The sequence below is a fragment of the Watersipora subatra genome, chromosome 8, assembly GCF_963576615.1.
Source record: "Watersipora subatra chromosome 8, tzWatSuba1.1, whole genome shotgun sequence".
Lineage (NCBI taxonomy): Eukaryota > Metazoa > Bryozoa > Gymnolaemata > Cheilostomatida > Watersiporidae > Watersipora > Watersipora subatra.
In genome coordinates this window covers 27,536,259-27,608,347 of record NC_088715.1, presented here as the reverse complement: position 1 = coordinate 27,608,347, position 72,089 = coordinate 27,536,259, and the positions used below count along the sequence as shown (strand labels likewise).

Here is a 72,089-nt window from a genome sequence, read left to right as displayed (position 1 = left end):
GCGCGATAGATCGCTGTACCCCCATATATGGTCTGAACCTTCAAGAAGCTGCATTTTTGTTCAGGACTGAGGCAGCCAAGGACATGCTTAACAACTTCTGTATTGCCTTGCATAGCTGCCTGGTGAAGAACTGTACCTCTTTCTGTGTCTTGTATGTTCAATAGCTTGTATCTCTGTTCTGCTGTGATAGATTCCAGAATGCACTTGACTACTTCGGTGGACCCTTTGTAGGCAGCACAGTGCAGAGCTGTGCTGCCTGATATATTCTGAATTTTTAACAATGCAACCCTCTCATCATCTGTTACATAGCCTAAGATAAGTTTCACTGAATCCAGTAGTCCTTTGATAGCGGGGAAGTGAACAGCCGCATTTCCCTCAATATTACGCAGGCGTAACAGCCCCACCCTTTGCTGAGCAGTGAGTGAATCAAGCATACATTTCATAGTGTCCATATGGCCTCTGGCAGCTGCATGATGAATGCCAATGGTTCTTGCTCCCTCGCTGTCTTCCACTCCTGCCAGCAATGTAAAAACTGTGTCTGGCATTACTGATTCTACGCAGTGCTTCAGTCGTTCTTGGTTAATTAGACTATTAGGTGTTTTGATGTACTCGCGAAGGAGCACCTTCAATTCCTCATCGGGAGCTGCTGGCCTGGGCATTGTCGACTGCAAGAAAAAAGACATCGGCAATCATTAAGCATCTTTTAAGATTCAGCTAGTAAAGGTTTATTCCTAAGCATCTGACCAGACTAAAGTCATGCAAAAAATGTTTGACAGCGATTTTGCGAATCAGTATAGCATTGCAAGAAAAAATCATTTCGAGCGTACTAATTTTTATTAGGAGCCTTTTAAGCAGGTTGCTGCATGCAAAAAAGCCAAATGTAAATAAGACAAAGGAGACAAAGGACGCTACGGGTGCGACAAAGGGGGTAAAGATAAAATATATGGAACCAGCCTAATTTATGCTGAGAAAACTTTAGATTATCACAATTCTTTTTATACATTTTTATACATAAAATGTAACAGAAGGTTGTGGTAGAATGTCAATCTATTCCAGTAAATTATTTTAAAAATGTGTTTGTGCACTTAGTTATTACACCTGATAATCTCTGACAATGAACCGGACTACCAGGGTACTACTTATAAGAATAGTTAATAACAAAGAGCTCTTTAAGTAAAATCAGGAAATTTGAGGTATAGCCTTGGAAATAAAGGACGCTAAGGGTGCATCAGAGAAGAGAGGGGTAAAAAGTACGGAACTAGTCTAACTTTTTGTAATGTAAATAAACATAAGTTTATAAAAACTAGCAATAAACTGTAATAAGTGTCTTGGTACTAAAAAAAACCTTGTTTCTTTAAAATGGTAAAATCGAAAAAAGGTCACAAACTTTTTATATGCTGAAGAGATTCCCTCATTGAAGTTGTTAGGTTTAATAGGCACAGATGGTGAGATGTTTCTGCATTATAAATGTGAATGAGTCTTTATGTCAAGGTTGAGCAACAATAACTATTTGATTATAGTCAACCTTCTTAGTAAAAGCTTGAAAATTTTTACACCAGTGAAGGTCGATAAATTCGTGGTTTTGAATAAAGTTAAATTTAAACACAGTTTATTTGTTAGCAAGTAAATGATCTGACATATTTAAATAGTGTAATAATTGATAGACAAAAAAATATTGATTAAATTATATTACTTCTATATTGAGCTTCGGTCTAGACTCTCCTTCCAAGAAATTAGCAACTGCATCTACCTCATATTACCTAGTAGTTGTCTTCCCACTAGAGCACTTAATGTGGAAGTGGTGTGCCTCATATGATTTAATTTTTTTTGTCAGTGGTTTTCAATTTTCGAGTAATTGATTTTAATGTTAGTCAGTAGGGCAAGCTTAACTTGCTATATAAGTTTATAGTGCTTTAGCTGAGCAGTTATTTGTAGGATTTTTAATGTCTCTTATGGTTCCAGGTAAAAAGCTGTTGAGGTATTCACTTTTAGTGGCATGTACGGATAATGGTAGTCTTTTACTGTTTGCTCAAGTTTGAATGTGAGACTCGGATTAGTTAATAAGTTGGTCGTATAAACTGTTCAGTGCTGAATGCTTATCCTCTTCACTAAGTATCCTCATTAAAAGTCGTAGTCTGATGTCACGACGTCTCTTTTGTAGTAGCTCAAGACCAAGCTTTTCTTTCACTTCACTAACACTTTCTCGTTCTTTAAGGTGACTTATAAAACGTACAGCTTGATTTTGAACAGCTTCTATATCTGCTATGTGTTTTTTAGAAACGGATCTCATATTGCTGCAGCATATTCACGATGTGGACGACAAAGTGACTTGTATGCCAGCAATCAAGCAGATTTTGGAGCCCAGTATTAGGCTCTTTTTATCATGCCTAGTTGTCGCTTTGCAGCTATTGTTTTTCAAAAATATGCTTGTCAAATCTTAGGTTAGATTGTAACTGGACACCAAGATAACATGTGTCTTCCACACGGTCTAGAACTTGATCACCAAGAGTGTATTTTGGTATTACTCTACTGTTGTTTAAATCGGTAACATGACACTTAGTTGCATTGAAGTTCCATTTATCTGCCCATTGTTTGTTGCAATGAATCAATGTTTTTTGAAAACGAATTCCATCAGCTGTGTTGTTGACCACTCGGTAAATCAGTGTCATCTGCAAAGATACTTACTGAGAAGGCTATGCAATCTGGGAGGTCATTGCTGTACACTAAGAAAGGAGTAGGCCCTAATACAAATCCTTGTGGTACTCCTGAGGTCACAGGCAGAACAGTAGATTTTACTCCATTGAGCACCACACATTGATTTTGCTCAGACAAGAAGTCATGTATCCATGTTAACAAATAACTGTTAATACCTTGTATACCATCGAACAGTCTTTTTACATAAAAGAAAATTGCACACATAATGACAGAAACAAAACCATGTTCCTCTTCGAAAAGAAAATTGTCATATCATTAGGCAAGAGCGAAACCACAAAATCGTCCAAGCTAGTAAGAATCCATGAGTAAAAGAACAACTGTCTATAACGGACGATCAACTTTGCCGGACACGAATGTTAGAAAGCAAAAATATTTCTTGAAGTACACGTCTAAATAAACAATGAGATTACCTACGTCTGTTCTATAGTCACGATTAATTCTGTTGAATATAGATATACTAGTTTATTTTGCCTTGCGAAAATAATAACCTGAAACGTGACGAAACGGCCTCGCTCGATCTTAGTTTATAATTTTGATGACGCGAAAGACTTGGTAACTAGCGTTTTAGGTCGTAGGCCGAGGCAGTTTATTTTGCATATCCGTTGGTACCTCTTTTCAGTGGCAATTTCTGCAGAGATTTAGACTAATTCTGGTATGGAGACTTCAAAACTGAAAAGTTGCCGCAGCTGCCATTCCCACTTCTATAAGAAATTTGATAAAAAGGATATTTTAGGACTTATCTCCCCTGTAACTAAAATTCCTTCTATAGAAGCATCAGATTTGCAACTTTTACTAGAATTATTTTGCAGTGATTTAGAACATTAGTGGTGAAGTTTAAATTCATTTTGTATCTATTTTCGAACATTCCATATCCTACGATTGTTACACGCACATGTAAACTATAGACATGTATATACTGCCATAAGCAAGCAAAACGTCTTATCTGGCAAATTTTTTCAAAATTCACTTTTTTGTGCTTAATGTAAGTTAGGTTGAGGTCTAACTTGTTCCAAAATTTCATCCTTTCTGAGACCACCAGAAATAACACTTTTCACTATGTGCAAACGCCCTATCCACATTTACCACACATAAAGTGGCAATCAAAATGTCCTATCTGCAGATAGGGCACTTTGATAGGCCTGAACATACACAAAGTTGGGCATGATGAGCAGCATTGTGTAATCACATAGTATATAAACAATGGAAAGCAAAACTGAAGCGGATATATTTGATTGTTTCTAAGGCAGCTTTTACAAACTTGTGCACTTCTAAGTGCACAATCATGTTGCTATATTTTTTATCATAATATATTTATTCTGACCTGACGACCTCTAAGTGACATAACTCTAGATCCTAAATTCTGACTCTGAGATTTGATGGGAAGTTTGTTTTAACTAAATGTCTATGGAAAGGTTTTGCTTTCTTAAAATACTGACATTATTGCACTCAATCGTTTGTTTTAAATTATTTTCAATAAAAACGTTTGATCATATAAAAACCACTATTTTACGTACTCCTTTCATTTCATAACATCAGGTTTGAATGAGACTTAGATCTTTGATGATCTCTTAAATTTTGAGTTGAAGGATGGTTATTACAGGGCTTTAATCCTTGTGTTGACTGGATTAGTAATAAGAATAGCAATATTTGTCATTTTGCTGACTGGATTAATAATCAGGATTGAAACTTGTAATCACTTGGTAATCCAGTCATAGAAAATTGCCTTGTGGCAAACTAACAATGAGAAACCAGTCAAATTAGGCAATCAAAACGCCTTATCTGCCGTGATAAGGCGTTTTGATTGCCTGGTGCCAGCATGGTAAAGCCAGGTTCCCATATACGTTGCAAAGCACCGGTGACAGCACCGCAGGCTATTAGCGATGAAATGGGAACCTACACGCCGGGTACCGCCAGTAGTTGACGGCGGCAACGCAACAGTTTAGCTCTGTTCAAATTTCGCAAAAGACCGCAGCCAAAACCTTTTCGAAATGTACTGTACGAGTGAAGGTCACCATTATAGAAACGGCATGGCAAGTGAACTTTTTATTTGATTACGCGATTATGTATAGCGATGAAGCTTTTATGTTAATATATGCCGCTGAGCCTAGTGTCACAAGCATTTTGCTGCGCAAGTTACCGCCGGAGTCTTGCAATCGATATGGGAACCAGGCTTAAAGCTTCAATTTAGGCAATCAAAACGCCCTAAGTGGAGTAACTCCTTTGATTTTGAATTTTCACAAAATAAATTTCTGGTAAATATTGTTGGATATCTCACCAGAATAAATCAGAAAGAATAATTGAAATACTGCTAATACTGATGCCAGGCTCAACTAAAATGCATTTGGGCTTGTACTGAACAATTTACAAAGATCAAGAGAGGGTGTTTTGCTTGCTCAGGGCAGTATACGTATATATACATGTGTATATAATTGTATGGTTTAATAGCTTTATTTTACAAAAGTATTTCAAAACACTATAATTATGTTTTATAACCTGAATCTGATGATTCATCGAAAATAATAAGAATGCTGCAAGCAGTGTGAACATGGTGATTATTATTAGCATTATTATTAGCAGTAGGTAATAATATTAGTAGCTAATATTAGTAGCTAATATTAGTAGCTAATGTTAGTAGCTAATATCAACAGTCTTACAAAATCAGCTGGGATGTTTCAAATATCGTATATCCTAACTATTTGTTCAATATGTTGAGTTCTTAGTAATTTTCCTCACCATCGGCATCCTTTGCTACTCTCGCTCCAGTTTTGTTTTAATGCAGACATGTGCAAAGCTCTGTGTAAGGCAGCTTTGCCATGATGCTGTGACTTCAGTTCCCTGAGCATCTAAATTTTTGACACTCCCATAGAACTGCTTGTCAAATATCAGGTAGGGCCATGATTCTGGTATGACACTTTACTGCATACTCATCGTTTTTCTTACCCAGTGTCCACCGATGTAAAGAAGGAAATGGTGCATTGGCAAGTTGTGTTGTCGCCTCTTTCCATATACATGTAGGTAGCTGCTACATAATTGACACAATGCACATGTTTTTTCAGTGATTGAAGGGAGGCAGGGACTAACTGGCCTAGACCTAGACAAAAAAAGCTTGTCCCTTAGTCAGTTGAAGTCTGTGCCATTTTCCTGGGTGCTATCTTTTTGGCCGTGGAGTCTGCATGTGTAAGTCTCACAGAGAGAATAAAGTTGCTTGGAAACTTAAATGATTCTCAGAGTCTTTTCATTGTCTGCTGAAATTCAACTTCTGTTTTGATGAGTTTCCTATGCCTTTTTCCCCCTTGCCTGCAAAGAATGAAACTGCATCACAGCTAGAAAAACATGCAAACCTACGAGATTTTCACATTGGAAGTTTATCCTCGAGCTTAATAGCCTTAGCTCTATTCATGCAATAGTTTTCGATCACAAAATCCACACAAGCAGCCTTGTACTTCTTAGTATGAGCAATAAGCACATCAAGAATGGTATCAGCAAGTTGACGAAATGTTGAAGGAATAGCACTGGCAGGCAGGAGTTGGATAAGCCCCATGGCATTCACAAGGATGGCCCCACATTCTCAATAGCTTGGAGTCACTGCATTTATGATAGTCTGATCATTCCTGCTATAGATACGAACTAGTCTTCTGAGAAGGTTTCTAACTCAGTTGCCCTTCGAGAAAGTGAGCTGTAATATCCACAAACTGCAGTTAGAGGTACATCGCTCTGTTTGTGTTCTTACATAAGAAGTTCCAAGACACCATAGGTAAGTAGCGAACAATCTTAAGTGATTCTGATGAGTCAAGATGAATCAAAATTTTCACCACTTACGCTGTTGTGTGTCGAGCATTACGCAGATATACTCGTCATAACACTTGTTATGAGAGGCCATCTCTAAAGCAACCACATCTTGATCAAAGTTCTACAGAGTACATGTTTTTCCTGTTTGATGGTAGCAGCATTTTTCAATCCATCTGCATATGTAGACAAGTGCGCCACTCGCAAATTTTGCAAGTTGTTTACGCGAAACCATGCTTGAAGATGTCAATAGGAGTTGAAATCCGCTGTGAGGGCCATAGTTGCTTGTAGGGCGATATGATGCCAATCATTGGTGCCATACCAGTACAAGTTGGTCTACAAAACAATACAGGATACTGCTATGCAGGATACAAAACAATACTGCTTATCAATATTACTTATCAATTATTCTTCTTATTACTATTACTTATTACTTATCAATTATAATATATCTGGACAGGGTTAGTCTACAAAGACAAAAATGACATCAAAGTGTAGCTGATGTTTTAGCCTTTTATTGATTTTAATTTCATTAAATTGACTTTTTTGACGCAATTACATCTTTAATCCTAGTCAAAGCAGCTGAAGAAATCATATCTTAGGTTAATTTACAGGGTATATGGACATACCAGCAGACACAGTTTTGGCCACATGAAGGACAGCTTTGTGAGTAGTTGATTTGGGTGAGCAATTCCGCACCTTGTTTTCACAAATCATGCATATATGTTCAAATGCAGGTCTCGAAGCATTGTTTTTTAATTTGTTTAACCTGCACAAAACATTTTTCTCATGGTATCATTTGGAAGTTACAGTTGTTTGAAAAAGTTTGAAAACCTTTACAGTTGTTTTATTTTTTCTCTTAATTTATTTAAAATGCACAAAACATTTATTTTGTGATATGAAGTTTGAACAGTAGAATGGTAATTGTTGTTATTTGTTGAATAAAAGTTAATTTTTTGTGCAAAGACTTTTATTACCTGGCACCGCTGGGCATTCACCTAATATACATATATACACAGTGCAAGTTGCTAGAGCGAGTGCAAGAGCTTGCTAGTGCAAGAGCTATATATATATTATTTTTATTCTGAATTATAATTAATTTTTGCTCCGAACCTCAAGTTCCGCATGCAGGTATGCTATCCATTACACTAAACATCCAACAGGCATGGAATAATTGTGAATATACTTATGCACCTGCCAATCTTAAATGCTGATTGGTTAAAATAGCACTTTTCATCTTTTACCGAGCACTTTTGAAGGTCATGATTATAGTGTATCAGGGTCATAAGTATGCGACCTGATTCATACTGTCAACAATTGCAATAATGTGGCAATATGTTTGTTTCTTTGTGCTGTTGTCTTTGCACCTGAAATCGTCCCTATGGTGAATCATTGATGACTTGTATACACATATATATTGCTAGCAATGTAAAAATAAAACAGTCTTGAATTAGCCAGCCACCAGAAGTCTTGATACACCAAAATGATTGCATGAGAGAATGGTGACTCAATTTATTTTTCCTAATGCTGATTTCAGAGGAATGGAGGCAGCTTTTTTTTATAGTAAGGACTATATTAGAACTAGACTAGCTTCCAGCTTAATTTAAACCCTTATCATAATAAGAGCTTGAATTACTCCTATTCATTGGGTGAAGAAACTTGGGCTATTGAAAATATAGTTTCGATGCAAAACCTTTTTATTACTTGTGCAATGTTAGGCATTCAACTAGTTTACTGTAAAATGAAGCAGTTCAGGGTTATTGATTATTGGGCTATTGATTATTGGGTTATTGATTATTTGGTTATTGATTATTGGGTTATTGATTATTGGGTTATTGATTATTGGGTTATTGATTATTGGGTTATTGATTATTGGGTTATTGATTATTGGGTTATTGATTATTGGGTTATTGATTATTGGGTTATTGATTATTGGGTTATTGATTATTGGGTTATTGATTAGCTTTCTCACAGCTGTCTACATATACATGGTAGCCTGAGGAACAATAAGCCATCAAATAACTAATTTAGTTACAATTTAGTTTACAATTACAACTGGGCACGAGAGTTAGTACTCATTTAGTATGAGACAACTTGTATTCAGAAACAATTTGCAAGATGCTAGTCAAAGCTGCCTTTCCATACAATAACATAATTGTCCAATCTAAACACATACATCTTAAAATTTTTTTGTTGCCATTCGTTTATTCAGCTATTATTAGCGATTAAAGTCTAGAAATGAACAACGCGCTTTGTACTGGATTGCAACCATAAGTTTGTAAACACACGCACACACACACACACACATAAACACACACACGCTCACGCACATGCACACGCATACACACACACACATAGACACACGCGCACACACGCATGCACGCGCACGCACGGGTGCGTGTGTGTATGCTTGTGCGTGTGCCTGTGCGTGTGTGTGTCTATGTGTGTGCGTGAGTGTGCGCGCGTCTGTGCGCGTCTGTGCGCGTGCATACGTATGTGTGTGTGCGTGTTAAAAGATTTAGTAAAGATAGATGTAAATAAAAAACATTGCATTGGTACTTCCATTTAAAAGAACACAAATTAAAAAATGGAGCCGAAAGCTTTTCCCTCTCATAGCCTAAAATAATTTCAAAAATACAAATATGAGCAGCTATAGCTTGCATGTGCTGAAGTGTAATACAACTTATATATAGTTGATTGCCTTTTTGTTATACTTTTTTGTTTGACGAGTTTTTCATTAGTTTTCTCGTTTTCACTCAAAACACTGCTTTACAAGGTTTTTAACATTGCTGGCTAACAATTAAATTGATGGCAAAGTTAACTATTCCTTGTAAGTCTCTGCTGTGTGTTAGAATGACTTTTTGCTGGTTTGCAAGCAGATTTTTAGATGTTTTCAGATATTGCAAAGCAATAATATTCTTTGTGGTTTTAGATTTTTGAAAGAAATGATAAGCTGTATGTGAAAAGATTCTGTCTACTAAGCTCTGATGCAGTTATTAAGCATGAGGTGAACTCTCTTATGAAGTACTCTGCCCTGTGTCTCCTTTCAAAGCATATCGATTGCCACGCCTTTGACTTTGATAATGATGAGAACATCTGTCGGTTGTATGACTCACCATTGTTGGCTGCTCAGGATGACTCTCTTTATGCTAAATTTCTATATGAAGGTTGGTGAATTCTTTTGGCTAAAGAGTAGTTGTAAATATCTACAAAATATAGCTTCATTCTTCAGTAAACGCAAGGTCCACGTTACACAAAAGTCTGAGAGAGCACAGATTACCTTCAATTTTTGCAGTTTTCATAAAATCTTTTCAACATTTAGGGCAGTTTTTTGTGTGTGCTGAGGTGAGATTCTTTATTGTTTTGTCTTCAAATTTGTCTACCAAACATGTTTAAGACAAGACTTTCATACAAAAAACAAGCCTGATTTGAACTTGCTAAATGTGCATGCATACATGCACGTTTACGAATAATTGATAAAAAAATTTGATGTAACTTGTCACTTATTGCATATCAGCCATGGCCAAACGGCAAAGCTTTTGTGAGATAAGTATATCTCAACGACAATCATGGCTCTAACCTTCTCTACCTAACTATTGCCTCAGCATACCCGCATCCTTCTGTTCCCACGTCAAAGCTAAATGACAATCGCTCCAACATGCATTAATTCTAACAAACTTTATTTTATCTATATATACAAATAACATTAGATGGTGAAACAATATCATCTTAGAATTCAAAGCTGGACATTGACGTACACTAAATATACATTGGATGCCAATGTGAGATTTGACATTATAACATTTCAGCTCTAATAGCTAAACCTGTTTATACAAAGTACATTTGTCTTTGCTTGCTTGTTGCCTCTGTCTCTGTGTATCTGAAACAAAATCAGTGTTGTAATATTATTCTGTTTCTTCTCCTTATCTTGTGTTTGGCTCATGTCAAAATAGTTTAGCTTTGCACTATTATATAAAAGCAAATGCCATCCTTTGTTGATGAGTCAGTTTTTCTACTTGCTTCGCCTGTATGTGACTTTATACCAAATAAAATCTGTGAATTTTAGCCTCGTCTCGTATTATTAAAGCAGCAAATCAATACAATATTGGACTATTAAGAAAAGCCCCCCTTAGGATAGCACCATTAGAATAACACTCTATCACACTTTTACATTTTGATTTGATTTTCTTGCTTTGTATGAGATCCTGCAAGCTTTCAGAAGTCTATGCAGCAGGATATAAATATGATCAGAAACATTCACAGGCCAATGAGTGACTGTATTGTTTCACAGTAAACCACCTAGTAGCCTACAGTATGTAGGCGTAAAATATAAATTGCATCAACTACAAGTTGTCAAATATGGCTGCTATAAATGTTTAGGTTTAGACAACTCTATGGAGCAGATGGCTGATCATAAATGTTTGTCTATAGAAAACTATGGAGAAGTTGGCTGGTTATAAATGTTTGTGTTTAGACCACTCTATGGAGCAGATGACTGGTTATAAATGTTTGTGTTTGGACCACTCTATGAAGCAGTTGGCTGGTTATAAATGTTTGTGTTTAGACAACTCTATGAAGCGATTGGCTGGTTATAAATGTTTGTGCTTAGACAATACTATGGAACAGATGGCTGATTATAAATGTTTGTGTCTAGACAACTCTATGGAACTGATAGTACTACTGATAAAATAACTTGTATGTATGTATATGTGTTAATATTCAGGTTCAACTACTTGTGAGCTGCAATTTTTTGGTGCTTCGCTTCATAATCCTCAATTATTGTTCAAAACTTGTTTCACACATATTTCTTTTAATTATATTTAAAAATAAAACATTTTAAAACAGGTTTCAAATCTAATACACTTTTTATTTAGATTTAAACACAACTAGTCATTATTTTTATGAGTTTTGAATGAGACATAAAGATGTAAAAACAACAGTTACAAATTTATTTATACAATTTTCACTGACGATAAAAAGCATAATAAAGAAGGATAATAAAGAAATATGTTGTCAGCTTTGTCAACCAATCAAAAACCTTTTCTGATTGGTTATCAGTATTGTCAACCAATCAGAAACATTTCTACTTAAACAGACTTCAAACAACTGCGCAGTGCCTTCTGCTGAGTTTGCCCATCTGGTAATGAACATCCTTTTGGAAAATGTTTGAAATGGTTGGCGAGTAACCTAAAAACTAGTACTATAAGACAACAATGTACTTACACTGTTAAACACTTTTAGAACATCAAAATTACCAAAAAGCATGATCACAAACACTTTTGCAGAATCATTGTGGTCATTAAGCTTGTGTTAAATATAATACCAGCTAAATTTTTCACAAACGAATGGGCTAGTACGCATGCAAGATGCGTCGTTCATTTTAAAACCGCGTAGGTGCAACAAGTTTAGGCAGTCACCGTCTCCGCTAGGTTCATGATCGCCCCAGTAGTCTAAATCAACACGGCCTACTCGCTTTCCGTTCCAAATCCATGTGCTGACTTCTTTTCTTCCTCCTATCCAAACTTTCCCTTGAGGTATACCTAAAAGTTTGCATGAAAAAATTAAAAAAAGATGAGGTTTTTGTTGTATAGTACACGTGCTAGTGTTATGTTTGTGTTAGTGTTATGTCACGTGTTTATATTATATCACGCGGAAAAGCACTTCACTGCGAGAAATACACTATGAATGTCCGTTAACAATCTGTTTATTTATTCTAAGTATAAATCTCATACATCTTACTTGTCTATGCAGTATATAACAACGAACACAACAGTTTTATTTTGATAAGCTTTAGTATGATTAAAGTTTAGCAACAACTAGCTGAGAAATTGTTGAAAAACATTTATGACAAATTCGGCTACACTCATTTGCTCAAAAAACTTGTTCAAGTGTTCTCTTTTAGCCAGAATTCCGAAAACATCTAGAAAACATCCTAAAATTATGACAATTTTATTCCACCATGGTAAAATTTTACCATGATAAAATAATCATATCTTTTCAGCCAACATATTTCAAAAGTTTGAATGAATGTGGAGAATAAAAACGAGAACTGCAAATATTGAAGATTATATTTTATTATTTATTATTATTATTTTTATTTATTATATTTTATCTGTATCACTAAAGATTACTCAGTGAAGACGTTTTCCAACCTAAAAGAACGTTGACCAATATTCTACTAATGAATATTTACACCCTGGTGGCGAACAGATAGATTATGAGTAGATAACCTGCATTTTAACATATATACTAAATGAAATGAAAGTCAAAATGGTAACTGACGAAGATTAACACATGTAGGCTGTACAGGAAACTAACTAAGAACTAGATGTTAAACTTGACTGTCAGAAATTAAAAGGTTGAGCTAGTAACTAACAGAGGGAAAAAGGGTAAACTAGCGGTTAAATAAAGGTACAGATTGTTACTATAACTGACAAGATGTGGCAGATTGAACTGGGACATTACTGAAAGTAGAAGGTTCTGATTGAGATTATCAGATACAGACCTGAGCCACAACATGAAGATATAATGTATCTCTAAGGACAAAGAAAAGGTTAAACCTAGAACGAAAGAAAGCGATTGGATAGCCAAGTTGCAGAGCTCAGGTTATTCAGTGTCACCAAATCTTCGCCATTTGTCAAACAGAAATTCCTAGCAGCCTCCCAGGTTTTCAACTGGGTAATATATCTAAGGCAAGTCTGAGAGGGAGGGTTGTAAAAATAGTCTAAAGGGCAATCATCAGCTAAAACAGAGAGAAAAATAAAAGTATGATAACTTCTGAAAGTTGAAAAGCAACAAAAGTGAAATTGTCTTTATACATGGGTTAAGCACATAGAGAACATAAAAAGTTAGATGACAAAAAATTGCTGTTTCAAAAAAACATCTTTCTTTGTCAAACAAGTAATGCAAACGTTTTCTGTATTGAACTTGAACTTTTAAGTCTGCTACAGATTTATGAAGTGACTCAAGTACAGATGACTCATTCTCAAATAATTACCATTTACATTAATCACATCTTCTCAGCCGATATCCATCAAACCTTTGAACACAGATTATGAAAATGAGAACTGTTAAAATTGAAGCTAATCTTTGCTCTCTCCGACTTTTGTATAATGTGGACCCTGCGTTTACTGAAAAATGAAGCTATTGTATGTAGCTATTTACAGCTACTCTAAAGTTAAAACAAATTCACCAACCTTCATAGAGAAATTTGGCAGAAAGAGAGCCATCCTGAGCAGCCAACAATGGTGAGTCATACAGCCAACAATGGTGAGTCACACATGTAAATTAATACTCATTAATTTATTTTATTCAATGAGTAGCACATTTGTATAGCTGTATAGGCACCTTTGTATAGGCCGCAGAACTCAGAACGATGCTTTTTAACACGGCAGCAACAATGCTGTTTAAAGTGGAGCAGTGCCATTGGGCACTGTAAAGAGGCGCGCTATCCAGAGATCACGTGATTTTTGTATAAAAACGATTAATAAGTTACGTGTAGAGGCGCAATAAACCGGAGATTCCTGTTAATGCGCCCTAAATACTTAATAGCGGCTAATAGTCCGAAAAGTACGGTACTATATAAGGCGGACTTAAAGCTTTACACACACACATGCACGCACGCACGCACACACACATAAACACACACACGCTCACGCACATGCACACGCATACACACACACACACACATAGACACGCGCACACACACGCACACACGCATGCACGCGCACGCACGGGTGCGTGTGTATGCTTGTGCGTGTGCCTGTGCGCGTGTGTGTGTCTATGTGTGTGTGTGTGTGCGTGTGTGCGTCTGTGCGCGTGCATACGTATGTGTGTGTGCGTGTTAAAAGATTTAGTAAAGATAGATGTAAATAAAAAACATTGCATTGGTACTTCCATTTAAAAGAACACAAATTAAAAAGTGGAGCCGAAAACTTTTCCCTCTCATAGCCTAAAATAATTTCAAAAATACAAATATGAGCAGCTATAGCTTGCATGTGCTGAAGTGTAATACAACTTATATATAGTGGATTGCCTTTTTGTTATACTTTTTTGTTTGACGAGTTTTTCATTAGTTTTCTCGTTTTCACTCAAAACACTGCTTTACAAGGTTTTTAACATTGCTGGCTAACAATTAAATTGATGGCAAAGTTAACTATTCCTTGTAAGTCTATGTTGCGTGTTAGAATGACTTTTTGCTGGTTTGCAAGCAGATTTTTAGATGTTTTCAGATATTGCAAAGCAATAATATTCTTTGTGGTTTTAGATTTTTGAAAGAAGTGATAAGCTGTATGTGAAAAGATTCTGTCTACTAAGCTCTGATGCAGTTATTAAGCACCAGGAGAAATCTCTTATGAAGTGCTCTGCCCTGTGTCTCCTTTCAAAGCATATCGATTGCCACGCCTTTGACTTTGATAATGATGAGAACATCTGTCGGTTGTATGACTCACCATTGTTGGCTGCTCAGGATGACTCTCTTTATGCTAAATTTCTATATGAAGGTTGGTGAATTCTTTTGGCTAAAGAGTAGTTGTAAATATCTACAAAAAATAGCTTCATTCTTCAGTAAATGCAAGGTCCACGTTACACAAAAGTCTGAGAGAGCACAGATTACCTTCAATTTTTGCAGTTTTCATAAAATCTTTTCAACATTTAGGGCAGTTTTTTGTGTGTGCTGAGGTGAGATTATTTATTGTTTTGTCTTCAAATTTGTCTACCAAACATGTTTAAGACAAGACTTTCATACAAAAAACAAGCCTGATTTGAACTTGCTAAATGTGCATGCATACATGCACATTTACGAATAATTGATAAAAAAATTTGATGTAACTTGTCACTTATTGCATATCAGCCATGGCCAAACGGCAAAGCTTTTGTGAGATAAGTATATCTCAACGACAATCATGGCTCTAACCTTCTCTACCTAACTATTGCCTCAGCGTACCCGCATCCTTCTGTTCCCACGTCAAAGCTAAATGACAGTCGCTCCAACATGCATTAATTCTAACAAACTTTGTTTTATCTATGTATACAAATAACATTAGATAGTGAAACAATATCATCTTAGAATTCAAAGCTGGACATTAACGTACACTAAATATACATTTGATGCCAATGTGAGATTTGACATCATAACATGTCAGCTCTAATAGCTAAACCTGTATATACAAAGAACATTTGTTTTTGCTTGCTTGTTGCCTCTGTCTCTGTGTATCTGAAACAAAATCAGTGTTGTAATATTATTCTGTTTCTGCTCCTTATCTTGTGTTTGGCTCATGTCAAAATAGTTTAGCTTTGCACTATTATATAAAAGCAAATGCCATCCTTTGTTGATGAGTCAGTTTTTCTACTTGCTTCGCCTGTATGTGACTTTATACCAAATAAAATCTGTGAATTTCAGCCTCGTCTCGTATTATTAAAGCAGCAAATCAATACAATATTGGACTATTAAGAAAAGCCCCCCTTAGGATAGCACCATTGGAATAACACTCTATCACACTTTTACATTTTGATTTGATTTTCTTGCTTTGTATGAGATCCTGCAAGCTTTCAGAAGTCTATGCAGCAGGATATAAATATGATCAGAAACATTCACAGGCCAATGAGTGACTGTATTGTTTCACAGTAAACCACCTAATAGCCTACAGTATGTAGGCGTAAAATATAAATTGCATCAACTACAAGTTGTCAAATATGGCTGCTATAAATGTTTATGTTTAGACAACTCTATGGAGCAGATGGCTGATCATAAATGTTTGTCTATAGAAAACTATGGAGAAGTTGGCTGGTTATAAATGTTTGTGTTTAGACCACTCTATGGAGCAGATGACTGGTTATAAATGTTTGTTTGGACCACTCTATGAAGCAGTTGGCTGGTTATAAATGTTTGTGTTTAGACAACTCTATGAAGCGGTTGGCTGGTTATAAATGTTTGTGTTTAGACAATACTATGGAACAGATGGCTGATTATAAATGTTTGTGTCTAGACAACTCTATGGAACTGATAGTACTACTGATAAAATAACTTGTATGTATGTATATGTGTTAATATTCAGGTTCAACTACTTGTGAGCTGCAATTTTTTGGTGCTTCGCTTCATAATCCTCAATTATTGTTCAAAACTTGTTTCACACATATTTCTTTTAATTATATTTAGAAATAAAACATTTTAAAACAGGTTTCAAATCTAATACACTTTTTATTTAGATTTAAACACAACTAGTCATTATTTTTATAAGTGTCAAATGAAACATAAAGATGTAAAAACAACAGTTACAAATTTATTTATACAATTTTCACTGACGATAAAAAGCATAATAAAGAAGGATAATAAAGAAATATGTTGTCAGCTTCGTCGACCAATCAAAAACCTTTTCTGATTGGTTATCAGTATTGTCAACCAATCAGAAACATTTCTACTTAAACAGACTTCAAACAACTGCGCAGTGCCTTCAGCTGAGTTTGCCCATCTGGTAATGAACATCCTTTTGGAAAATGTGTGAAATGGTTAGCGAGTAACCTAAAAACTAGTACCATAAGACAACAATGTACTCACACTGTTACACACTTTTAGAACATCAAAATTACCAAAAAGCATGATCACAAACACTTTTGCAGAATCATTGTGGTCATTAAGCTTGTGTTAAATATAATACCAGCTAAATTTTTCACAAACGAATGGGCTAGTACGCATGCAAGAATCGTCGTTCATTTTAAAATCGCGTAGGTACAACAAGTTTAGGCAGTCACCGTCTCCGCTAGGTTCAAGATCGCCCCAGTAGTCTAAATCAACAGAACCTACTCGCTTTCCATTCCAAAACCATGTGCTGCCTTCTTTTCTTCCTCCTATCCAAGTTCTTCCTCGATGTACACCTAAAAGTTTGCATGAAGAAATTAAAAAAGGATGAGGTTTTATTCTGATAAGCTTTAGTATGATTAAAGTTTAGCAAAAACTAGCTGAGAAATTGTTGATGAAGATTTATGGCGAATTCAGCTACACTCATTTGCTCAAAAAAATTGTTCAAATGTTCCCTTCTAGCCAGAATTCCGAAAACATCTAGAAAACATCCTAAAAGTATGACAATTTTATTCCAGCATGCTAAAATTCTACCATAATATAATAATCATATCTTTTCAGCCAACATCTTTTAAAGGTTTGAATGAATGTTGAGAATAAAACCGAGAACTGCAAATATTGAAGATTATATATTATTATTTATTAGTATTATTTTTATTTATTATATTTTAGCTGTATCACTAAAGATTACTCAGTGAAGACGTTTTCCAACCTAAAAGAACGTTGACCAATATTCTACTAATGAATATTTACGCCCTGGTGGCAAACAGATAGATTCTGAGTAGATCTAATATATAGATATGTAGATCTAAGATATAATGTATCTCTAAGGACAAAGAAAAGGTTAGACCTAGAACGGAAGAAAGCAGATTGGATAGCCAAGCTGCAGAGCTCAGGTTATCCAGTGTCACCAAGTCTTCCTTGTTTGCCAAACAGAAATTCCTAGCAGCCTCCCAGGTTACCCGCTGATTAATATATCTAAGGCAGGTCTGAGAGTGAGGATTGAAAAAATAGTCTAAAGGGCAATCATCAGCTAAAACAGAAAAAAATAAAAGTATAATAACTTCTGAAAGTTGAAAAGCAACAAAAGTGAAGTTGCCTTTATATATTGGTTAAGCACATAGAGAAAATAAAAAATTACATGACAAAAAATTGCTGTTTAAAAAAAACATCTTTCTTTGTCAAACAAGTAATGCAAATGTTGCCTGTATTGAACTTTTAAGTCTGCTACATATTTATGAAGTGCCTCAAGTACAGTTGACTCATTCTCAAGTAACTACCATTTACATTAATCACATCTTCTCAGCAGATATCCATCAAACATTTGAACATCAATTATGAAAATGAGAACTGTAAAAGTTGAAGCTAGTATTCGCCCTCTCAGACTTTTGTATAACGTGGACCCTACGTTTACTGAAAAATGAAGCTATTTTGGGTAGATATTTACAACTACTTTTTAGCTAAAAGTAATTGGCCAACCTTCATAGAGAAACTTAGCAGAAAGAGAGCCATCTTGAGCAGCCAACAAAGGTGAGTCATACAACCGACAGATGTTCTCCTCGATATCAAACTCAAAGGCGTAGCAATAGATGTGCTTTGATAGGAGACACAGAGCAGAGCACTTCATAAGAGAGTTCACCTCATGCTTAATGATTGCATCAGAGCTTGGTTGGCGGAATCTTTTCACATACAGCTTATCACTTCCAAAAATCTAAAACCACAACGAATATTGTCTTAAAAATCTTCTTGCAAACCCGCAGAAAAGTTTTCCAACACACAGCAAAAAAGTTATAATAAATAGTCAACTTTGCCGTCAATTTAATCGTTAGCCAGCAAGGTTAAAAATCTCTTAAAGCACAGCAGTTTTTTGAGTGAAAACGAGAAAGCTAATGAAAAGATTATCAAACAAGAAATTATAACAAAAAATCAATCAACATTACATAATTAAGATGAGCTAAACTTCAGCACATGTGAGCTAGAGTTGCTCATATTTGTATTTCTAGAATGATTTCTGGCTATGAGTAGAATTTTCATTTTTAGGACCCCAAATGTTTGTATGATTCTAAGCTAAAGTAGCAATACAATATCATTTTATTTCTTTACTAAATTTTTTAAATTTGTTTCAAATATAACTGTTTTACATGCAGTATGTAGTCGTTCAATGCATTTATCTTGATAAAATTTTGCACTAAATGATTTAGGATACAGCATGTCGCTGTACCATAAAACAGTTTTAACAGATCTGCTTGTAAATATCATATATGTGATTATTATTATACATGAATAATATTATATTATTATACGTGAATATTATTACGCGTGAATATTATTATATGTGAATAATATCACATGTGAATAGACCAACCCCTATCTGAACAGTTGCTCTAACATACAATATTCTAAACATACAAAGGTTTTGTCAAAACTATTAATCTTTATATACAGGAGTTTAACTGTTGGTGCATAAGATGATGCCTTTATAGAAGTTAAACTATAATAAAATTATCACACCTACCTGAACAGCCAATGTGAAAGCAATTGATACAAAAAGTACTTTGATGATGTATGACCTCATATTACTGACTGAAGGTGTATTAGCAACTCCTTGAAAAGATACTAACAGACCAAAGTTAGAAAACCAAATAGTGTCTGAGGAGGAGAAAGGTTTTATATGCTTCTATATCTTAACATAAACAATATGTTAAGTGGTGGATTAAAACACGTCATGTAGAACATATCTAGCCTTGGCTCCTCAAGTCTTGTCTTATCTATAAAATATACAATTCAACTTAAAAACATTGATGGAGCCGGACATTCTTCATAAGTTTTTCTACAATTTTAGTCTATACATCCACTCTCGTTTACGCAATTTTTCAATCTAGAATGATCTTTATATGCCAGCCTGCTAGATGATTAGATCTTTTCATTGGATAATTTGGAAGGAAACAATACTCTGGAAGGTTTTTGAAACTTTTGATTACTACTCAGTTGATGGCATCATGAGTGTCACTGGAAGTTAGATTGGTCGATATACAAACAATGGATCAAAGTGTCTGAAAAGCTGAGTATAGAAGCCAATAAACTGGGTATCCAACTGACTATGTAATGGAGTATTGATAAACTACTTGATAGCTTCTTGTCTAGTAGTATACTGATGAGCCAAGGTTAGTCAGACATGTTTTAGAACTGAGGTCTGGCTGACAAGACAGAATTTAAGACGAATACAGTTGTTTTCATAGCTATTAAACAGAGTGAGCTTTGTTTGCTGACATATGGATGAGGTGATGTTATTTTGGCTAATGTCAGAGTCACAGCTGTCTGCTATGTATATAACAGCTGTCTTTGTAGTAACAGAATGAACAGTTGGTAATTCATTTCTAGAAGAAACACTCTATCATATTATGATAAAGTGCATATAAAAGACTAATTGTAGAGCTTAAACAGAAAGTAGAGCCTGTTTCACAACATAGTTTTGTGCTCAGATAAAAACTTGTTTCTTTTTGTTATCTTCTATTTAGAATCAGCTAAAAACTTCTGTTAGATGATATATCATTAGTAGGCGCAACCGACGGTTTTGCAGAAAATTATTGCCAGAGGTGTCGCAGATGCAGAAATAGTATTATTTGGTATCAAGTGACTTATGTTACCGCACACCATATTCTGCCTCTGATCAACTAGGTAATAGTGTCTCATGCCTTTATTATCCCCTATTATACACATTAGATCAACATATTTAAGTTTCTTTAACTGGCGAAATTATTCTAATAAACAGGTTTCCATTAAAATACCTCCCTCTAGTTTCCTACTCTTTTATGTTCCTTACTTGTACTAGATCTCACATGCTTTTGTTGAAAAACAACTCTACTGGGCTGTAGCAATGATATACAGCCCCCCCAGGATAGCCGACGGCTCTCATATGGCCGGGGTTTAAGGATGGAGCTCTGTTGGGATGAACCCGAACACGGCACCCGAACAAACAAATATGCTGAATAAAGCCCCCTGTAAATTTACAAATATTATGAACTGTAGTGGTTATTTTACTTATCTGTTGAATTCATTTTGTTGTCAAATAATTATAGTATTCTAATAATGTCACCATTATGATCAGTCAGTTGCCATTCGCAAGCATTCGTGATATTAATAGTCACAAACGTAAAATAGCACAAATTCGGTTTTGTATTTAGATTTTGAGTATAAAACCTACACTGCACAGCTTTGCCTGCTGTCCCATCTTGTTGGCCAGGTAAAACAATGTGAGAACAATGAAAGGCATTGTCATTTTCTATTAGGGGTGGCAACATATTAATCAAAAACTAAGAAAAAAGCTGTTGTTCAGGTAATTTCGGGTAAATTACTCGTATATTCAACTTTAAGCATATATTAGGACCTTTACAAATTTTAAAATTACTAAAAGTAGATAATTTGAAATGTTTTATTTTGCATGGATCCATTATTTTGGTTAGGTATCACCCCTACATTGTAGAAATTCAAGGTTTGCTATTATGAACCGCGGGTCTACTGACTGAATGAGCTAATGAAACGATAACAGCGAGTCGTGTTTTCCAAAACCTAACACGGCAACGCGACCGCCCCGCGAGAGTTTTGTTTGCTGCGAAACCCAGGCTAGCACAATCCTAACTGTGCTCCATCATGAAACCTCGCCCATATGATAGCCGTCGGCTATCCTTGGGGGCTGTATATCATTGGCTGTAGCTAGCTCCACCGGCTTGTTTTTTTTTGTAAACAAGCAGAAACTAATACAAGTATAACTACACAGTAGACACTCTAATAATGTAAACTTATTTTATGAAAAAGTTCAGCTGTTTCAAGCGCTGTAAGCAATAGCGTAAGCAATAAGCAATAAGCAATAAGCAATGAGTAGTCAATATATGTACAATTATTTCTTGAATTGGCAAGGTGGCTGAATGGTGTAGTGGTTAGAATGCCAGCTCATAAATCAGAGTACCTTTGTTCAATCCCAAAGTGAAGCAAATTTTTTTCTAACTCTCTTAGCATGGCTTCAGACAAATGGGCAGACACTGATCTTGTTATATTCAAGTTTCTACTTACTGTAAGTAATTAGAAACTAGAAACAATTGGTAAGTTACTAGGCCTTGAGAGATTGTCAGGAATGCTGATAAAAAACAGATAAAATGTGACGATATAACTATTCAGAAATACCTACAGGCAGTCGATTAGTGCAGGCAGTAGATTGTTGGTCTACAAACTGAATGTTATGGTCTGGCATTCCAACCACTACACCATTTTTCCACTTTGCCGTGTCGTAAATTGTTTGTACATCTCTTGATTACTCATTATGGTTGCTTACGGTGCACAGAACTGCCACGCATACTAGTTTTCGTAAAAGTAGGTTTACCCTATTAGAGTGTATACTTTATAGTTATATCAGTCCCTGCTTGTGAACAAAAAACACAAAGCCAGTGGAGTACAGCCCAGTAGAGTTGTTCTGCAACAAAACCATGTGAGACTTAGTACAAGTGAGGAACATGAAATACGGTAGAAAACCCAAAAAAGGCTTTCTAATGGAATAATGTTTATTAGAACAGTTTTGCCAGTTAAAGAAACTTAGATATGCGGATCTAATATGTATACCGGGTGGTTATAAAAGCATGAAACACCAACAGCTTACCTAGTTGATCAGAGTATGCGGTAACAGAAATCATTTGATACAAGTTAGTGCTATTTCTGCATTCATGACACCTCTGACGATCCTTTTTTGTAAAATCACTGGTGACGCCTACCAATGATACACCATCTAAAAGAAGTATTTAGCTGATCCTACTTGGCAGATAACAAAATGGGAACAAGTTTTTATTTGAGCACAAAAACTATGTGCAAACTGATAAAAGTGACTATGCTGTCCGTTTAAGCTCTAGAATTAGTGTTCTGTACCCGATTTATCATAAAATGGTAAATTATATCTTCTAGAAGTCAGTGACTGTTCATATTGTTACTATGCAGACAGCTATTATGTACATGACAGACAGCTATTATGTACATGACAAACAACTGTAATTCTGACATCAGCCAAAATACACCAGCTCGGTCAGATGACAGCAAACAAAACTTACTCTGTTTAATAGCTATGAAAATAACTGTATTCATAATAAATTCTGGCTTGTCAGCCAGACCTCAGTTCTAAACATGTCTGACTAACCTCGCTTCATCAGTAGACTACTAGACAAGAAGCTATCACGTAGTTTATCAATACTCCATTAAATAACATGTTGGATCTCTAGTTTATTGGCTTCAAAACTAAGCTTCTAGGACTTTTTGATCTATTGTTTGTACTTTGAGCTGTCTAGCTTCGAGTGGCCCTTAGTATGTCATCAACTGCACAGATCAAAAGTTCCAAGAAGCCTTCCAGAGTTGTTAGTTATCTTCAAAATTATTCAATGAATAGATATAATCAACTAGCAAGATGGCATATAGAGATCATTCAAAATTGAAAAGTTGCGTAAACAAGGGTGGATTTATAGATTAAAATTGTGGAAAAATTTATGTAGAATGTGTGGCACCATCCATGTCTTTAGTTAAATTGGTTATTTTATAGTGGAAATAACACTTGAGGAGCCAAGGCTTAAAAAAAACATCATCTTTCACATGATGTTTTTAATCCACCACTTAACATATTGTTTATGTTAAGACATGGAAGCATATAAAACCTTTCTCCTCATCAGATGCTAGTTGGTTTTCTAACTTTGGTCTGTTAGTATCTTTTCAAGGAGTTGCTAATACACCATCATTTGGTAACATGAGGTCATATTTCATCCAAGTACTTTTTGTATCAATTGCTTTTACATTGGCTGTTCAGGTAGGTGTGATATTTTAAGTTTGGTTATGGTACTAGGGTTATAATCTAAAGCAATGAATAACATGTGTGGTAGAAGCCGGGCCATGACTTCCTTACTCTTATATGACTCTTATAGGACTCCTATATGTATAGATCTTGCACGTTGTGTTGCTCTTGTTATTGTATCGTTAATAACTTGTCGTTTATACTGTATCGCTATTTTGTTTTGCCTTCGTTTCTGTTGTATCGCTATTGTAATATTCATTTATTGTAACCATGCCAACGCATTAGTGATTCCATTTATTTCCATTGTTCGTCAGTTTTTCCTTACTTGGATCCATTGTCTGGAACGGGTGATTAGATGGACAGTATATAAAGGGAGCGCGCTTCATAAGAGAGTAGAGCAATAGTTGTAATCCTCGACTCATGGATTTTCTTTCATAAATAAAACGAATGAAAACCCATACTTATTCTCTCTTCTTTATGCAACATTCTAGACCATTCTAGAACATTCTAGATCATTCTAGATCGTGCCAAAGTAAAGGCCGGCAAACTCCTTTACACATGTTTCTATAGTTACATCATATATCCATAAATCATCTGATGCATACACATAGAAAATTTAAGAAATTTGTAACATTACTGGCTAACCATTAAAGTGGTGGCAAAGTTAACTATTTATTGTGAATCTATGTTGTGTGTTGAAAATATTTTCTGCTGACATGCAAGCCGATTTTCAGATATTTTCAGATATTGCAAAGCAATAATACTCTCTTTGGTTTTAGACTTTTGGAAGAAGTGATAAGCTGTATGTGAAAAGATTCTGCCAACCGAGCTCTGATGCAGTTATTAAGCATGAGGTGAACTCTCTTATGAAGTGCTCTGCTCTGTGTCTCCTATCAAAGCACATCACTTGTCAAGCCTTTGACTTTGATATTGATGAGAACATCTGTCGGTTGTATGACTCACCATTGTTGGCTGCTCAAGATGGCTCTCTTTCTGCTAAGTTTCTCTATGAAGGTTGGTGATTTTCTTTTTAACTAAAGACTAGCCGTAAATATTTACATACAATAGCTTCATTTTTCAGTAAACGCAGGATCCACATTATACAAAAGTCTGAGAGAGCAAAGTTGAGCTTCAATTTTAGCAGTTCTCATTTTCGTAATCGATGTTCAAATGTTTGGTGGATATCGACTGAGAAGATAAGATTAATGTACATGGTAAATACTTGAGAATGACTCATCTTTACTTGAGTCAGTTCATAAGTCTGCAATAATCTTTAAAAATCCCATTCAATACAGGTAATATTTGCATTACTTTTTGATGAGAAACATGTTTTGTTCTTCAAACAGCAAACTTTTTGCAATCTCATTTTTTATTTTTTTGTGTGCTCAAACTATATATAAAGACAATCTTGGCCGCTTTTATCATTTAATTATTGATAGCTATCTATTGGCCAGATATAAACATTTCCATTGGTCTATTATCTTAGAATAACTTGTCTGTACTCTAATAGACACATACATCTGCAGCGGACTTATATAATCCAATTTATATGTAACACTTTTGCAGGTAATTGCACAAAAATTTCTATGAATCTAGCCGTTGTTTGACCAGAAAAATGTTTTTTTTTCTTAATTTCAGCCAATTGGTTCAATTGGTCACTACATCATTTTTAGTTGCCTGTTTAGCATTTTGAACTAAGTTTTAAGACAAGCTCACCACCTTTGTTGATTTGTAACAATAAGCTACTGTATCTCTATTAGTATTTTCGTTTTAGCTGAGGGTTGCCCGCCAGATTACTATTTCAACCCTCACTCTCAGACCTGCCTTAGATATGTTAACCAGCTGAAAACCTGGGAGGCTGCTAGGAATTTCTGTTTGGCACATGGTGAAGACTTGGTGACACTGGATAGCCTGAGCTCCGCACAGTGGCTAACCAACCTGATTGTTACTACTCCAGGTATAACCGTATAACCTTTTACTTCATGATTGAAGTGTAATGAGCTCTGTATAGAGTTGGTGTAGTTACTAGACACTATTGCAGCCATCAGCTTTAGCACAAAACTAAGAGTAATTTGCATTACACTTTAATAAATTATTGTTTGTAGTTCAATATTATTATATTGATTACATAGTTTAATAATATTAGTAATATTATTAAACTCACATGTAGGTAAGTCTCTACTCGTAATCAGCTTAATATACAAGAGTTCAAGTAGGTGTTAACTTTTACTAACTAATTGACCTACAGCCAATGTAGTTTCCAATATCTTTTAAAGTTTTTTGAAATTTAACAAGAATTTAGTTGAATGTGAACAATCTGGTAAAAATGAAACAAAATGCTAAAAGGAAAACATCACACAAGCTGAGTGAGTTTAAACTTTAAGTTTTATGTGTCTATTTATTTAGTTTAAGTTAGGTTATGCCATGTATTTCATTCAGCATATTTACTTTCTAATCTAAAAGTCACTATGCTTGCTTCTCCATTTGCTTTTAAAGTAAAAAATAACTAACTATCACTTTACTACTTTAATTTTTTCACAAATAATTTAAATTTAAAAGCATCACTGTGAATTAGTCGAATATACACAACCCGGAGCATCCAAAATTCAATGAAGCCAAAAATCGTACTAGAAGAGTTAATTTAAACTTAAGCTAGTTTTTGTTCCATTAAGTTAAGTCATGAATCTCTTTCATCATTTTTATTTTTTAAGCTAAAAATCATTGTGTCTACACAATAATTTACATGCTTCTAAAGTGTAATAACATCAAAAAATTGGCATAGATTGTCACTCTACCGATTAAGTTTTGACGAATAATTTAGATTCTACCTAGTTTTATATAATGAATTCTTTATTTGAATGTGTTATTAATTCTTTGTCATACTTGTTGAAAAATTTAAATCTTTGGTTAGTATTCTTTCAGTAACCAGATCAACCTGTTATTCCCTGTCAGTTACCAGATTAACCTGTTACTCCCTGTCAGTTACCAAATCAACCTGTTATTCCCTGTCAGTTACCAGAAAGGCAGTACCATCACACATCTAGTTTTGGTTGACTAAGAAAGTTGTAACTCATGTTCAACTCATCTCATAGGCATAGGAGCTGTGTTTTTCATAACTCTTTTTTAATACTCATTTTGATATTATTCTTTGATCAAAAACTAATTTGGCATGATATATAAGCCTATAAATCTTTACCAAGCCAATAGAAGAAGAAGTAGTTTTGACAATAATAGTGTTTTAAGTTATCGGTTAACTGATTATAATTTCCTTATTTAAAACTAGGCTGTAAATTTTCATGAGAGGCAATTTTCATTACTTTTTATTATTTACATTCATTACTTTTCATGTTATATGGGTAACATTTTCGGTGGAATAGAAAATATTTCTACTAAATCTTCCCTTTGCTATAGAATAGATAGGCTGTTGCTACAATTTAAATTTATCTTATTAGCTAGTGCTGAGAAAAGAGAGCTGAAGTCTTTCTCGTTTCATTAGGTGACATGTAAATAGTCACCATAATATTTTAATTATGAACTTTTTATACGCAGGTATTTTCTTAAATATTAATCACACAAAAAACAAAATTGCCACATGGCTATCATTGTAAACTCTCAATAATAACAATTTGTCTCATATTTCAACTCCATTTTACAAACTTGCAGGTATCCTTCACACAAATGTTTGGCTTGGAGGAAGAAAAGAAGGCAACATTTGGTTCTGGAAGGGAAAGCAAGTAGATCTTATTTCTTTAGACTACTGGGGAGAAGAACAACCAAGCGGTGATGGTGACTGCTTAAACTTGCTCCCCCATCGTGGTTTCAGAATGAATGATGAACCTTGTGATAATACCAGCCAATTCTTTTGTGAAAGAGTCAGTTGTGATTATATTTAGTACAACTAGCCTTCACAATGATTCATGAAAAAAAATCCTTTTTATTGTACTTTGAGGTGTTTTTGATGTATAAAAGCGTTTATCAGCAGACATGACTATCATAAAGGCTGAGTTTTTATGTTGCTTACTAACACTGAAAATAATTCTGAAACTAACACTGAACGTAGTCTAAAAATACGTTATTTTAAAGACTTGAAAGTTCAACTGACAACCCGGCCTGTGCTGTTGTCTAAACTCTGCTTTAGTTGAAATGCTTCAGATTGACTGCTAAATATTATTAACCAACCAGAAAATGTCTCTGATTGGTTAACAATACTGGTAACCAATCAGAAATTGTTTTGGTTGGGTAACCACAATTGTAATCTAATTTCTAATTGAACTTCTTTATTATGTTTTACGCTGTCAGCGAGAAGTGTATAAACAAATTCATATCTGTTGTCTTCACTTTTTAAAGTTTTATTTGTGAAGCATAAAAATACAGACTAGTTGAGTGGAAATCTGAGTGTAAAATATTAACAGCTAGATGTAGTACTTTAAAAGATCAAACCTGAAGCCCTAAACCATATTTATATCTTTACAACTCACAGGCCTCCATTAGTTGTTAGCAAAAATTTAACCAGTGCTTTAGTTTAATTAATTTAGATTTAAAAATCATGTTATAGCAAATAATTATGAAAATATTTTTATACTATTGATAAATAAGCGGGAAACACACAAAAAAAACAAAATAATGTTTCTGGATGTCAAATATTAGGTATGGTCTAAACTGTTTTATGGTGCTGACTAAATCAAATTTATTTAACACTATAAAGCATATCAGGTGTCAGATATAGGAGGACTTCAAAGATTCTAGTTTTGAAAATCAGAATATATACTAAACTTATCTGCAACAATATCTGCTTCATCGAGCTGTCAAGACACAGATATGTATAACCAACTATGATGAATAACCTGCACTCCACGCATCATATAATTGTCTACTTTAAAGTAAGGGCTATCAGGTAAATGACTGCCTAATAATACTGGTCTAATAGAGTTATCAAAAGAGTGAACATCTATAACCAACTGTATTGGATAACCAGTCTTCTATGTATGTTATATTGTTCCAGTTTAGATTAAACATTACCATTACATCTAACCAATGCAAAGTCTTACAAAACATTGTAAGATTATTTTAATTCTTTGAGAACCATTTCCACCCTTCAAAACAAATGCTTACATGACACAATTACTATTAGCTCACTGAAGATTATCACATTGCTTACGGCAGTCTGGCACCCAGTCAATCTAATGAACTCTCTGCATCAAAAGATGGTAAAGACTAGCCTCTAGAAACCTTCTTCAACAGTGACCGGTGAGGAGGCTGACTTGGAGCTGGCCAAAACCATGTCAGAACCTTTCAATAAAATTCAAACAATAATTTCGATTTGGAAGAAAAGGGGAATGTAACATATTTTCGCATTTTGATGCTAATTTTCTTTGTGTTGTTAGTTGCTACTTTATAAAGTTAAGGCTACCTAAGCAGAATACAGAAAATTACACATCTGCTTTGGTTTTTAGCTCTATATATCGATTATTGACTATCATAGAGCTCCTGTTGCTGTCTTGGCTAGCATCATTTTTCTCAATACTCGGCAAATACTTTTTTCAAGAGACTAGATTTTAAGGCTAAAAGCACAGATCATCAAGTATTCTTGACTTTGAAGCTCATCAATTATACTCAGCATATCAATTATTATCAGTACTGTTTCAGCTTATTCAGGTTCTTCAATATCTTGGCTTTCAAATGAGCCATGGTTTGACATGGTGAGACAAACATTGGTTGGTGTTTATAGGTTTTCCCCAGAGCTCTACCACAGAAATGTTCAATGGTATAGGCTCGCAAATTAGGATGTCCCAATTGTCGTATTCGGTGTTGTGTGCTTTTACCGCTTATTTCTATTGCTTACTGCTTATATTCATCAACTACGATAATAACGCTAGTGGCAGGCAAAGGTAGGACAACTCCAGACAACCAATGAAAATGACAAATGAATCAGAGTCATTAGCTCTCCATGTACAGATTATTTCTATAATAAATAGCTCAGATTCCAGGCACCATACTATGTTTTCCCAATGATATTATGCACTAGCCCTCTCTTTTTATTTTGATATTGAGGGGCACGACTGAGGCTAATTAATTTCAAATATTGCGCGATCTCGATAGAGTGCAATTTACATATAGTCCTAAGGCCACGCCACTGCAGGTCACAATTTAATCGATGTGATTTCATTACCTTTATCGAAAGACAGTATATTTATTGAAGCATAATCATATTTAAAAAGCGACATGGAAAGCAGTACAAATTCTTCAGATAATAATTACTATAAATGTTTAAAATGAATGAAAGGATGAAATAAGCAAACTCAAACAATCACCCAAAATCTATTAACCCATAACATGTTTTTGTATTGGTCGGGCGTTAGCACGATCCCCGGGCATTGTTGATTATCTAGAATCTTAGTCTATTATTAGCGCTCTTTGGGTTTAAGAGCACCCAATTGTCACAGAAAAGCGCAGCATCAATAGCAGCGAAAGGAATCGACAACTTAAGGCTAAATGATAATTATGACATCACATTGTGGGAACCACAACCAAGTGTTGTTTTATTGCAGGACATACTTTTGACATCCTGTTTTTCATAGTTCTATTATTCTTTGTGTATTGAATATAAGCTCATTCGAAAGCCAAGACTTTGAAGCACTGAAAAATATGATAAAAGTACTGATATAATTGATGTGCTTTAGGGCATGAAAACTAGTATGTTAAAGCTAGGGGAGAAGAAACTTGATGAAACAAAATAATCTAGAAGGAACTACTGTAAATTTATAGTTGAAATCATGAGACACGATGCTATTTTCTGGATGATAACTGGGAGAGAACAATATGTGGTCACAAAAGTCTCTTGATGCCTAATAATATTCTCCTTTTTGTAGTTAACTGTGTGACTGAAACATTGCAACAAGTCTAGCACCTACTGCAATACATACTGCAACACTTACTTTCACGCCTATTGAGACAATGACTAAAAGACCGATTTTAGCACCTACCTGTAGTTTACCGTCTATTGGTAGTATTAGGCCGATTCTAGGTAGCAAAATTGGCACCAGCTTTCATTTAAGTTCAAAATTATGTAACAAACTGACAACAGTGATTCTGACTTCAACACAATTACTGGTATGCTATATTGCGGAGTTACACAGTTTTTGCTTTACATACTTTGTATGGAACATGAGGATGAAGTGGTTGTTTTACAATCAAATTACCGACTAATCATATTATCACTCTGAGAACAATGTACACAACTATGTGGCAAATCTAGTAGCGTGCATTTTAAATCCTGATACTATCAATAATACATCAGTGAAACCATATGACTGTAAAAACAAGTTTTTTGTTGAATAATTCAGATAGCATTAAATTTATTTCATCTACTGCTTTGTCAGCCAGTTGCCCGTCTTAAAGATGTCTGGCTTATTCCTAGCTTAGCAATGAACTATAAGAACAACAGTGAGCAAGTAAATATCAATACTTCATTAAGTAATGTGTTGGTTGTTCAGTTTAATTGTGTCTAGACTCAACTTCTATGATCTTCTGTTTATTAGTAGTGTCTACACTTAGCTTTTATAAAGTCATGAACCAGTGCTTAAATGTCGACTAAGTGGCACTCGATATATCATCAACATCTCTGTGATCAAGGTAAATCAAGTTGATTTTCTCCTTAAAAAATATTCATTAAAAACATCTGACGATTCATCATGATGTCATATAGAGAGTCATCATAGATTTAAAAATGCTGTATAAACAGGAGCGGACTTAGAAATATTTCTAGACCTTTCCAGTAGCATTCGAAACTATGAAAATCTATGTGGATAATCTTAAAATCAGTATTACAGAATAGTTCCACGGTAGACTCTTATAGCCATGATAAGACGCAAATGGCAAATACTAGAAATCATTAACTATACCCTTTACAATCCACCACTAATGTTACCAATAATAAAATACATATATATGCATAAAATCTCTCCCTTTTTCAAAGCGCACTTTATATGCAAATTTCAGTATATCTGTGTTCCTCTAAGAGGTGTCTAAATAGTTATCATTTTGTAACATGAGTTCATATCTCATCAAAATGCTTTCTGCATTGCTTGCTATGAGGTAGGTTGTTCAGGTAAGTGCACTATTGTTATTTTAGTTTGATCATAATCTTATAGTCTGAGATAATGCGGTACCAACATATTTCCGCAGTTGCAATTTTAAATAAAACGTCTAATCCATCTACAATCAAACCTTTAGAACTAGATCACTGTAACAAAAACTACGTATGGTAATACTATTAATACAAATATGCACATACTTAATTTGATGCATTTTAAAGGCCCAAAAACATACAGTAGCCTTAACATAACCGCATGACATCAAAGCAAATGCATTTCATAAAACTACCTAAAGAGTAAATATTAACTGCTGAGAAATACTTAGAAACTCAAACAAATAGTGAAAGACAGTGGTGAAAATATTAAGAATTCTTTTGTTACACTATCCTAGAAACACAAACAATAAATAGGCTTGACACAATGTATACTCAGAAATAGACCTAGTTATTGAAGTAGACACAGTACCTACTTCAACTTGCATTAGTTAAACTCTAAACTAACTTAGCTTGTTGACAGCTGATTAATTTGTATAGATAGTTGTACTTTGTTTTAATATTTTCAAGCTTTTACACTTTTAATTATAAAACAGCTACGTTTCGAAAGATTTTAAAGAACGCTTACTGAGAATTAAACTTAAAAAATTGCATCTTGTGCATTGGAAAAAATATATGTATGTTGGTAAACCTATTTTTCACGCATTATTGGCTGTGGTTTTAGATTTATGGAAGAAGCGAGAAGTTGTATGTAAAGAAATTCTGCCGTCCGAGCTCTGATGCAATCATTCAGCAAGGGGTGAAATCTCTTATAAAGTGCTCTGCTCTGTGTCTTCTATCAAAGCATATAGCTTGTCAAGCTTTTGAGTTTGGTATAAAAAAACATCTGTCGGTTGTATGGCTCACCTTTGGTTACTGGTATGGATGAATATTTGTCTTCTAAGTTTCTCTATTAATGTTCGTAAATTCTTTAGCGTTAAACAAGTGTTGTACATAAACTTGTCCAATAGCTTCTTTTCACAGTGAATAAAAGTAAGTGTTTTGTACATAGATGTATAAATATTTTGTATTTTGATCATCTCAGGTTAAGAAACTTACACTTGAGTAGATCTATGAACCTGCAAGAGACCTATAAATCTAAATTTAAGTGTAAAATGGTAAATCTTACTATATTCGCTAAGGGCTTGCTCTTGTTCAACAAGGAGAACTGTCTTTACTGCTTAGTCTGGGCCAGCTTACCCCCATACAAACTTCATTAACCATTTTAGTTTTTTCAACTAAGTTTTAGGACAAGCTTCCTTGCATTGCTTTGTAAAATTCAAGAGCTATCATATTGTGAAGGATTTTCCCTAATACTTTTATATTACTACACCTTCAAGAACTCACGGGCTATAGTTTAAATGCTGTCAGATTAATATTAACCCTAATATTTAAATAGGCCTAGATAGCTACACTAAACTGTGATGAACAGTGTTAGCATAGCCACATAACCCTGAAAGGATGACTTTCGGGTTATTGATATTGCCCACAGCTACACTAAACTGTGATGAACAGTACTAGTGTAACCCCATAACCCCGAAAGGATGACTTTCGTGTTATAATTGCCACTTCAATAACGTAGTCCTATGTAATTGAGACAATCAATTGACATAGGATAATCAACTTGACATAGTGATATGATGACTATGGAAAGTTGTACAAACTCAAACAATATCTGAGATAATCAGATATTGATAGACCAACGCTGTTCGGTGATAAGCCGTTACAGCCTAGAATAGCATAGCATGCGGCTAAAATCTCTTATCCACAATCTAGATTGATAGATATAACAACAAGCTTAATTTCACAGGTTATAATTCCTTTTATTTACTGATTCAGACTAAAACATACCTTGAATATAGAATAAGGCTTAGAATATATTCAGATAAGAGCAGGAAAAAGACTGAGTAAAAATAAGGTAACATATTATTATATACCTTCTAAACATAAATGGTAGACCAATAAACATAAAGTCTCTATATACTTGGTCCAATCATTATCCTTTCACGTGTAGGCTGTAGTTCCGGAGTCAGCAGAAATTCCAAGCTGACCACCATTCTTAGCAAACAACATGATTCATAATTTCGTAATTCAAGTCTACCGGTTGTTTGTCATGAAGAAGGCAAAATTCTCAGCCAAACAAAAATGGCCAACATATCGCAGATATTATATATAAATCCATTACAATATCTCTATCAATGTTTTTGCTCTAGCTGATGATTGCCTTCCAGAGTATTATTTCAACCCTCACTCTCAAACGTGCCTTAGATATGTCAACCAGTTGTTAACCTGGGAGGCTGCTAGGAATTTCTGTTTGGCAAATGGTGAAAACTTGGTGACACTGGATAATCTGAGCTCAGCTCAATGGCTGTCTAAGCTGATTTTGACCACTCCAGGTGGAACATTTTACTTCATGATTGAAACGTGATACATTCTGTACAGAGATGATGTAGTTATTAGACACTACTGCAGCAATTAGCTTTTATGTTAAATTAACAATATTTTGTATTGCACTTTAGTAAATCATTGTTTCTTGTTCATTAGTGACTAAACCTACATGTAATTAAACCTCCTCTTGTGATTGTCTGAATATATAAAAACTTGACTCATGTGTTATGTAAATATTCGACACCCAGCCAAAGAAATTTCCAAACTTTCAGAATTCAATCAAATGAAGATTTGGATTGGAGGGAGAAGAGAAGGCAGCACATGGTTTTGGAAAGGAAAACAAGTAGATCCCATTGAATTAGACTACTGGGCAGTTGCGGAACCAAGTGGAGATGGTAACTGCTTGAACTTGTTGTCCCATCGTAGTTTTGAGATGAACGACGAACTATGCGAGAGTTCTTGCCAATTCTTTTGTGAAAGAGTCAGTTTTGTTTATATTTAGTATAAGTATTTTGCTCACAATTTTCAGTGAAAAATTATTGTCATCGTACTTTGAGGTGTTTTTGATGTGTGAAAAGGGTTTATCAGCATATATCGCTGCCTTATAAATAGAGGCGTTAAACTGTCTACTAACCATGAAAGTTTTTTGAAAACACTTTATTTTGAAGACTTGAACGCGCAACCACCGGCCATGTGCAAATGTTCAGAAAGTCTGCTTCAGTTGAAATGTTTCTGATCAGTGCGCAAATAATTTTAACCTATCAAAAAATGTCTCTGATTGGTTGAAATTACTGTTAACAAATCGTAACATGTTTCGGATAGATTGAAAAATACTGTTAACCAATCAGAAAAAGTATTTGATTCATTAGCGATAATGTTAAGTAATCAGAATATTTTTTTGGTTGACTGACTTAACTGTCAACATATTTCCTAATAAAACTTATTCACTATATCTTTTGTTTTCAGTCAAAAGTATATGAATAAATTCATAACTGTAGTTTTTAAATCTCAATGCTTCATTTGTGAAATGTAAGCTACATACTGGCCAAGATAAAATTTAAGCTGAAATTGCAAACAACTGGAAGTAGAACATCGAAAAGTTGTATAAACACAAACATTTATAACCAGCCAACTGCTCCATAAAGTTGTCTAGACACATATATTTATAACCAGCCATCTGTTCCATAGAGTTGTCTAGACAAAAACATTTATAACCAGCCATCTGCTCCATAGAGTTGTCTAGACACAAACATTTATAACCAGCCATCTGCTCCATAGAGTTGTCTAGACAAAAACATTTATAACCAGCCATCTGCTCCATAGATTTGTCTAGACACGCAAATTTATAACTAGTAATCTGCTCCATAGAGTTGTCTAGACAAAAACATTTATAACCAGCCAACTGCTCCATAGAGTTGTCTAGACACAAACATTTATAACCAGCCATCTGCTCCATAGATTTGTCTAGACACGCAAATTTATAACCAGTAATCTGCTCCATAGAGTTGTCTAGACAAAAACATTTATAACCAGCCAACTGCTCCATAGAGTTGTCTAGACACAAACATTTATAACCAGCCAACTGCTCCGTAGAGTTGTCTGAACACACACATTTATAACCAGCAATCTGCTCCATAGAGTTGTCTAGACAAAAACATTTATAACCAGCCATCTACTTCATGGAGTTGTCTAGACACAAACATTTATAACCAGCCAACTGTTCCATAGAGTTGTCTCGACACAAACATTTATAACTAGCCATCTGCTCCATAGAGTTGTCTAGACACAAACATTTATAACAACCCAACTGCTCTATAGAGTTGCCTAGACAAAAAAATCTATAAGCAGACATCTGCTCCATAGAGTTGTCTAGACACACACATTTATAACCAGCAATCTGCTCCATAGAGTTGTCTAGACAAAAACATTTATAACCAGCCATCTACCTCATGGAGTTGTCTAGACACAAACATTTATAACCAGCCAACTGTTCCATAGAGTTGTCTCGACACAAGCATTTATAACTAACCATCTGCTCCATAGAGTTGTCTAGACACAAACATTTATAACAACCCAACTGCTCTATAGAGTTGCCTAGACAAAAAAATCTATAAGCAGACATCTGCTCCATAGAGTTGTCTAAACAAAAACATTTATAACCAGCAATCTGTTCCATAGACTTCTGTGAGTTGGCTGAGTTTCAAAGCATAAAACTTTCAAAGAACATTGACTACACATGCAAGTGGCTTGATTGACTTTGACTTTGGCTCTGGCTTTACCTAATTAAATGTCTAAAACAGTTATCCTTGAAAATGCAAATGATGGGACACTACAACCGCGAATGACGGGACACGTCTGATAATGATTCACAAATATCAAGTTACTGAAATAACTATGCAAATTATGTGGGAATGTGATTACAAGCTCTTAAAAGCTCAAAAACGAACAGTTAATCGCCGCCATCCCGAGACAGCCATAGGTTAAAAATCTTTTCCAAAACGACTCAAATGGGACTTAGTTGTAAAATATGGCTTATGTTTACACATTCACGCTACCTCATTCGTCAAAATATTTTCCCAAATATACTTCACGCATTAAATAAAACCATGTCTATTGTTCTTATGCGTCTATTTTATTGTCATTGTAATGCTGTCACATTCAGCACTAATATCTTATGACCTACCATAAAAATCCATTTACTTTTTTAACCTTGGCTCGAAGGAGTACATATCATTGTCTGATAAACATGACGAGCCTGTTGGTCACCTGTGATAATTGAAAAAGGCTGTAGAAAATAATCATGAAGTATGAGTCACATGATCAGATTACGACTAGACGATTAGACCAAGCCGAAACAAAACTGCAAAGTAGTGAGTATCAATATTTGATACGGGGTCTTCGGTAAAACCCGAAATGTTTGTCATAAACTAGTGCTACGAGAAGTTTTATATTGAGCTTTGCATTGCCCTTTCAATTCATGGGAGAACATCACGTGACAAGGCGATAACCAAATTTCATGATTACGTCAGAGAAATAGAGAGATTCCAATCTACGGCGGCTTTTCGTTTTTGAGCTTTTAAGAATTTGTAATCACATTTCCACATATTTTGCACGTACAACACAGCAGAAAAGACATGGTGAATCTTTTGATACCAAATAACTGTAATCTGAATTTTGTTGAAAGTCAACCTTTAAACTTAAATTTTGATTCTTTTCTCAAACTTACATTCACATCCACTAATAAGCATTAATCTCAAAAACATTGAAGAACTAGATAACAATGGAATGCAATGCCTTTAATTCAAAGTACGGGGTGTCCCATCATTCACAATAGCTATCAAATATGACAACTGGTAGAAAGCTGTATTTTATGGTATATAAAATGAATACTATTTCTACTTTGCATATAAATTATTTTTGGCTGTATTCACAAATTAAGCTGAGTATGTAAATTTGAACATGTTTTTTTGCGAATGATGGGACATTTCTACGAGCACTTTTTATAATGCTCACCGTACACTTTAAAATACAGATATCACAGTGTTATTTTACGTATTCACTTTGAAACAATGTCTGAGTTCACAAGAGAAATGATCGTTTTAACATCCTACTTTCCTGTTACGACACACTATTAAAACTAACAACTTTTTACAATTAATTGATGATTCAAAGAACCAGGAAGTTCAATGGTGAATAGACCCAACAAAAATATTCATGTACAGTAATGCGGTTATATCTTTGCAATTTAGGGAAAACTATACAGAAAACTTTCAAAATTATTCACCAAACATTGAAAAGTATCTTTTAGCTGAACCTTCATTTATTTATGGATAAGCTCATAAATTTTACTTTAATACATGCCGTAGGCTATTAGGTGAATCACTGTGAAACAAGACAGTCACCCTTTCGCTTGCGAATGTTTCTGATCGCAACTGAACTTTGACCAAGATTTTCAAGAATTTTACGCCTCAGGCTTCAACAAAAGATTAGGCTTTTGACCAAATTGAAAGAAGCTGACCCAATTCAAATATATGACTCAATTCTTTGGCTAATCTTCTTTACCTTAGTGTAAGTCAGTTATTTGGCAATTGTGCCAGTGTGCTGCTGCCAAGTCATTGCTAGCACAATGGTGTAGATAACTACATGTACATGTACGCAATAGCAACCACCATGGCTTAAGACCACATACTCATATACATATCATCTGATCCTATATTGCAACTATATCTTTACAACTCTATGAAGCAGATGGCTGGTTATAAATGTTTTTGTCTAGACAACTCTATGGAGCAGATGGCTGATTACCAATGTTTGCCTCAAAACAACTCTATTGAGCAGATGGTTGGTAATAAATAATTTTGCCTAGACAACTCTATGGGGCAAATGGCTATAAGTGTTTTTGTTTAGACTACTCTATGGAGCAGTTGGCTGGTTATAAATGTGTCTAGACAACTCTATGGATCAGATGGCTGATTACCAATGTTTGCGTCAAAACAACTCTATAGAGCAGTTAGCTCTATAGAGTTGTTTAGACGCAAATAGGTTATAAATGTTTGTGTCTAGACAACTCTATGGAGCAGATGGCTGGTTATAAATGTTTGTGTCTAGACAACTCTATGGAGCAGATGGCTTGTTATAAATATTTGTGTCTAGACAACTCTATGGAGCAGATGGCTGGTTATAAATATTTATGTCTAGACAACTCTATGGAGCAGATGGCTGGTTATAAATGTTTTGCGAAATGCATATCTTTTATAAATATATGAAGGTGTGTTATACATAAGGAATATGTCTACCCCATATGTATATTTTGCTGCATAGATTTCTGAGATCTTGTAGCGGCTTCCACAAAGCAATAAGAACAAATAAATATGTAAAAACTGTTATTTGGCGTTGGCTAATATGCAAAGAGTTACAAGCTACATCAAACTTTTTTGTAAATTATCTGGAAATGTGAACATAAGCACACACATTCAGCGAGTTCAAATCATGCTTGTTTTTAGTATGAAAATCCTAAACATGTTTTGTTAACAAACGTGCATACAAAACGATAACAAATATAAGTTCAACACATAAAAAACTGCCCTTAATGTTGAAAAGATTCCACAAAAACAACCATAGTTATGATTAATGCAGTTAAAATGATGTAGAACCAATTTATACTTAATTCAGCTTGTTATAGATTCTATCTCAGCCCATTTCATGCGTTGCAAGCAATTCATTGGATTTTTGAATTTTAATACAAAGCTAAAATCACTAAAAACTGATTTATGCTACACTTTTAGCGGTGAATATTCCCGCAAAAAAACCAGCGAAAACAAGCATCATTTATTAACAACCATTTAAGATTCCGTCAGTAGCTTATTAATTTGCTAACTTGATATTAGCGAATTCATGATTAGATATGCCTAAAGTTTATAAAAACTAGTAAGCCTACATTTACAGTCTGATGCAAAGTAACAGGTTATCAGGTGTAACTATTAACTGCAAATATATTCTGAAATGTTGCGAGGCAGTTAATTTGCATAGACTCCAGAGTGTTATCCTATTATGCTGAAAGCTGAAAGTTTGAGTTAATAAAAACAAGAACACAGAACAAACATACACACACTCACAACAGACATACACACAACACACATACACATGCACTTATGCACGCATACACACATGCACACATATTAAATATATTTAGTCTGGCAAACACTCGCCTGAGTGGCCGATGAAAAATAGTTTTCCTGATTTTGGGGGCCATGTTGTCACAGCAATGCTATCCCTCTGAGTTTGGCGAGTACTCCTACTGACAGAGTAGATGGCCCACGGTCAAGGAGCGCAGACAAAAGTACGGACCGGCCGAAAGAGTTCCTTGAGAAACTGGCATTTGTACCCTGCCCATAGTTTGTGGTGCTTCAGTACTTGGGATCTAGAGATGTCGAGTACTGCATTAGTCAGTTTCAGGTTGCTGCATCTCTGAGACAAAATGAAAAAGTTTGTGGAAAACTGCAGACAGGCCAACCGCATAAAAGTCGCCTTTGACACACTTCAATCCTGGTTCAGCCTCACCACCAAGCAAGCTCAGGGCAAGCTGAGCACCCTTTGACAAGCCGCAGCCACGTCCTAAACACTTTTTTACATAGAGTCAAATGTCATCAGTTAAATATTCTTTAAATGGAAAGAGAAACACTCATAAATGCTAAATAATACGTTACAAACAAAGTATTCTAGTTGTGCATATTCCTGAAAAAAAAACCATCGATTGACAAAGTCACAGAAACATTTGAAGAGCAAAGAAGGTGATCAAAAGAAACTCGGTCAACTCTGCTATATTTTTCCTTTGTATTATTTTATTGAGCAATAATGTTGTTGGAGGGGAAGCCAACTCTGACTGGCAGCTCCCATGTGGGTTATAATAATAATTGGCTTACTCTCAATGAGTGATAACTCCCACTCACAATTGTATTTGCTACAAAAAACATGGTTGACTGCTCAAAATGATTGTTCATTATTCAAGCTTTACAGTATGTCAAAAACAGGCAGATGACAATTAAATACAGCTAAATACAACCAAGTGTCTTGTTGATAAGAGTATACAATAATAAGTACCCAGACAGTTATACACTTATAAATACAAAAATGTAGACCATGTATATTTACACAGCTGCACTTGCAAATGCAAGACTAAGCCATGTACATGCATACACATCTACACTTGTAAATACAAAAGTGTAAACTATGTATGTGTACACAGCTACACTTGTAAAAGCAAGAGTGTAAACCATATATATGTACACATCTACACTTTTAAACACATGGGTGCAAACAATGTATATGTTTTGCTCCGTCAGTTGTTTACTAACTTCCTTACTTGATATTAGGAATTACATGACTAGATCTGCCTAAAAACCAAGAAGCCTAAATTTACACTCTGATCCATAGAAAGAGGTTATCAAGTGTACCAATTAACTGCCAATATAGTGACAGCTGTGACACACACACCGTCCCCCCTTAGTGGTACATAGTCCTTTGTGCCTTAGAAAATATAAATACTAAAATCAAGCAAGTCTGTTTCATCACATTTCAGCTCAATATTTGCTTCAGGGCAAAGATAGACATTCAACAAAACTAAGGGCAGCTATAGGACAATTCTAAGTCGCCTCATTGTTTATTTGCATGTAGATATGCAAATCAATAAAAAAAATTTCCTTTTTAGTAATTGAGTAAGACAAAGTTGATGGTTCTTTAAAGACAGTTTGTTTTTACTCATCAATTATAAGTTGCTTAGATGATTTTGTGGTCATGGTCTCATGTTCTTCATTTGTGCTTTAGAACCATTTTGATGGAGAAGGGTAAGATTTTATACCAGATATGGCTTGTATAGTGGTAGCGGTCTCCATAATTTAGTTATGTGAGTCATTTAGACCTAAGAACTTTTCATGATCTTTCAGATTTTTGAAAAGCATATTTCTACAGGAAATAATTCTTTTAGAAAATTTAGATTTAACCCTTCTTTTGATTCCATTGCTGAAAAATTTCTGCTTTTTATATTTTTAATAAACCCGATAGCCTGGGACTAAATTCTTTCAAGCATATAAATGTGCTACACCCTGTACGAATCCCAAGCTTCCATTGAATTTTCCAGTAACGGTCAACATAAAGAGAAGTGTGCTACATATTTTACTATTTAGAAGCTTAAAATAGTACATGTTTTATAAACATATAACAATTTTCTTCTAAAAGCGGAACATGTTTTTGCTTATACCATATTTGTTTGTAATTTTTATATTGAAATAAGGTTTTATGAAGTTGCTAAATTCTTAGAAAGAAACTCTGGATCGAAGCTCATTAGATTTGTATTATACATATTCTAATCAAGATTTTTTCGTCAATCAGTTTTACACTATTTGAGTATGTCAGCTCATGCAGTTGCCAACAAATGAGCTAGGTTAAAATTTGACTTCCTTCAACACTGTGAATTTATCGAATTCACTGGCTTGATTTGAAAATTTTAAGCTTTCACTAAGAAGGATGACTCTAATCAAATAGTTAATATTGCTTAACTATGACATAAAGACATTTTCACATTTACAAACAGAGACATTGCCTAAAATAGGATTAAAATAAAAACAATGCATCGGTCTACCTGTTTGTGTCTGATAAACTTGACAACTGCGATCTTATTGAAGCAATAATATGTTTCTTCTAGTATCAAGACAGCGAGTACGATGTATTGCTAATTTTTAGAAACCAATGTGCTTATTCACATTGAACTATTGCATGTCAGCAGCCTGCAAAGTAGGCCTAAATATAAAAATAAGTACACTCGAAATGATGTTTTCTTGTAATACTAAACTGATTAGCAAAATCACTTGCTGTAAAATCCTTTTTGGGGTACTTGTGTCTTGCCTGATGCTTAGGGATAATCCTTTCCTAACCAAATCTCAATTGTGTGTCAGATGATTAATGATTGATGGTGTTTTTTTCTTGCAACTGACAATGCCGAGACCAGCTGACATCCAATGAGAATTTGAAGGTGCATCCTAATGAGTACATCAAGACACCTAATATTTTAATCAATTAGCACTGACTGAAGCACTGCATAAAATTAGTACTGCAGGGCATGGTTGTTACATTGCGGGCAGACGTGGAAGACAGCGAAGGAGCAAAAACCATTGGCATACAACATGCAGCTGCCAGAGGCCATATGGACACTATCAAAGGTACATGTATGCTTAAACCACTCACTCCTCAGCTAAGAGCTGGACTGCCACGCTTGCGTAACATTAAGGGAAACGCAGCTCCTCCTCGCTAGTATGGGGCTACTGGATACAGTGGAACTTATCTTAAGCTATGTAACAAATGATGAGAGGTTTGTATTGTTAAACATTCAGAATATATCAGGCAGCACAGCTCTGTACTGTGTTGCCTACAAAGAATCTACTGAAGTAGTCAGGTTCATCCCTGCTATGCATCACAACAGAGCAGAGGTACAAGCTATACCATACATGATACAAAACAAGTACGTTCTTCACCACACAGCTATGCAATGCTATCCAGAAGTTGTTACGCATGTCCTAGGAGGAATCAGTCCTGAACAGAAATGCAGCCTCTTGAAAGCTCATACCATAAATGGGTGAACTGCAATCTATTGCATTGCCTCAAGAGGTCACGCTGAGACTGTTCAGTGTATGCTGGATACTCTAAAGGTTTAGATACATCTTAAATACTCTCTAGAGATTCATAAACTCTAGACTCATCTTCTATGACTTTTGATCCATTATTTGTATTTGTACTAATCTATTTTTAAGTAGCACTCAATATGTTGTTAACAGCCCAGTGATCAAAAGTTCTAAGAAACCTTCCAGACTTGGTTATTTCCTTGACAATCTCTTACTGAAAGGATATAATTATCTAACATGATGGCATATAGGTGATTATTCAAGATTAAAAAGGTGAGTAAACAAGAGTGGACTCAGGATGGATGAATAACACTGTTAAATGTAGTGCCTTACAGTGTAGAAGTTGCTGCCGCGTAATCGTTTATTAGTTGCATTGTATATTATAGAGCAATAATAAAACACAAGGAGCAAAGGCTAGATATTTTTTCCAGTACCCGTTTCAATCCACCACTGAAAACATTATTTTGCATATAATACCTTTTCCTTCTAAGGAGCTAGTTTGTTTGCAAACTTCAGTCTGTCTGTGTCTTCCTTACGGTTGATAATCCGCTATCAGTTTGCAACATGAGGTCATACTTTATCAAATGCCTTTTTGTATTGGTTGCTTTTACGTTAGCTGTTCAGGTAAGTGCGACAATTTTATTTCAGTTGTGTGAGTTATTTTATGGTCCAAAATTAATGTGTAAAGAACATGTTTCTGTATTTAAATGTATGATATAAGTACCATTTGAGGCACCTACAGTCAAACCCCTGTATAAGGAGTCCAATAGTTTTAGCCATAGATGTAGTAAACCCTAGATACGCGAATAATCAAAATAAGTGAGACCCATAAATAGCATGACGCAACATCGTGGTGATGTGTAGAGTAAATCAGCTGATTTATGAATTCCTATTCACTTAGCACTGAAACCTACACAATTATTCCATAGTTTGTGCATCTGAGACTGCATATTTCATTGAAAATATATAAAACTTATATGATGACTTTGGATAAGAAAGGCAAGAATCTCAAACACATGGTAATGGATGATACCAATGATTTAGAACAGGGGTGGGCAAAGTTTTTTTCAAAGAACCAAATTTCAAAGTTGCAAGACTTTTGGGAGCTGCATAATATGTGTATCAGTATAACATTTCATACTGATAATACAAGTTTGGTAGTGGTATTGCAATTAAATTTATTTATTAGAATATTTTACAATAACATTGAACAATTTTGAAGTGAGCCTAAAGAGCTTTGTATAACTTAAAGTTTAGTGAGATACATGGAATTGTTTATGGCTGTTCATTATCTCTTGATAATCTGGCTCTCTACTGCAGCATACTATTCACAGGAGCTGACAAAAGTGATCTAGAGTCAAAGTGAATCTCTACTTGCTCTTGATATTATTCATGTATAAAAATGCTTATTCACATATATATGTGGCAGCAAACACAGTGTATAGCCATCTTTCTAGTTGAGCTAGCTGTGGATATTCAGCCTTTGTTGAAGCTTTCAAGTAGAAGCTCTCCTTAATTTCATCTATATATGTACCTTTGAGGTTACACAACTCCAGTTGCAGAGATGAGACATTAAAACTTTCAATGGCAACTGAGTAACCCACTTTCCATTTGGCTTTGCCTTCTGAGGTGCTTTTACTAGTTGTATGATGTGTTCAAAGATTGAAACTGACTAAAACGATCGCTAAACTCTTATAGCAGCTTTTCTATAAAGTGAGTGTACTCAGCTGTACAAGACACTATTTTTTCATCGTCATCTAAAAATGTTTTTAGAGTAGGAAAGTGAAGCATATCACCTTGCACATTGACCAGCAACAACTCCAACTTATGGAAGAAGGCTTGAACAGCTGGTAGTATATTAATAATAGTCTTGTTCTTTCCTTGAAGCTTGAGGTTCAAATCATTCAAATGGCCACAGATTTAAAAATGGAAGGCAAGGTCACTCATATCTTTAGAAGAGATCATCATCTCTTGAAACTGTTTTGCATTCAGGCTTTTGCATGTATTTAGAAATGAGGTTAGCTCCTGACAAATACTCCACAACCTAAACAGAGTATTTTCCTTACTTAGTCATCTAATGTTATTGTATGTTAGTAAATCTTCACAAGTGGCATCGCTTTCTTTGAGAAACTTCCTTGAGTTTTTGTGTCTGAGAGCTGATTGACTTCTGAGGAAGTTGATCATCTTCATAGCCTTACACATTAGTTATTGAAGGTGATCATTTAGTTTTCCGCATAAAACAGTTTGGTGGATGATGCAATGGAATGCTAGCATTGATGGCGTATCCTTCTTCAATCTAGCTATGACACCTTGATCTCTTCCAACCATGGCTGGTGCGCCATCTGTTGTTACAGATATGCATTTGTGAAGTGGTATCTTCATATTATCAAGTCCCTTAACGAGACCATCGTAGTAAGCCTGACTGGTGGTTTCTCCTTCTAATCTAACCAAAGTAAGAAGCTCCTCCTTCATTTCTTCACCATCAAATAATCACCAACACAGGATATAGGAGTAAAGCATAATACTATGCTTTATAAAGAAACATTCTGATGCTTTATAAAGAAACATGTAGTATAAATATGTAGGTTAGTCACATTGAAACAAATATCATGGAATAAGTGCCACATTTTCTACTTGGAGTTGTGTTCTCTCTCTTTACTGTCTATTAAAATGCACTTGTATGACTTCAGCTTTTAAATGCATGGTAAAAATGATTACCGGTTATTAGTGTACACTACATACCTTACGAAGACTGCTAATTGAGCTACACTAAGTATACCAGTAGATTCATCACTAGCGATTGAAAAGCGATCCGCCTGGTCTATATGTGTTAGCAAAATCATTCTGAGATGATCATTGATGCTTTTAATTTTTACCAGTGGCAGTTTTCCTAGAAAGTGATACTGCTTTGTCTTTACCAATCACATCACGCTTATCTGGAAAAAGGGTTTCCATAGTCTCAACCATGTATTATTTTACAATCTCAGCATGAGAATAGGGAAGCATTGCTTTTGCTAGAATCGTTGAGACTCGTAGAGAACCTTTAGTAGCGCGTTTATCAGCAGCTGTGAAAGAATCTAGCATATTTTCTGAAGAAGTTAGTGATTTTTGAAGTTTATCTAGCTTTTGATATCTAGCTAAAGATCCCAGTGAATATGTTGCAGTAAACTCTGTGTGTTTCGTCGCATGATGTCGTTTGATGTTCGTCTTCTTGTTAGCAGAGATCGTTTCCTGTCACAAGAGACATTGCAGTTTGCCATGCCTAAAAATGAATGCATATGCCAGGGTTTAATCATTTTGGAATTCTCTTGTAGATTCATTTCTATTTTGTTTACTTTGTGAGGTTCCTATTGTAACTCTGGAAATGGTTTGTTTTGTTGAAGATGCCATTGCTACCCCCACTGGATTAGTTGGCTTAATGCAGATGACATGTTCAACTAAGGCACATCATCTTATATAAGCCAGCATTATGAAATCATGATGAAATGACTTCCTGATGAACTATTCTGGAGCATTCTATTTTTGTCCTCATTAGGTCAGCAACGACGTTATTTTATCCGAAAAGCTACGTGAGCATGATGTCATGAATTATGACTCATAGTGCATGTGAAGGCTATATACAATGCAGTAATAGCGCACCTCTAGATAAGCCTAATATGTCGCAATGCAGGTAGTTTTGTACAGCATATTATAAGGATATTTTTATATATGTCAAAAATAATTTGAATTTTCACAGAGTAGAAAGAGCCGCCACAAAATTTGCAAAGAGCCACACTTTGCCCAGCCCTAATTTAGAAGCTTCTATATCATTGATAATACAAAGAGTGACCAAATAGAAATCAAACTTATAACAAACTAATGTATCAAATGAGATTTAGAAGCAGTTAAGCTGAACCACTGTATTAAACACCCATTAGACATGACAGAAAATAACTAGGCGAGATAGTTTTTGTCTAAGGTTGGTTGAACTAGATTTCTGCTTTGAAGCGGCATAATGTATTCTGATTTTAATATAGCGATTTACTATAGTTTTGAGTAGATTGTTGGCATGCACTGTGCATGTAAAACCTTGATTGAGGCTATGTAATAAAACATATGTTATTGTCTGTGATGTTACTTGTTTAAAAGCTCTCTGTGTGATACCATACCTATCCTTGTGTGAACGTAAGCACTTTTCTGCAGCAACACATACTCAACCTATCAATGGGGTCACCAATCCTTCTCTGTTTTTAACTGAGATTAGGGTTAGGTCATCACTACTTCTACTTCCCACTACTTCTACATAGGTCAATAACTTGATACAGTCATCACATTTGAGTTAGAAAAAATTGCTCATCACCGAACTCCTCATCTTCACCTTCCTCAGCTTTTATCTCTTCCTTCTTCTTTCTAGCCAGAGAATGTAGCAGGAGTTGGCTAGTTTTTTCAGCCCTGCTCACATCCAGATCAATACAGTTAGCATTGGGACTTGGTGTGATATCTGCTTTTATGAGCATTGCTCGAAGTGTAGATCTAAAGCACTGCACATCTGGTTAATTGTTATAGCCACCCTTAGATCGTATCGTAGAAAACAGAGTCTCAATGTGATCCTGGTTGATCTTAAAGGTTAGGAAGTAGTTGATGTAAAGGTAGCTGCTGAAAAGATATTGAGAAATGCCATGTACAGTTTTGGCTGCTGACTCAAAACCAATGATGAAGGTTTTCGTATTATTTCCACTAGCAGCTTTCCGCTTGGCGTCTTTAATTTGCATAGATAGCTCATGATATTGCTGAGAACTTCTTGTTTTGAGTTGAAGTTCTGTTTTGTTATGGTAAATTCAGGATATCCCTGGAGTGTTGTAGTTTCCTCTGATGACATTTCACAAAGAATTTGGTCTTATTGTTACGTTTATGACTTGAAAACTAGTATGACAAGCATGCTTTCACTACTAAACTCATTGCTCAATTGAAGGCTCTGATGCTGTGATGCACATCATTGCGACGTAACGTCATGAAAACAGCAGCCAATTATGTGCCTCACTTTGGTTCCATTGTAATGATAGCTATTAGCCAATCTAGGGTTTACGTTTACTATATCTATGGTTTTAACTAAACTTTGTGTTTTACATGTTGTATGTTGGAGCAAATGTTCAAATATAGCCTGATCTATTTACATTTGATAATATCCCAATATAATTATAATATTCACATTATGTACATAATATTTACATACAAAGTCCTGTAAATTATTTTATTTTTCAAAGACATAGGTTTAATAATTCACTAACAAGTCTTTGAAAATAATATGATGTATAAGTATGTAATACCTGAATGTAAAAATACTTTGGATCACAAGTTTGCATGTAAATGATATAAGGTTGTACTGCTTCTATCAGAAAAATAAATGTAAAGGCATAAAAAATGTAAACTTACATGTACTGATAAACATACTCATGTATCTTAATCTAGCTTGTATTGGCTGATGTTCAAAGTAACTTAGTTTGTAGATTGTAGATTAATTCTTTATTTTTTCTTTTAACAAATTTTTTATTAGCCTTTCTGTTTTACTCACAAACCTTTTACTCACATGCTTCAAGATATGTCAGATTTTTAATGTTGATGACTATACAATGCTAGACCATACAAGTTAGACAAATATATTAATTTGCGTTAAAAACCAAAAGGCTCCAAAATATCTTGAAGTATAGATGTATTGCAAATGAAAGCGGAAAGGCCAATAGATAATTTCTGCCAAATCTGCCAAAAACTCTTAAAACTGCTGAAAAATTTAATATGAGGTAACAGTGTGAATTCAATTGAAATCTGTTGTGTGTTAAAAAAGTCAGATGTTGGCGTGCAAACAAACTTTCAACGAAGTATTTTTCTTGGGTTTAGATTTTTGGAAGAAGTGAGAAGTTCTATGTCAGAAAATTTTGCCAACCGAGCTCTGATGCTTTGGTTCAACGTGAGGTGAACTCTCTTATGAAGTGCTCTGCTTTGTGTCTCCTATCAAAGCACATCACTTGCCACGCCTTTGATTTTGATAATGATGAGAACATCTGTCGGTTGTATGACTCACCTTTGGTGGCGGCTCAAGATGGCTCTCTTTCTGCTAAGTTTCTCTATGAAGGTTGGTAAATCTTTGGGAGTTATACATAAGTTGCACATGTTTATTTAAAATAGCTTCCTTTCTCAGTAACTACCAACGCATGAGAGAACAATTCTGTCTGTAGAAGACATCCAATTGTTCAAGAAATTAGCTTTTACATCAACAATTTGTCTTTTTTTCAGTTAACTTAAGATAGCTCTGCACTTGACAAATATGAATATATTTTATGGAATTTATCTTAGACATAGTAGTCTGTAGTGAAGAAGATAGATAAATCTGCTGCAGACTTACAAAATTCATTTTAACTTTGGCACATTTAATTGGACCAACTCTAATTTATGGATTTTCATTTATTGACAAGAAAACTGCTTTACCTTTGTAATTGTACTAAGTATGTCCCTATATTATTTATATTTATCTTTTTTACTTTCAGTAAATTACAATTAAGCCAAGCTTTCTTTTGGTGGTTTTGAAGTTCGAAAACTTTTTTTGGTTTTTAATACCCAAAAAGCAATCATATCTCTATTTTTGCTTCTGTTTTAGCTGGTGATTGTCCTCTAGAGTATTTTTTCAACCCTCACGCTCAGACCTGCCTCAGATATGTTAACCAGCTAAAAACCTGGGAGGCTGCTAGGAGTTTCTGTTTGGCAAATGGTGAAGACTTGGTGACACTGGATAGCCTGAGCTCAGCTCACTGGTTAACCAACCTGATTGTTACCACTCCAGGTATAACCTTTTACTTCATGGTTGAAGTGTAATGGATTCTGTTAAAGAGATTGTGTAGTTACTAGACACTATTAGACAGCATTAATCAGCTTTTACAGCAAACTAAGAGTATTTTGTATTAAATTTTAATAGATTATTGTTACTAGTTCAGTGTTAATAAACTCACATGTAGGTAAGTCTCTACTTGTAATTGGCTAACATACAAGACTTCATGTAGGTATTAAATTTTACTAAATAATTGACCTACAGTCAACGAAATTTCCAACATTTTTTAAAGTTTCCTGAAGTTTCATTGATTTAATTGAATGTGAGAAATCTGGTAAAAATAAAACAAAAATGCAAAAGAGATACAATTACACAAGCTGAGTCAGTTTAAACTTTAAATTTAAATTGTGAGTTTATTTAGAGTAAGTTACAGTAAGTTATGCCATTTCATTCAGCATATTTACCTCTTAATCTAAGAATCACTGTGCTTGCTCCTTCATTTGTATGCTTTTAAAGTAAAAATTTACTGACTGTCATTTAACTAAAATATTTTTTTTGATAAATAATAGAAATTTAAAAGCATCACTTTGGTTTAGTTGAATGTACGCAACTCCGAACAAGGTGCATAAAAAATGCAAAAGACCCAGAAACCATACAAGCAGAGTTAATTTTAACTTAATCTAGTTTTCATTACATTAGCTTCCGTTATCTCTTTCATTACTTTTAATCCTTACGCTAAAAATCATTATGTCTGCACAATAATTTGCATGCTTTTAAAGGGAAATAATATTAAACATTGGCTTATGCTTTTACTTAACCGATTCAGTTTTTAGCTATAATGTAGATTTTACCTAGTTTGAGATAATGAGTTCTCTATTTTAATGCGTAATTAATTTTCTGCTATATCTGGTAATGAATTAAAAACATTGCTCGCTATTCTCTCAAAACAAGATCAATCTGTTACTCCTTGTCGGTTACAAAAAAGATAGCAGCATCTTTGCGTCTAGTTTTGGCTGACTAAGGAAGTTGCAACTCAGGTTCAGCTCATCTCATAGACATAGGAGCTGTGTTTATCACAACTTTTTATCAGTATTCATTGTGATATTATTCCTTGATGAAAAATTGATTTGGCATAATATATTGTAAAGGTTTTTGTGCGCTACCTTTACTGCTCCAAAATACAAGACTCAGTAAAAGAGTTCATACATATATTTGATCTGCTTTGTTTCTAAATGGTTACAAGAAACGACATGCAACAAGTCTCAGAACAGCTCTGTCTTTTCATCTGAATGCGTGCTCTTATATAGCAGGAGGCTCCGCCTCTCAATTCGCTTGGCCGGACTTGACTTAGCCCGGCTCGGCTTAGCTTAGCTTAACTCGGTTTGGCTCGGTTTGGCTCGGCTCGCACAGTCCACTACACATTCCCCCATTGGCGACTATAGTATACAATCGACGTTCTGAAGAAGAGCCAACTGTGCCAAAGCCTCATGTTGGCGGGCACCATAGTAGAGACGCTCTATCTCCTTGCAGAAGAGTTGCTGTTCTTGGTCCTCTAACCTCTCTCTTTCTGTAGCAGGGTCTGCATAGCCTCAGCTGCGTTTTCCCAGTCTTTGGCGTCTTGCGCCAGTGGCTGTGCCCTGCTACGTTGAGTTTGTAGCAGTGCCTGGCTAGCGGGCATGCATCCTATCACCTCGGCCAACGTGTGAGTGCCTGGCCGGTCCTGAGATACTTGGCCTGTTACTGGTAGAGTAAGGCGTGTCCTGGCTGGTGGACGGTGTCTTGGTGTAGAATGTTGCATTTCTTTGCGTGGCCTGCGTCGAGTCATTCCCCTATTGGTAGGGGTACTTGTAATCATACGTAGGAAGCCTCACTCGTGCTCTTGGCAGAACTGTTCTCACATTTTTTTGTTGACTAAGTACACTACAGGGTCAACTTCCCTTGCCTGGTTAGTTGCAAGGTGATGTAATACCTGATCCTGAGACACATGCTGCCCGTCACAGGGACCCGAATACGGTGTGGTGTTGGAACACATGGAACTTGATTTGCCGGTGGCTGGTAACAAACCGGAAGATCTGGCAGCTCCCTTCCTGGACTTGCTCCTCTACCCACGCCGAAGTACGGGCAGATAAATACTTTATTGTCTTAATGATAGGCTTCCTCGAGATGAGCTTTCTGTTCGTTCTACGTCTCTAATGGAGGTGCTGGGGCAAAGTGCCTTGGCAGGAGGAGGTGAGGAAAGGTCCGATGAGGGTGACTCTATCTTTTTCCTTCCAGTGCTCATGGCAGCCATTCGACAGACCTCGTCTACCCCCTCTGTCAACGTTTCTTTCAACAACGCTTCCACTCCCTCATCATTGATCTCTAGCACAGCCGATTCAGTGTGGCCTAAATCGTCCTCATGCGGGGGTTCTCCTTCCCCTTTGCTTCCTTTATATGCTATAACATTCGCCGGCTTTGGTCCGTTCAGTGCCTCCCCAGTTTCTTTCAAGCTCTTGGTGACTGAAGTCAATAATTCTTGTAGAGATGTGTTGCAGGCATTGTCCATATTTTCTAGTAAACTGATGTCGTCCGTAGTAAGCGAGTGTTCTAATAGGAAAGCTTTGGTAGCAGCTGTAATAACCGGTTTACCGCTTTCCTTTCCGACCTCTGGATCGTTTTCTGGCGACTCTATTGAATAACATATCCCATCTCCGTACTAGTCCAGCCTCCTAGTGGCTTGGGCCGGCCTAGGGTTGTGCCAAACTGGTTCTGAAGAGGCTGTTTCAATCGGTACTTTGCCAGTTTCAGCTGGAGATGGCACGGGTTCTGTCGGAAACATTTTGGGCTCGGCCGAATTTTCTGCCGTGCTTGGTTCTTGGTTATTTCCCGTCCCCGGCTCGACTACTCTTTCTGCGGGAGTTGTCGTCTGCTCACTGTTTCTTGCTTCCATGAGCAGTTTCCCCCAATTGGTAGGTTGTAACACCGGCATTGGCTTTCCCGGAGCTTCTACTGGAGTTTTTCCTAGCCTATCTAATCTGGCCCTTTTTACGTTGGGTACCCTTTTTGGCTCCAAGGTGGCCGGGGCCTGACCTAATTTTTTTGAAAGGGCGTAGTAAGGCTTTAGTCTGGCCTTGCTCTGTATCGACGAATGGCCCTGCCTCTCCACCAGATACGTGTGGTTGTTCCAAAATTTGATGACCTAGTATGGCTCCACGAATTTCGCTTGCAACTTGGGGTTTTCTCTATGTCATCTGCGCTTGTTCGTGAGCTACACCTTGTTGCCTGGTGCGTATAGCGAAGGTTCCTCCATGTCCTCTTGTCAGATTTCCATCTGGCTTTGCTGCAGGGTTTTGTGTATTATCTCTAGTCTCCTTTGCGCCCTCAGTGCCTGTTCGTGAGTTGGAAAGAGCTCACTCAGTGGAGGATAGCTCTCCAACTGGTCTGGCAACCATAGTTTGCACCCCATCATCAGCATGTTTGCTGTTTCTTCGATTGCAGAGTGGAGGGGTGGCTCAGAATACCCTCATCAGCTGGGGAAGTAGCACATCCCATTCCTCCTGTTTGCGACCTAGGAGTAGTGGTTGTAGGAAGTCTCCTAATCCATAGTTGTTCTTTTCCACTATGCCGTTTACTTGTGGGTGGTATAGGATAGTGCAGATTTTCTCCACATTCCAGATCTGACACAGGTCGACCATCAACTGGCTTTTAAACTGTGCTCGCTGATTTGTGTAGATCTGCTCCGGCAACCCCAAGTAGCAGAATACCTGCCCATCTAGGGAGTTCGCTACCACTGGTGCTGTTGCATTAGGCAGTGCCAGCGCATCTTGCCACTGGGTAAAATGATCTGTGAGGACTAGTACCTAATTGTTTCTTCTCAACGTGGAAGGGAGTGAACCGACTAGGTCGACGGCCACCTTTTGCCAAGGCCTACTTGCGTACAGTCTATGCCTCCCTTCGGCTGTCCTGGTCCCCCCGTTTTTTGCGGCCTGGCACCCCTCACCACTCTTTACTAGCCGTCTGACAGTAGAGGTCAGGCCCGGCCAGTACCAGATTAAGTGGAGGCGACTCGTCTTTTTTCTCACCCCAGAGTGGGCCATGGCATGTGTTTGCCACACAATAGTCACCCTCATGGCTGGCAGACAGACTGCCCGCCATATGGCCTGGCTCTTAGGGGCTACGCGTGCCTCCAACACATCGTTCTGTCGAATGCGTAGAGAGCCTTGCAGCTTTGTAACTCTTTCCCTGTCTTGGACACAGCCTACGCCCCCTTGTGCAAACGACAAGGACGTAGTCAGAAACGTAGGAAAGTGACCACTAAATCCTCCCCGCCCAAGACACCCAGAACCATCGAAGCCATCCCAACAAGATGAAACAGTCAGAATCCTGCCTTAAGAGCGGCATGGCCAGCACCCTCTTCGCTTCAGGAGCAGTACCCGATAGATTCACAGGCCAACCAGAGAAACCAAGCGACCCCAGGAACCGACCTTACACGAAGACAACAGAGGGAAAATTAAAGAACCCTCGGGGAACTCCCTGGAGAACCTGACTATAACGCAAGCCCTTAGCCGACCCCACTCAACTAGTTATTTCCTTCCCGAAAAAGTGGAGGGTCGGTCCAAACAGTTTTTACTAGATACAGGTTGCACCACCAACCTGCTAAACAAAAAAGTGTTTTACCGACTGCCTGGAGCCATGCGGGAACAGTTCGAAGAAAGCGACAGCCATGGTCTGCTAGCTGATGGAACCAAGCTTCCGTTCTACAAAATTATTTGGCTGCCAATTCAATTAACGGAGGTTAAGACTAAGAAGGTCTTCCTGGTCAGCCGACTAAGTGAAGATGCTATCCTGGGCATGCCGTTCTTGGTGGAACACCAATGTTTTCTTGAATTCAAACAGCCAGTGCTCCCGGTGGATGGAAAGCCGTTGGTGTGCGCTGACCGGCAAAGATGATTACTCCAAAGCAAGGTGCAAGGAATCAGGGAAGTCGTGGTATCAGCCCGGATGGAGATGACACTGCACTGCCGTATTACCACTAGGTATTATTGTCCCATGGGGCTAATTGGAAGATTCCCCGATGGACCACCTGTGGCAAGCAGTCTGAATCAGCCGGGGTCTAAGGGCCAGGTCATAGCCAGGTGCCTCAACACCACAGGACAGCCGCTGACTCTTAAATGCGGTACTACCATTAGCACATACATCGAGGTAGACACCTCGAAAATCGAGAATGATGACCCGCTACGGTGGACAGTCGGTTGGACTCCAACCAATGGAGTGCCAGCTCACCTGGAAAAGTTATTCCAAGCGGCTCAGTTAAACTGTGCGGCAGCAAGTCAGGTCACAAGGCTGGCAGCCCTGCTGAACTGTTATGCCAGCGTGTTTAGCACAGGGAATGGCGATGCGAGGAGAACTGCCGAGGTGAAACACTCGATACTTCTCAGGGAAGAGATTTGGCTAACTCGACAGCTTTCTTACAGGCTAGAACTAGAAAAGAAGGCAGAGGCCGAACGACAGGTACCGGACCTTTTTGAGAAAGACCTGATCAAGCTAGCCGGCGAGGCTTGAAGCTCCCCCTGGTCCTGGTTCAAAAAAAGGATGGGAAGTGGTGCTTCTGTATTGACTATCGGTGACTAATCGCCGCTATCGAGCAAGACCCATACCTCCTCCCCAGGATTGACAATGGTCTGGACGCCCTGTCAGGCAGCCGGTTTTACAGCACACTCGACCTGGCCAGCGGATACTAGGAAGCACAATTGGATGCGGATGCACAAGAGAAATCAGCCTTCTCTACTAGGGCTGAGCTGTGGAAGTAGAAGGTGTTGCCCTTCGAACTTACCTCCACCCCAGCCACCTTCCAGAGGCTTATGGAGCGCGTCCTGCACAGCTTTCATTGGAGAACACTGTTATTGTATCTTGATGAAATTGTAGTCATTCCACCAAACTTCGATATGCACCTCTACCATCTCAAGGAAGTCTTTTAGAGACTCTACAAGGCCGGGGTAAAGCTAAAGCTCTCGAAGTGCGAGCTGCTGCAATCTCAGGTACAATACCAGTGGCACATCGTCAGCCAATATGGGGTTTCCACCGACCAAACCAAAGTGCAGGCAGTCACAGATTGGCCAAACCCACGTGGGGTTAAAGAACTCCAGGGATTTCTGGAGACCGTCGGCTACTACCGACAGTATATCCTGGAGTTCGCCACAATAGCCCACCCCCTGCATTGGTTGATGGCCAAGGGGGAACTGTGGATATGGACCATTGAGAACCAGACCGCTTTTGACCAGCTGAAAAACTGCATCAGCTCTGCACCGGTCCTAAGCTATCCGGATCCCTGAAAACAGTATATTCTGGATACTGACGCAAATGAACACGGGGTAAGAGACATGCTGTCTCAAATGCAAGAGGGTCGAAAAAAAGTCATTGCATTCTACAGCGAGACTCTAACCTCCTCAGAGCGCAATTGCTGTGTCACCCGACGAGAACTGCTAACGGTCGTCAAGGCCGTGAAGCACTTCCGACCCTTCCTGTATGGCCAGGAATTTTTTCTTCGAACCGACAACGCCTCTCTTCTTTACAATGAGGCTGGTCTCGCTCAAGGACTGATAGTAGTTTTGTGTCTCCACAGGTTCCTCAAGTGCACGAAACTCTTTCGGCTTAGTCTTTGCTGGGGGAGACTATCCGTCAACGTTTCCTGGGTCCCGGGTGACTTTATCATGTTTTTGGGGAATTTTGGCCTTAGCATAGTCAGCAGCCAGAGCTACTGCTGTGGCCTTCCTTTGTTTTCCGAAGCCGGTTTTGAGTGACGGGGGCAGTTCTTTTGGACGTGCCCTGTTCCACCACACCCCCAGCAAATGGTGGCCTGTTGATTTCTCCCCTCTGCCCGAGAATAGACTTGCTCCTTTAATTGCTCCACCTTTTCTGTAAGGGATTGGACCAATCTTACTAATTGGCCAATAACTTTGGTCTCAGCTGGGTTTACTCGGTTAGGAGGTCTTCTTCCAGGGCTCGTACTGAAAACCCAACAGGCTTGTATTCTCCTGCTGTATCTGCACACAGTCGTTTTCGGCTCGCACGGCGTCTGCTAGTGTGGGTATGGGCACTGCCAAAAGGTATCGCTGCAGAGCAGAGTCTTCCAGTGAGCTGCAAAACGTTTCCGTGGTCATGTTATTCCTGTAAGGGTTCGGGAGGTCTCCGCACGCGATGTGTACCAGCCTTTCCACCTCTACGGCATGTTCCTGGAGCGACATTTTTTAATCTCGTCTTAGGCCGTCAAACCGGCTTAATGCCTGCTTGGCAGATAGTCCAAAGTTTGCCCGAAAGGCATTGAACACGGCCTCAGGGCTCTCGGCCCATTCACAATCCTTGGCCTGTTTGCTTAGTGCCTCTTGGAGGGGTAGTAGTGTTGCTCCTTCCATCCAGTGATTGTCGTCAGCCACCTCTAGGAAGCAAGCAATAAAGTACTCTACATTTCCTTTCCCTGTGTATTGATAAGTCTTAAACTTTTGTGCCCGCTTTTGAGGTCTCGGCATCAACAATACTCGTTTTAGGGCCTCGACTAATTGGTCGGGGCCTGGTTTGGCAGTCAGGGCTCTTCTGTTAGCCATGTGTTTGGCAAGGGACTTCCAGCAGGTTTTTGCCCTTGTACGGCAGTTCTTCTACCATCCCTTTCTCTTGTGTTTGTCATTGCAGGCAGGTTTTTACCCCGCTCTCTCTGGGTTTTTTCCTATTGCCACTTTGGAGGCAACAGAAAGTTCTTCAAGTAAGATCTGCTCTGCCGTTTTTTAGGCAGACCTTATCCTGTTCTTCCTAGGTTTTTTTCTACTGGCATTTTGAAAAAGCAGAAAGTTAATTCAGTACAAGCCTTGTGATGGAGCCTGTTGTTGATCGCCTTGATTTCACCACTGCCAGCAGTGTAAAGGTTTTGTGCGCTACCTTTACTGCTCCAAAATACAAGACTCAGTAAAAGAGTTCATACATATATTTGATCTGCTTTGTTCATAAATAGTTACAAGAAATGACATGCAACAAGTGTAGAACAGGCGCAGAACTGCTCTGTCTTCTCATCTGAATGCGCGCTCTTATATAGCAGGAGGCCCCGCCCCCCATTGCACTTGGCTTGACTTGAATTGGCTTGGCTTGGCTCGACTCGGCTTGGATCGGCTTGGCTTGGCTTGGTTCGTCTTGGCTCATCTTGGCTCATCTTGGCTTGCACTGTCCACCACAATATGAGTTTATAAAATTGTACCAAATCAATGAAAGAAGTAGAAGTTTTTATAATAATAACGTTTCAATTTATAGGTTATCTGTTTACAATTTCCTTATAATACACTTTCACTTTGCTATAGAATAAATGGACAGTTGATACAAAAGAAATGTATTTTATTTGCTGCTTGTTGAGAAAAGAAAGCTAAAGTGTTTTTTTGTTTCATCAAGTGACATGTAAAATTTAACAACATTTTTATGTATGCAATTTTTATATACAGCTTTTTTCTTAAATATTAACCACACAAAAACGAAGTTGCCATTTGGCTACCATCATAAACTCTCAATAATGACAATTCATTTCTTATTTCAACTTCTTTTTGTAAACTTGCAGGTATCCTTCAAACGAATTTTTGGCTTGGAGGAAGAAAAGAAGGCAGCACATGGTTCTGGAAGGGAAAGCAAGTAGATCTTATTTCTTTAGACTACTGGGGAGAAGAACAACCAAGCGGTGATGGTGACTGCTTAAACTTGCTCCCCCATCGTGGTTTCAAAATGAATGATGGACCCTGCAAGCTTACCGGCCAATTCTTTTGTGAAAGAGTCAGTTGTGATTATATGTAGTACAATCAGCGTTTGCAATGATTTTTATTGTACTTTGAGGTGTTTTTGATGCATAAAAATGTCTATCAGCAGACATGACTATCATATAAACTGAAATTTTAGGTTGCTTACTAACACTGAAAATAACTCTGAAACTAACACTGAATATAATCTTAAAAATACATTATTTTGAAGACTTCAAAGCTTGACTGACAGCCCTGTGCAACAGTCTAAAGTCTGCTTCAATTGAAATGTTTCTGATAAGTGCTCAAATATTGTTAACCAAGCAAAAAAAGTCTCTGATTGGTTAACAATACTGGTAACCAATCATAAACTGTCTTTGATTGAGTAACCGAAATGTTAACCTATTTCCTAATTAAACCTCTTTACTATGTTTCCGTTGTCAGCGAGAAGTGTATAAATAAATTCATAACTGTAGTCTTCATTTTATGAAGTTTTACTTGTACTTGTTTTACTTATACTTAGAAATTATTTAAGCAAAGTTCCATCACATACAAAACTTATATATATACATGTATATATATATGTATATATACACATATAATTTAATTGTTTCCTCACCCCGGTTAACCTGTATGGGTGGTAGTTTCTGCTCTAACTCAGGTGTCCTACCAGAGACCTGGAAGTTTGAGCATTCGCCTCAAGATCTCAGCTGTTCCCAATAGCGCACTTTTCTGCAACTCACCTGAGTTGATTGCTGTTGGTATTTGGGCAAGCCACATTTTATGCGCCAATTTTTTGCGCCCCGTGCCCCAATGACCACTGAGATTATCGTTGTTCTTACATCCCAGCATTTTTCAATCTCTTCTCCAAGAAGGAGATATTTCTCTACCTTTTCTTTTTCTTTGCTGGCTATATTGTAGTCATTGGGTACTGCTATATCTATTATAGTAGCCCTCTTGCTCTCCTTGTCCACTACCACTATATCTGGTTGGTTTGCTAGGACATGTTTGTCAGTCCGGATGTAGAAGTCCCAAAGGATCTTAGCGCGGTCATTTTCATTGACCTTACTAGGAGCTTCCCACCAGTGTTGTGGTTTTTAAGGCCATACTCATCACATAGACTTCTATATACGCAACACCTGCGACATGATTATGCCGCTCATACATACATACATATATATATATATATATATATATATATATATATATATATATATTTATATATATATAGAACTATATTTCCCAACTAGGAGGCTTCTATCAATATATAATCCATGTTAGGAGGCTCTGAAAAATTAGGAGGCGTCCAGGGAGCCTCCTAATTCTAGCAGTGTTTATAGTGCTTAACAACCCTATAGAAGTATTTTAAACATGATTCCCATAATCGCCTTATATATCTATATTCATATATATGGAAAAGAGGAGACAACTCCAACAAAAATGTGTAATTTTCTATCAATAAATTATAAACCCTAGGAGGCTCTTATATATGGAACTAGGAGGCATATATCAAATTTAAAACATTCTTACTTTTAACTGTTTTGGTATCGTTTCAGTTAATAGCACAATCTATTTAAAAACATATTGCAATAAGTTTATGACTAAGCATCAGCAAATACAAAGAATTAGCAGCTATGTCGGATACAGTCAGTTTTGCTAATATTCATGATAGCTTTATTAGATTTGAGAAATAAAGTTGTATATTAACAAACTACAATACATTACAATTTATTTGCTGACCCTCTTCATAGTTTTCAAGACTGCCATTTAAGCACTCCCTTTTTTTGCAAGGTTTCTCATTGATCTGCTCTTTTTTGTGAAAATTCACAATAATTGCACATTATGGTTTCAACTGATGTTTAAGCATGGCTGTAGTAAAAGTTTAAATAAGTCTATAATCAGTACAATTCATATTTTCGATGCCGTTGCATCCAGCCACAAAATAAATCTTTTTTTGAAACTTTGCATCCAAACGCAATACCTGAGAGATGGTTTTTTAGTCGAAGAATTGATTTTTTAAATTTATTGAAGTAAAGTGGCAAAAGTATAACCACAGTATATAACAGCTAGAGAGATGTGGCTGTTATAATGTTGCTGTGGCTGTTAGGACTATTAGTTCTTCACCCATGTAGTCTACTAGAGCTTGGTAGCAGCAGAATGACTACATGTAAGGGAGCAAGTCACATTCGGTAAGTTGTTCATGCTATTTTAGTCAATTTACAGTTTATTTACTTGAAACATACAGTTGTAGAAAAGCAGTATAAATTTTATTTAATATTGAAATAGGACTAGCGTGAAAAAAGTATGTTTCAATTATTATAATTTTTAAGGAATGTAGCACAGAACACGTTTGATATATTTTTTACATCCGTTTATGTCATCCAACTGCTGATATTGTTCTGCATAGAAAAATCAAGAAAGGTCAGCATTATATTACCAAAAAGGAAAAAATCAAAACTTTTTGTAAAGTCCTAATTTTTGACTTTATTAATGTTACACGAATGTTCAGTTTTGTAACATCAACACAGACACGCCAGCTGACAGTTAATAGTTATTTTAGTGAATCAGTTAATTCTCCAACTTTAATCTATTTTCAGTTATTATTATTATAATTTTTGATGTTTTTTATAATGATAAGTAACGTTATTAATTTGGTTCTACCAACAGTCAAAACTGTTATTAGAATAACATGATCATAAAGTAATTGTATTATTGTTATCATGAATAGTGAGAGTTTGCGTATTTCAGTTATGATTTTGTAAGTAATAGTAGTACATGCATAGGCATAAGCAAGTAAGTGGGTATATGCAGCCTTTGAATTTTGAAACTTTTAGTATTTAGTTTGAATCTTGTGTAGTAATTGTGTAGTAATTAAGAGCTTAGCTGTTTTATAGAGCTTCAGTAGTAGGAGGCAGACATTCAAGTTTGCCAAAAAAAACCTAACCAGTGAACTAAAATGTGTATTTTGCATTCATTTTGGTTTGTATATCTGTTTATGCTACTTGAATTATCTTTTCATTTTTGTAGAAACTTGGTAAGCATTATTGCCAAAATGGCATATTTATCAGATGGCAGAGAGTATTAGACAAAGTTAGATGTTCTTTTCTAGAAAAGGTATGTTGCTAATTACACGTTGGTTTGCATAAAAAATATGTCAAAATAATCAAGGTTTCATCTACCGAAATTTATAATATTTTTTAACATATACATAATTATAGATTACAAACTATAAAACATTATATCAGTAAGGTTGTATTTTGAAATGTAGTAAAGTTTGATGTTTTGGCAAAGTCACTATGATAAGCAAAACTTTAAATTCACCAACACAAAATATACTGTACAAAGTTTTACTGTAACTAGCAAATGTATACCTGACGTAAGAATGTAACAGCATGCCCAAAAGTAGTTTTTCTTTGTATAGTTGCAAATAATCAATGACGCTTTAGTTATAGATAACTGCTGGATGAGAAGCATTGATGGCCCACACCAAAGACTGATTTGCAGACATCAAATTAAAGGTATGCGATATTGCAATAAGTTGCTGTAAAATAGCACATTATACATGCGAGCCAAAAATTAGTGTAATAATTTGATATAGCCATAGCTTCAGTAAGAAAAGTTGTTAATTTTTACAGGCATTGTATTATTTAAACGCTTACATAAACCATTATGCCACTTTTGTGTTCTATTCATCTATTATTGGCAGATTACATAATATAAATAGCGCAAACCAATCAAAGGAATGTAGCATATCAAAGAGATTTAGTATTGCTCTTCTTAGTCTTTATGAGTCATGGTTGCAATTGCTGAGCAATTGCATAATTATATAAAATGAATAGTTTTCCATGGTTACTCATTACCACTTTTAGTTACTCAGTCAACACTGAGAGTAATTATCAGATTTGAGATATCATGTTTAGAGGCAGGAGATTGACAAATATTTTGTTGGTTTTTACTCTTACCCTGCCGTATGCGAATTTATGCTAAATCTATCAGCAACTGCCGTATGCACATTTTTGCGAATTTTCCAACAATTGCGTGGTCACCTAATTTTATTATCCATTAAAAACATAACGGATGATTTTAAAACTTTGATGGTATTGTCAGTGTGGTTCGAATATTTCTCTAATAGATTAGTTTAAGATAACCAAGCAGTTTCAAATTTTTTTTTGAGAATTTCCAAAATAAAAATGGACATTTTTTGTGTAAGTTTTGTTAAGTATCGCGCAAGTCAGAAAACATATAATTACTTACATGTATGTTGATGACACTATAGTCAATTCAAATTCAGGTTTTTGTGATTACACAGATAATTAAATTAGCAGCAGTGACTCTGATGATAGTGAAAATAATGGTTTTTTTAAGTGTAAGGGACATTGTAGAGCATCGTTTTAGCTTCGAAGCGATTGTAGCTTCACATAGCTTTAGCAATGCACAAAGTGAAGGTACATTGATTTTTGCATAGCACTATATGTTAACATTTTAGCAAAATAAAATATATTACAAAAAGTTTATAGATAAACTTTGAAGTTGAAACAAAATAGTATACATGCTTCATGTACATATCATGAAGCTAAATTGGCAATTTTCGGTGAAATGGCTGGCGGTAGGCCGGTAGCTTAGTTTGTACATGGGTGGCAGTAAAAGGGTAAAGCTATAAAAGAATTAGAGATACAAGTGTATGTATTTCCTTTTGAATGATTTAGTGAACTTTGATGATTCAAGACAATGAGTTTGGCGAATGATATATATATATAAGATGCTGCTGAAGTTGCGCAATTCAACTCATGGCTTTTAATTATTACCTCAAAATGTTGAAAACACGCGATAGGAAGGGCCAGAACACTACTAAAACTCATAGTTACTCAAACCTGAAATACAGTAGGTTTTATACAAATTGCTGTACAATTACAAAACTGCAAAACTATTGGTTAAAATATAAATAGCAATATATATTATTATTTTTGGCCTTCGGTATCGGGCAGCATGTATGCAGTTTGTTTGCTGATGTTAACAAAAGTTTTACTAATAAGCTACATAATTTGCTCAATTATTTGTGTCAACTTTAAAATTTAAAACAAATGTAGTGTTAGCACTTTTAGAATATACTACAAACAACGCAGAGGAACTTTTTGTGGCATATGACTTGAATTTAAAAGTTCTCTGAAAATGCAACTTGTATTTGGCCATTTTAATACTTTAAAATGTCAAAGGGAGCTCATAATGAAAGCAACTTTAATATAATTTCAAGATGCTCAAAGCAGTACGGATGTTATGTTGACAAACATTAAAAGGTCACTCTGTACTATGGCTAGTAAGTATTTACATGTATTTAGATTTTGCATTGATGCTTTCAATTAGGTAGTGTATGAAATCTATTTACATTAGCTAAATTACCAGCATGTGCAATACCGAGCTTTGTTTCCTATCCATCCCAAACATTTTGCCAATGCTTATAATAATTCATTGCTCTTTTCAAATCTCATTTCTGAACCAAAGGTAGTTCTAGCAGTATAAGAACATATACTTCTCTTCCTATGGGTCTACTCACTTTTCTGTAGCAGCAAAGGCCATTGTTTTTAAAAGGTCTGTAAGAATTGTATTATTTATTTTGACTTCCATTGGTGCTCGTAGCAAATATAATTTCAGTACAATTTGCATCAATAAAGTTATTATTACTTGTTTGTAAAGTATTTGGAGCAAAACAATATTTTATGTGCACAGCAAACATTTTTGCTGCAAGCTTACCAAAACAAAATAAAACATTTATTTTTATGTTACATTTTAGTTAAACATCATGTTCTATTCAGTTATTGCTGTCAGTACTATGCAGTTATTGCTGTCAATGTTCTTTGTGCATTCTTGGCACACTTTTATGTTAAACTTCCAATGCATTAAACACTTTAGAAATAAAGTGTCCAAACAAGGATGCATAACATGAGATTTGTCACTGGCTTGTTTTGACCTATATCTAGCACTCTTTAGCCAAAGGTGTCTAGCTTTACTAAAATATTTGGTAGTGAAATTGTACATAAATTCATTGCCTGCATACACATCAATCATGATGCCTATGCTCTTATTATGTGTGTTCTACTATTGCCTGCTTAGCTAATTCACTTTCTACTTCTCAATAGCCTCAGCCTCCGAATGAAAGCTATTGTTGTTATTCCTATTCTTTGTAACTTTATAATGAAGGAGGTTGTGGTTGGGCAGCTCATTTGCTTTTCACTCTATTAGAAATATTGCAGCACAAGTATAACTGCAGTAATAAAATCTTCACAGAATTGCATAATGTGGTCTTATTCTCCAAGGTCTTCTCACTAGCAGAAACGACCTATGTACTTATGCAATTGTGGTTTGTGCTTAAGGTGACTCATTCTCCTAATGTGGCATGGCTTGCTATCTTCTTGCATGCTAGTCAATTGATTAAATAGATTGTAACAAACAAGCCAACCTCTCATTCCTACACAACCTAAAGACTTATCACATAAGTTCAACCTTCTAGCGAGGTTGTAGCCGCTAAACATTTTGCTTTTTTCACGCGTCTAGCCATTTAGGGTTTTGCAGCAGCAGAAGAACAGACTAATCATGTCACAATTGGTATATTTGTTTGTCACAATTGGTATATTTGTTTGTCACAATTGTTTTATATTACTTTTGCCAATTTTGTCATTGAATTAATTGTACCATATTATGGTGAAAAGGCATCATGAAAAAGTATTTTACTTCGCCTCAATACAAATGCGAAAGGTTAGACCGGTAGTGGCCATTTTTGACCTTTAGGGCGAGCCACTTTAAATACTATATCTAAGCAACTTACTCATGTCATCAAATTGCGACGGCAAACAACAATGCATAGGTTTTCGCAGCTAATTTGGATTTGGATTTTACTGCTTTAATTGCAAGATCGTAATATTGTCAAGTTAAAAAGGTCAAGAAACCCCAACTTTATAATGCTAAAAGAATGAAATTATTACTAATTTTCATAAAATGATAACTTTGTAATTATACACAAGGGTAGCTTTGTGAGATTAACCGACACACATTAAAATAGTTATGGTAACATATAGCACAGTAGCCAGCAATTGATGAATATCTGTGACTCTGTCGATGCTCCTAACTTTTGTAACTTTTTAAAAAGCATTAAAATAATTATGGATGCTTTTTATTCTGATTAGTAGTGTTAGCTGATTGATAGCACCAAACAGGCAGAATTATTAGTAGCCTATACTATACGGCCCTGAGCAAGCAAAACGCTGTATCTTGATATTTGTAAATTGTTCAGCACAAGCACAAACGCGTTTTGGTCAAGCCTGGCATCAGTATTAGCAGTATTTTAGTTGTTTTTTTTTATTTATTATGGTGAGATATCCAACAATCTTTACAGAATTTTTTTTTCGTGAAACTTTAAAATCAAAGGAGTTATTTCACTTAGGGCATTTTGTTTGCTTAAATTGACAATTTACTAAGCTGGCACTAGGCAATCAAAACGCCCTATCACTGCAGATAGGGCCTTTTGATTGCTTAATTGGACTGGTTTCTCATTGTTAGTTTGCCACAAGACCATTTGCCATGACTGGATTATCAAAGGATTACAAGTTTAAATTCTGATATTAACCCGCAATTAGTCAACAAAATGATATATGTTGCAATTCCTATTACTCATCCAGTCAACACATAGATTAAAACCCTGTAATAGCCATATTTAGCTCAAAAGTTAAGAGATGATCAAAGATCTAGGTATCCTTCAAACCAGATGTCATGAAATGAAAGGAATAAGTAAAATAGTAGTTTAAAAAAGATCAAACGCTTTTATTAAAAATAATTTAAAGCAAACAACTGAGTGCAATAATGTCAGTATTTTAAAAAGGCAAAACCTTCCAATGGACATGTAATTAAAACAAATTTTTCATCAAATCTCTGAGTCGGATCTTTAAATCGAGACTTTTGTCACTTAGATATCGTCTTGTCATAATAAATATATTATGATAAAAAATATAGCAATAAGATTGAGCACTCAGAAGTGCACTAGCTTGTATGAGCTGCCTTGAAACAACCAAATATATATGCTTCAGTTTCGCTTCCCTTTGTTTATATACTCTTTGATTACATAATGCTGCTCATAATGTCCAACTTTGTGTATGTTCAGGCCAATCAAAACGCTGTATCTGCAGATAGAGCGCTTTGATTGCCACTTTATGTGTGGTAAATGTGGATAGGGCGTTTTGCACATTGTGAAAAGTGCTATTTCTGGTGGTCTCAGATATATGAAATTTCGAGACATCTTAGATCTCAACCTAAATTACATTTAAGCACAAAAAAGTGAATTTTGAAAAACTTTTCAGATAGGGAGTTTTGCTTGCTTAGGGCAGTATAAAGTTATGATAATGTATTATTTTCATTGTAATTAACAAGTTGATGCATTTTAGTCGTAATTTGATACGGATTTAAACTAGAGGCTGAGTCATAAGTAAGTGACTGGAGTAAATGAAATCCTTTAAATTGTTGAAGCTTTAAAACCTATGTTTCAATTTTGTAGAAGAATATCGCATGAGATAAAATATTACAGCTTCATAGAATTTTAGTAATGGGAGGTAGGGACACGGGTTTGCTGAAAAACCTAAAAACAACAGGCATCTTTTGCATCACTTTTTAATCTGCATAACATCTGTTTGGGCTATTAAAATTGTTTTGCTTATTTTGGTAGAAACCTGGTCACCGCATCCAAGCACTATATCCACCAGATGGAAAATGGTACGAAGCACAGCTGGACGCTTTCTTGAAGGGGGTATGCTGCTGATTAACGGTTAGTTTCCACAAGAGCGTGCCACATTAATAAAAGTTTTATTTCAAAAAATTTATAAGAAATAATATTACTATAAAATCTATGTTTGAATGCCATGGCACTGCATTTTTTAACCCTTCCAATTATAGTGGCAAAAATTGTTGATTGTGCTTCATAATATATGTTCAATCTTTATTAGCTTCAACTCTATCTAAAACCTTTTTGTTATAGATTTTATTTTTCCAACACGTTAAAAAATAGTACTATTCAAAAAACTTAATGCATTCCTACTTTGTGCATTGCTAATGCTATGTGAAGCTACGATCCCTTCGAATCTCAAAAAACAATGCTCTACCATGTTCCTTACTCTTACAAAAACTATTACTTTGACCACCATTGGAGTCACTATTGGAGCTGCTACTTTAATTATATGTGTAATCACTAAAATCTTAATCCGTCAGTCATCAACAATCATCAATAATGTTATCAACATAAGTAATTATCTGTTTTCAATTCTGGATGTACTTGCGAAAGCTATAATAGCACTAAATATTTCGAAAATCAGAAAGAACAAATGTTTCTTTTTATGTTGAAAAGTCCTAAACAAAAATTTAAAATTGCTTCGTGAGTTTAGGGTAATTTTACAGGGAAACTTTTGGACAACACTGTCAATACCATAAAAAGTCTTAAAGACTGTTAGTTATGTTGTCAACGAATAATAAAATTAAGTTACTACGCAATTGCCAGGAAATTCGCAACATGCACATATGCCGGTCGTCCATTGATTTCGCCTAAATGCGCATGCAGCGGTGAAAGGGTTAATAAAATATTATGTAATCTCTAATTGAATTCCCATTCATTTAAACGCCCCTCTACTAGACTTGTACTATAATAGATGACGGTTAAAGATAGAACGCCGCCGTTCAAGTGAACGTTACTTCTTTTGAAAAAACACATAAAAAACTATATAACACACAAACTAAGCTGTGATACAGTGATAACAGATACACTGGGCGTTGAGCTTGCAAAATGCCATCGTTAACTGCTTATTCTAATGCTGTAGCATGTGCAAGAAATTTTAGCCTCAAATAGTAGAACAGATTTCATCATATTTGCTAAACCGTTTTTTCATATATGCCGAACTATCAAGGCCGCTTAAACAATAAAATTATTATCAGCCTGATAGAGTTATTAATTATTTCCACGGTGCTGCTTTCAAAGCTTTAACGAAAACACTGTAAAGCTTAGAAGTTAGAAAACTCGCTTCAATATGCATTGACAAAAGTATTAATTGCTATTGTTGTAACTGAGTCATTGTTAGTAAAAATTTGTCAACATTTTTCTATCCATCCTGTCCAAAATCGGATCCAAAGATCAAAGAATGTTGAAGTCGCAGTCAGCTGGATGTGGTTGTCAATTAAAGGGTGACACTCTAGTTTTCAACACTTCTAGAATAGCACTAGAATGGCCTTCAAATTAAGATTCTACCTTATGTCAATTTAGCTGTATTTCAGAATATACATTGGTTAAGTATTATATTACTAAATGAGAAATGACACTAACGAGCATTAATGTCCTTATTGTTCACTTGTATCTTAGAAACCATCAATTCTGTTTTGACTTGCAGCACGTAAACCAGCTTATTTAACTTTTGAATGGAGCTGAGCAATGATATGTGATTCATCAAAGCCATAGCTTATCAGATTTTTACAAATGATAATTCACATTATTTACTATTTCAGTCAGCAGAAAACAGTAAAGTGCAGAGGAAATAGCAGAATTTGACAAGTACTGGACTGAAAAATCAGGCAAACTGCCAACAAGATCAGTGTTGGATGCTAAACACTCAACGCTGCCTAACAGAAGTGTTACAGTGATTCGGGCTCGAGCCAACAACTTGCTAAAGAAGGCTGCGAGAAAAAATGCCAGCTGAATTTGTTATGTTGTTGAACCTTCTTATTATCATTGCGTTGTATTTGTCAATAAATGTGCTCTTTTTGAAGACTAAAAGAGACCAACTCCGCAGTAATGCACTTGTATAGTTATTTTGTATCAAGCAGTCTTAGCTATTATTTTATGTACAGAAAATGTGCATAAAACAATGACTATGATAGATAATACAATACCGACAATAGATATTATCTGTTGTACTGCACTGTACACTATGATGTATTATTCAAGAAACAAGCTCTAAGATAAATTATAATAATTCTTTTAAAGAAAAACTAAATATAAGGAAATACGCCGCAGCAGCCAGTCTACTGACAACTTACTGTCAAACCGACAAGCCCAAAAAATTACTTAGAACGCTGTGCTTGACTAAAAACAATCAGAAATTCACTACACAATGAGAAATATATCTTTTTGGGTCATTTTCCAAATTTAAGTGAATGTGTCTGAGTAGAATGTTCTATCAATTTCTTGACATTTCAGGGCATTATTATTACTGGTAAAATGTGAATAATAGCACTCAGTATTACTATTGATCAATAAAACCACCCAAAGTCAAGATATCTAAAGTTAGAAAAAATTTGGTACTGTGCTGGGTCCAGCCCGACTGATCATTGCTAACAATAAATTGCAGTAAGAAAGAAGTTTTGAAAAGCGAAAATGCCCTCAAGATAGAATGTTATTGTATTTTTATTGGCTCTCTATGTGACATTAAGTTTTTCCCTGGGTTCTACATAGGCACAATGGGCTTGTTTGGAATCTACCCAATTTATGGTGCTGTGGTATTGCGCAGGTTTTGCAACCTGACACTCCATTCCCGAGTGGGGAAATGTTTTTACTTAACGTTCTAAGAGTGGCTTAAGATGAATAGAAAGACATTGCTGTTATTGTATGTTAAATTGAGTAACTAAGTATGTTGTGCAAGTAATTCATATTATTACTGTAGATAATATGCACAGCAAGCAAAAATGTGTGTGTTTCATTTTAGCAATCACAGTAACTGAGTTGCGTCCATGCATTGTTACCAACTAATTTTTTTTAAGTTTTTGTATGCAGTGCAGCAGCGATATGCGACTGAATAAGAAACTATAACATAGACCATATTTACAAATATTGAGTTACATTATTCGTTTATATTAGTGAGCAGAAAGTTATGCAGCCTAAAAGAAAATTGAGAGTTCAAAAAGCCATGATCGGAAGATTGGGGCAAACTACCAAAAATGCCAGAGCTGTAAACTGTTAAAAGAAATTGGTGTTTGAAAATTATAATGATGACTTATGCCCGAGCCCACAACTTACTCAAGAAGCTGCAAAATTAAACTGGCAGCAGGGTCTTCTTGTTGTTGAGGCTTTTGTAATATCGCATTAAACTTGACGTCTGAATAAATTTACTCCGTTTGGTGACTAAGCAACGACCATTCTATGGTACTTGACTAGTTGAATTTTATAGTATCAAGCATGGTGGCTGTTGTTGTTTTAAATACAAATTTATTGATTCCTACGTTAAAGTTTAACATACTATACAATATGTAGGTTCTAACAACAATTATTTTTGTTTTATACAGATTGTTGTTTTATTGTACAGATTATAGCAGACTTTTAGTTGATCTATAAGTGATAGCAACATCCCAAATTATATGTAAGCCATGGTACCTCTGCATTGATATGTAAGTTATAGCAACCTCCTAAATGATATATAAATAACAGCAGCTTCCTAATTACTATATAATTCATTGCAGCCTCCTAACTGATATATAAATAGTAGCTACCAACTATATAAAATTCAAATTATAGTAAACTCTTTTGTGATCTATAAGTCATAGCAACATCCTAAATTCTATGTAACCCATAGCAACCACTGCAATGATATGTAAGTTATAGCAACCTCCTAAATGATATATAAATAGCAGCAGCCACCTAGTTAATATATAATTCATAGCAGTCTCCTAACTGATATATAAATAGTACTGTAGCTACCAACTATATGAAATTCAAATTATAGCAAACTCTCAGGCGATCTATAAGTGATAGCAGCATCCTAAATTATATGTAACCCATAGCAGCCTCTGCAATGATATGTAAGTTATAGAAACCTCTTAAATGATATATAAATAGCAGCAGCCTCCTAATTAATATATAATTCATTGCAGCCTCCTAACTGATATATAAATAGTAGCTACCAACTATATGAAATTCAAATTATAGTAAACTCTTATGTGATCTATAAG

General features: G+C 35.9%; 1 protein-coding gene and 1 long non-coding RNA gene across 3 annotated transcripts in view; one reads left to right on the top strand and one right to left on the bottom strand.

Moving 5' to 3' along the window:
• LOC137402209 (uncharacterized) overlaps window positions 1–3,249 on the bottom strand; it is a 3,742-nt gene extending 493 nt beyond the window's left edge. Inside the window, exons 1-2 of one of the 2 annotated variants that reach the window (XM_068088706.1) lie at window positions 3,126–3,249; window positions 1–665 (exon numbers count right to left, since the gene is read on the bottom strand). The exon at window positions 1–665 is cut by the window's left edge and continues 493 nt beyond it. In XM_068088706.1, the coding sequence (XP_067944807.1) occupies window positions 1–659 (659 nt within the window). In that variant the 5' untranslated portion in view covers window positions 660–665; window positions 3,126–3,249. The remainder of the gene's footprint in view (window positions 666–3,125) is intronic. The other variant, XM_068088704.1, reaches the window with a different exon arrangement.
• A 59,342-nt stretch (window positions 3,250–62,591) lies between these two features.
• Window positions 62,592–69,768, top strand: LOC137401454 (uncharacterized). Its single transcript, XR_010979334.1, has 3 exons — window positions 62,592–62,644; window positions 67,834–67,914; window positions 69,654–69,768. It is a non-coding gene; the product is annotated as an uncharacterized lncRNA (long non-coding RNA).
• Window positions 69,769–72,089: the final 2,321 nt, after the last annotated feature.